The sequence below is a fragment of the Benincasa hispida genome, chromosome 8 (assembly GCF_027475165.1).
Source record: "Benincasa hispida cultivar pf3 chromosome 8, pf3_genome.v1.1, whole genome shotgun sequence".
Taxonomy (NCBI): Eukaryota; Viridiplantae; Streptophyta; class Magnoliopsida; order Cucurbitales; family Cucurbitaceae; genus Benincasa; species Benincasa hispida.
The window spans coordinates 63178803-63250891 of record NC_143485.1 but is presented as its reverse complement, the minus strand read 5'-3'; the positions used below and the strand labels follow the sequence as shown (position 1 = coordinate 63250891).

Here is a 72089-nt window from a genome sequence, read left to right as displayed (position 1 = left end):
GCAAAGAAAATATAATAAAATCTAAAGATCAATCCTGAAACATCCACAACAAAATCAACATTCATCAACATGAAACGCATAAAAAAAATGTAGTATCCACCATAAACTAAAAACTAATTCCAAAAAGTTAAAATTAAAAATAAAAAACCTGACTCTGATACCAATTGAAGGACTGTGAGGTCCGATGTGGAAGCAAGGATTGGTCCCAATTTACAATTTCACAGTGAATTAAAATTCCGAAACAAAAGTTATGCATTCTAACAAAATTTTATAGCATGTTTAGAACAAAACAGATAAGAGAAAATAGGATTTAAATTTGCTAAACCTTGAAGTTACAAAGCCTTCATGAAATCCTCTTCAATGATTAGGAACTCTTCTCTTGAAACTCGATCTCAACGAACAAGAAAACAGTAATACCCAATATGGACACCACCACAAAAGAGCCTTCTATATTCTTTTTAGGGTTGAGAATCACAGGAGTTTGTGGGCTCTGTGTATTAATTTGGTAGTGAGAGAGAGGAAGGATTTTGAGAGAAAATATTTTAGAGAGTGTTCTTGGGAGAGCCAAAACCTTGTAAACACTCTATGACTTTTTGGAGGAAGAAGACGATCATCATTGTAACCCCCCAATCTCCCACGACCCTGATAAGAGAGAAACAAGGGAAGGGAGTTAAACTCCCTCCTTAATTAAATTAATAAATTATTTAATTAATTATTTATTATATATATGCTAACCACCTTATCATATCGCATATAAACTATATTTTATATCGAATATAACACATAACCTATAGTTTTTATATTGTGTCAAATACAATATAACCTATAGTTTGAATTCTCTTAATCATTTACGATATTTAATATAAATGAAATTCATATTAAATTTAATTATAAGAATCTAAACCATATAATTAATATTTGAATCATATTCAAATATTTATCTCCTCTCAAAATAAACCTTATTTTATAATGTATCAAATGTATTATACTAACTATAACATATATAATTAAATTAAATTAATTATATCATATATAATTAATTTTCTTAATTAATTTGAACAATTCAAATTAATCCATAATTAAATTAATTTTGATTATCCTAGTTGGGATACAGAGGGGACCTTATGAACCTATAGTTTGAAGCTCTAATGGTACTAGATCAATTAATTAAAGTTCTTTAATTACTTTAATTAATTGATCAACTTCCATTAACTGTCGGTCACTCCACTAAAGACCGATAGCTGCACTCATCACACTACAGATATATTTCTGTGTCCATTGGATATAACCAGTCAACAGTGCAATGACCCTTCACAACTTGCTCGTAAGTACAGCTGGACCAAAATTACCATATTGCCTTTGTAGTTACATCTAACTCATTAAGTACCATTGATCGTTCTGATGAACAATAAGTCATAGTCCAACTATGACCAAACCCTTCTCGGGCCAAGAGAGGGTGTGACGCTACATTGTTCAAGCCCCGAAATCAGCCCTTAAGGGAGCAATTTATCTACTTATCCCGACATTAAGGAATGAGTGAATTCTGTCTTATGTAGCTGTGTTACCAGCTCCCCAATCAGACGAATCCCCAAAATGGTAGGCATATTGAGTCGGCGAGTTGGCCATTCTCATCCATGCAAATCAAAGGACTGCCTTCATAAGCAGGAGTTCACAACTAACTCAGAATTCAGGTCATGTCACCTATGGTCATCCTGGTGAAATGCAAGTCTCTACTATTAATGGTGTTATATAATGAGACTATTCATTTCGTGGTTTGATGTTATAAAAACCGTTTTGTATAGAACACCCCCGCTCACATGTTTCTACATGAATGATCATGATCAAATCATTTGTAGAACTTTACAACCATTGTAACATCTTTAAAGGGGGTCGTATTTTAGTGTCACTAGGATAAGGTACCCAACCTTATCCATCTACTACAGACCGTTTAGATTATCACTTAAACATAATCTACCTGTATGTCTCTACATACATGTTTAAGCTTCAGAAGATAGCCTTGGATGTTTGTTTATTGGTTTTGTGAGTTAATGCTACTAAATGTCGAATAAAATATCTCAGATTTTATTAAATAAATAAATTTCTTGTACACTACAATTACAAACTATAGGACCTACGAGACTTAGGGCATTAACCCCAACAAAAATAACATATCATATATATATCTTCTTCCTTCCACTAAGTGTTTTGCAAAAAATGGGTTTATTAACATAGTAAAATCCAGCTAATTTATTTTAATTAAGTCATTATTAATTTGCTCAATATAATGCTTTTATTGATTATTTTAACAATATATGATTTTATTTATTAAACTCTTTAATAAAATCAATCACTTATTGCATGCTTATAAAATATTTGCCCAATTCACCTTGTAGGTCATTTCCCAGGTGGAGGTGTTCCATTTCCGTGTGATAACGGGCAGAAATGCACGTTATTACAGTGCTAAGTTATTAAACAATGAAGGTTTGCATTGATAAAATATGATAGATTGCGTCCAAAAAGCATTAAGTGTATAACATTGCGGTCGCATGCGTCCATCACATAGAAATAGTTAATTTTTGTATTTTTATGCAGAATATGCGTTGACGCAGGGCGAAAAGCGTGATCACAAGAAATCAATGGTCAAACGCAACATCACCGCAAGGCTTTACGGTGATTTGTGTTCGAAACATCTGCCTAAGAAGGATTGCCACATAGAGTCACCGCAACTTGGTGGGCGCATCTAGTGAAAGGCATAATTAATCAAGATGGGACAAAAAGCTGATGACGATCAAATCCGAATTAAGTTGACAAGCCGCTAACGATAACAACTACATCTAGCTTTTCGATGACAAATATTCGGCGCATCAGCCAGAAAATTAAAGCCATCCCATCCGTGCAATCATAAGAGAGAAGCCGCCTTTCACCCCGAAGCCCTATAAACACCGAAGGCATCCTTCAGAAAAGGAGTTCGAACACTTAGAGAATTTTTCTTTAGCTTAGCCTTGTTCTTAGTTTTTCTTTTATTTTAAGGCGGAAGCGAGAGAAGGAGGTTGTGCCGATAGATCATTCCGATGAGCTTGGGAGAGTGCCGGAAGCATCAAGATAAGAGAGAGGGCCAGCTCCTACGGAAGCAGGAATATCTTTTGAACCGAATAGGGTTGCCAGTGTAAAGGCCTTGGGCAGCGAGGGATTGCTACCAGGCTCTATACTTTTATCTTCCATTGTTATTTTGTACTCAACTTATTTATAGAAATGGAATTTACTTATCTATATATGTTCACTCTTTAGTTATTATGTATGAGTAGCTAAATCTGTTGAATGGGTTAAGAAGCACTTAGCTAGCATAACTGGGGATCTTCATTCTATGCGTTTATCTTGTATTATATATGCTTCATTCGTCCATTAGAGATACTCGGGAGGGTAGTCTAAGGACAAAATCTAGGCTTGGAAAAGTCAGGTTAGAATCTAGGCTCGGGAGAGTCAGATTAGAACGCATAATCAAGAGATAGGAGCTTAGGAATAAGCACTGTTTGTTATTACCGCATCGCATGCATCCTAGAGATAGGGTATGATTGTATGCGTTCACCTTGTCTTTGCGTGCATCTTACATCATCGCATAGGAAAAGAGTAGAGACTTAGGGATAAGCTCTATGGACACTTTTGCACTCAACACATGCGTCCTAGACTTAGGAGCACCGCAAGCATGATCGCACAGTCTGACGCATCCCCAGGTCACACTAGTTAAAGACTTTCTCAATCCATTTTTCCGCATACTCAGTGCATCTATCGCATATTCAAATTTTCTCAAATCCCTTGCATTTATTTATTTCATTACCGCAACCAACAACACCAAACAACTATTTGAGTTATCGGTTATCACAAAGTCTTCGAGAAATTACCATCGTATACTGTTTTCCAAGTCCCTGAGTTCGACCCTGAACATACTAGGAAATTCAATGGGGTTTACACTTGGATTCCACTGAGAAAACTTGATTGCTCAATGCAGTTCCATTACCGCATTTCATCCATAATTCCACATCATAAAATAACGTATCAGTCAGCTTGAATACTCCCTCTTAGATAGAATGTTCCTAAGATAAAGGTCCCTTATAGGAAATTATTTTACAAATTTAATCTTTTAAGGGAATTTATTTTAATCCTATAAAATCAAATTAAAATATTAACCTATTTCTAATCTCATTAGAAATGCATTTAACATAAGTCTAGGTGAATTAATTTTAAACCATTTAAAATTAATTTGGACCTATGTTTGCATGCAAATCTTGATTATAGATTCTAATTCTAATTTTATTATACTTATAACCATTATAAAATAATGAAAAATAAAATCTATAAATTTATATTTTTTTGACACTGATTAAATATAAAATTTATATTAATCTAAGTAATCCCATGCTCAATGCAAAGTTCATTTTCATTTTCATTAAACAATATAACAATTGTATTGTCACTAGTGAAATCAATTAACATGCTATCATACTATATACCAATCTAGTATGATGCATGAGCATGCTTAATTAATCACGCAACCATAAAAAAAATGGGACCACTTCTTATGAACTCAATGAGAATGATTCACTCTTATCTTCCTTTCGTTCATGGTACCAAGATCTAGTCCTAGATAGGCAGACTTAATTTTAACAGCGGGTTCGGTAACAATGAAAATGGCTCATTCTTTAGTAAGATTATATGAGCAAATGCCTGAACCAAAATATATTATTGTTATGGGAGCATGTACAATTATAGGAGGGATGTTCAGTATCGATTCTTATAGTACTGTTCGGGGAGTTGATAAGTTAATTCCTGTTGATGTGTATTTTTTGGGTTGCCCACTTAAACTCAAGGTTGTTATAGATGCTATAACAAAACTTCGTAAAAAAATATCTCGAGAAATCTATGAAGATGGAGTTAAGTCTCAAAAGGAGAATCAGTGTTTTACTACCAGCCACAAATTTCATGTTGGCCCAAGTACTCATACTGGAAATTTTGATGAAGGATTACTCTATCAACCATCATCTACTTCAGAGATCATCCCTCCTACAACTCTTTTCAAATACAAAAGTGTAGTCTTTTCCTACGAATTAGTAAATTAGGCAGTATACTTTTGTACAGAATAACAAAGAACGAGTGAATCTTCATAAATTTTCTAACGCGACACTAACTCTTTGATATATTTCTTGCTAAAAGTATCCCCAATCCCATTGATAACGAGTGGGCCCAAATAATTCAATCGGAGTAGTTGTTGAACCGTACCACATAATTTCAGCAACAACAAAAGCTACAAAAAATACAGCAGCGATACTATTCGAAATGAGTGTTTCAATGTTTCCCATACGTAATCCTTTGTATAGACGTTGGGGCGGACGAACGCTAAGATGGAACAGACCCACTAATATGCCTAATGTACCTACTGCAATATGATGCGAGGCTATTCCGCCTGAAACAAAACAATCAAACCCTTCAATACCCCACGCAGGATTTACAGCTTATACCCTTTCGGTTAATCCATAAGGATCGGATACCCATCTATACAATCCGATTACATGAAATGCACAAAAACCAAAGCAACCCGACCCTGAGAGAAATAAATGAATTCAAAAAATCTTCGAAAAATCCAAAGAAGGTTTCCTATACGTTCATCACAAAATATTTCTAGATCCTAATACACCTAATGCCAAATAGCTGCTAAGAAGCACAATCAAGAAAACACAATATGTGCTCCGGCCACACCTTCATAACTCCAAATACCTTGATTCATAATCACAGTTCATATGTGATATGATTGCATCACGATGCCTAAGTACACACTTTAATCGATTGAGTGTAGCGAGTAGTTGAATCATAGTCTCTTACCATAAAAATGGTGTATGTGCAGCAATACCAACTATGAGAAATCCACCAATCGACATGTGATGTGTGAACAATGACAGTTGTGTACATGATAATCATCCACTTCTAAAGCGTATTTTAATGCCAGAAAGTTGGGTATGATGACCCTTACATAAGGATTATATTGCCCCCAATTTTTATGAAATATAAGACGCTTTTAAATAATACGAAACTAATCTTCACTTCGACTCAAGTTCTTCAAATACATTTGTACGTTTTATTATAGATATAGAATAATAATTGAAGTCTCATTCATCTTATTATTATTGATTTGAAATATATATATATATATATATATATATATATATATATATATAAGACAATTAGAGATTTGGTGAGATTATCAAATTTTTAAGATACTTATTTTGGATGAGCCGAGCTAATAGGATGAACTAATTGTTTATATGTTAGCACCAGAAGCAAAAACCCATAATTCTTCTAGAGAATCTCCTAATTGTTCCAGAACAACTAGAAAGAGATTCTATAACAAGAAAGAATTCAGTTCAGATGTGGGATACCTATCTAGAAGTTTTAGCAACTTAATCGTGTATGATGGAATCATCAAAGATTTGACATTAGTTGATTAAGTTAAAACCTTCTTTTTTTAATTCTATGAATCCTTAATTTCTTTTCTCGGAATCATTATTACTATTATAGAATATATCCCATCAAATATATAATTAAATTGGTTTGCAAAATCTTATAAAATAAAACTATTATTAAATCAAGAAAATTTACACCTTAAATTCTTATTGAAATAAATGGAATCAAATAAGATTTTTATTGGAAACGCTCAAATCCCCTATTCTTTTCCCTTTAATTAAATTTAAAAATTGAAAGATAAAGAGTTTTTTTTTATCCACGATAAATATTTTGTAAAAAAATATTACATTCAATCGAAAATTTTCATTATTGGGTTGGCCATATAGTTCACATGTTTCTTGCGATTCATATGGCATCATCAAATGATACAAGTCTTGGATAAGAATCTATAACGCACTAGAACACCCTTGTTGGCGATCCTTTACTCTGATAATATATAGGGTTTCTCGAACAATGTGATATTTTACACTGGGTAAATCCTTAACCCTTCGCCCTCTTACTAAGACTAGAATTTTTTGTAAATTATGGCCAATACCAGGTATATAAGCAATGATTTCAAATCCCAAGGTTAAGCGTATTCTGACAATTTTACATAAGGCAGAGTTTGGTTTTTTGGGGGTGATAATGGAAAAGTTGATAGATAAGTTACTCTTACTACCACTTGACATAATCATACGTGAGATTTTCACCTCATACGGCTCATAAACTTTCTCACTTGTTCCTATGATAAGTCATTCTTTCGAAGTCATTGGATCCTTTTCCTCGTTCGAGAATCTCCTCCATTCTTCCATTCCGTCCCGATGAGTGACAGGGACCAATTTAGTCACGTTTTCATTCATTTAGATTCTGGGCTCTTCTACGTTATTTTTATTTACTTATTTTCCTTTTTTTCTTCTTTTATTCCCTTCTATCATTCTTTAAGTCCCATAGGTTTGATCCGGTAGAATCTGTTCCATTTTTTCATTGAGTGAAAGGTACAAAATAAATCACATTGATTTTTCGATCAAAAGTACAATGTGAAATCTTCTTTCTTTTCCTCTTTCTCTATCCGTATCCCGTGGGTACAGTGCTTGAATCAATAGAGAACCTAGTGTATTTACATATCTCCATTAGAAGTTCCTATTTGGAACTACTTTATTTCTTACATAGGACATTTTTTTTATATAAAGTACATTCTCTAATGTATCTTTGTATCATTTATCCGAACAAAATACCAAAAAAATTGAACGATCTTAGATTAGATTAAAATGGATATAATGAAATTCCTTGATTGGTTCTTCACGGAGAAATTATCCCTTTTATTTGATTTGACTGATGCGGACAACAAACAATTATAACAAATATCGAAATATCTAAATTTCTAATTAATACTAGCTAAATATAATAGTTATATATTTATACAAAATATTCATATTTGAAAATATTTATCAAAAGAGTTGATAATTAAAAAAAAAAAATAGAGTTTTCTTATTTGAAACGCCTCGTGATCTTCAACCAATTTCGGGCTTCAATATAATTACCAGGAGTAACTGCTATACCTTGTTTCCAATACTCAGTAGCTTGATTGAACAAAGCCTCCACAATTTTAGAATCTTCTTGTAGAATGGCCTATGATTGGATAATACACATGTTTATTCTAAGGTGGGATTTTAAATATATATGACATACAATATGCAACATATAAATCATATAATATAAACATACATCTCATGCACATTCAATTATATAAAAGACATAAATAGACTGATAGTTGGCATCCTAATAAAATAATTAAATTAATATAATAGAATTATATTAATTTAATTATAAACAAATAAAATCTAAAATCCTAGATTTAAAAAAAATAAAAAAAAATAGAAAAAAATAAAAGAAAAACTTCTTTTGTTTGACAGTGACGAAAAATAAACCAGAGCTCAAAATAACGATCCAACCGTTCAAAATGAGTACCTATGTGTCCTAAATATACTGACCAAATTTCAGCACGAACCGATGATTAGAACTCCGACTATCTACAAATTTGTAAAAGTTGTCCCTAAAAAATTAAACTTTGCTGCATAGTTTCTCTCTATTTTTTTTTCACCTTTGTTTTCTCAGCAACCTTTTGTCACGAACGACACAAACTTACAGACTCGATTTAATGTAAAAATGCCCAAAAACAATGGTCCCTTACATGATCAAATCAAGTAAAATAAGTCTATATCGAAAACATTTAATAAGCCAAAAATACCCAAATGAAATTTGCAGTACTCATCCCATGAAAATAGTACACAAAAGCATCCACCATGTTCTCATTTTTTTTTTTTTTCTAAAAACCAGAAATCAAAATTGCAAGAATTGGCTTTGATACCAGTTTTTTTTCTCTCAACCATTAATTAAATAACATTGAAATTCCATCGGGCCATTTACAAAGGGGTACCTATAATGTTTCTATGATTCTCTAAATAGCGCATTTGGAGAATATACACCCTATACTTTAATTAGATATTTGATTTAGCATACACATATTGTCAAATAAACATGATACAAGACCGATTTCCCTATATTTCATTAGGTACTATATCTGACGATCGAACTATTCATCTCCCACTTGCCCTAAAGCGAGTGGGATGTATAGTATCAAATATAATGCATTGAGTGGAATATACAATGTCAAATACCATAAGTAGGATGTACAATATCAAATACAATACATAAACTAGGGAATATAATACACCCAACAACATCTTTCACTTGCCCTATATTAGATGACTCATATCTCGTAGACCCATGCTCTCCTAGTGACCCTAAAAAACTTTAACCGTGAGAGAATTTATAAACGGATCAACAATGTTGTGCTCCGAGGTAATCTGTGTGACAGTTACATCTCCCCGTTGCATAATCTCCCTAATGAGATGATACTTGTGTTCAATGTGCTTTCCTTGTTTGTGACTATAAAGCTCCTTGGAGTTTGCCATTGCACTACTATTATCACAATAAAGGGTGACGGACAATGTCATGTTTGGAACAACTTCCAAATCTGCCAAAAAATGTTTGAGCCATACAACTTCCTTAGCTACATATTCTGTCTCAATTGTAGAATCTGCAACGCATCCTTACTTGATGCTATACCATACTATAGCTCCTCTATTCAGAGTGAACATTGATCCAGATATGGATTTCCTAGAATTCTTCTTAGTCTAAAAATCATAGTCAATATATCCTTTAAAGATCAAAGGATCAAATCCTTGGCATCATACACAAGTATATAGTTTCTCGTTCTCCTAAGATACTTGAGAATAAATTTAACCGTTGATAATGATCTAATCCTGGATTAGACTGATATTTACTGACCACTCCCACTGCATAGCAAATATCTTGCTAGTATACAGCATGACATTCATAAGACTACTATCGCAGATGCATAAGGAATATGTCTCATCTCCACAATCTCCTGAGGTGTCTTAGGACACGGTTCTTGAGACAGAATAATTCCATGCCTAAAAGGTTATAAACCTTTCTTGAAATTTTGCATCGAATACTTGACAAGCATTTTTTCAAAATATGATGCATAAGACACTAGCATTTTGTTCTTATGATCCCTTATGATTTGTCAAAATATGATGCATCAAATTCTGCATCGAATACTTGACAAGAATTTTGTCAAATTCACCAAAATCTTTCATTTGGAATTGAGCTACTAACCATTCCTTAATTTTGGTTAGAAATCTTATATCATTCCTAATGAGTAGGATATCATCCACATACAACATCAAGAATGCTACAGAACCGTTAATGATCTTCTTGTAAAAACAAGGTTCATAAACATTTTGATTAAAGCCATAGGTTTTGATCGTAGGATCAAACCTCATATTCCAAGATTGAGATGCTTGTTTTAATCCACAGATGGACCAATTTAGCTTGCAAACTTTTTTCTCTTGACCTTGTACTATGAATCCTTCTGATTGAGTCATATAGATTATCTTTTCAAGATTACCATTCAAATAGGCAGTCTTAACGTCCATTTTTCATATCTCATAGTCATAATATGTTGCAATAGACAAAAGAATCCAGATAGATTTTATCATAGGAACAGGTGAGAAAGTTTCTTCATAGTTCACCCCCTCAACCTGGATATAACCCTTTGTTATTAATATAGCCTTGAAGGTTTTCACCTTTTCATCTACACCTCTTTTCCTCTTGGAGATCCACTTGCAACCTATAGTTTTTATCCCATCAGGTAGGTCTACAAGTTCCCAAACAGAATTAAAGTACATAGACTCCATTTCCAGATTCATGGCCTTAATCCATTCATCCTTGTTAGCATCTTCCATTTCCTTCTTGTAAGACAATGGATCCTTAATGTTATCATCTTGTATGATATTTTGAGTTTCAGTTAAAACCAAATAGCGAGTGAGTTGAGTTCTAACCTTCCCACTATGTCGAGTCTCCCTCAACTCTTGAACAGGATGTGCTTGACTTGATGAAACAATATCAACAACTCTTGTTGAATTGTTTCCTCCTTTAACAACTCTTATTGAAGTTTCAATAGTGTCTTTAGTGAGTTTATTTAATACAATCATACTTCGTGATTTATTCTCTCTAATGTGGTCTTCCTTCAAAAGAGTTGCATTTATCGATACAAATACCTTATTTTCTTTTGGATAGAAAAATAGACCACCTTTCGTTTCTTTGGAATAGTCTACAAATAGGCATAATTTTGAACGCGATTCCAATTTTCTTTGGGTTTGCCACAAGCACGTGTGTTAGACACCTCCAAATCCTGAAATTTCGCAAACTACTTTTACGACCTCTCCATGTCACACCTCCTCCCAGACTACTCTCTTAGCCTAGGCATGGACATGACTGCAGCAGTTATCAACCCTTTTGTGACACTTACTGCCTACTAAACTTACTTAAGTAATCTGATAACAATATACAATTTCAAACAAAGTTGTCTACCACTATGGCCAAACAAACATCAAACATTAAACATAAAACGTTTATAGGATTTACAACATAAGTCTCATGAGTCCCAACTTCCAAACTTAATCCCTATATGCAACGACAACATGTGTACAAATATTTACATTAACCACCTAACTGATAGGTCACTAGAATCCCTGACTTTACGTGGCAGAGCAGGAGCAAAGTTATCTTCGGGGGATTTGACCACCACCTGGGGAAAGAAAACATTTAAAAACAGGGTGAGCTACTAGCCCAGTGAGTGACTTAATAAGGAAATATAAGTTCTCATGCTTAAGCCTCAATAAAGAAATCATACTAAAACATAAGTCTTTACAGCAACCTTGTACTGAAATGTAAACTTTCTAAGCACTAAACATGTAAAGTTGTTATTAGCATCCATTTGGAAAACATGAACTCATAGTTTGCTTGGAAAACTTCTTTGTAAAATAGCTAACATGAGAATAATCTTTCTTAAAATCATGGAATATTTAAAATCATTACAAATACTTAGTCACTCACAACTTTAGGGCTACTTCTTAAAGGTTGATATGCTTCTAGCAATGGTGTCAATCCTGTGGATACAACAACATACATTTAGCTACTAGCAATGGTCTCCCTTTTGAGACTAACTCTTAATTGTTTAGCCTTCCCTAGAAGACTTTCAATCAAACGCATCCTTGTCTATAGGTCAAACACTTAGAAATTTCCTTGAGGTTTAGGTTCTTGCTATGCGGACAACACACTTCACCAACACATTCCCATAATGCAACCAATACTTGCTCTAACTATTCCTTCACCTGCACATGGTCATTCACATAAGCATCTATGCATCCTAGTCTTCAATGCATGCCTTCTCAGCCCAAACATAAGGTTAAACGCATAGGAGTGCTCAACCTTGCGTCTGCTTGTGCGCCTATTTTGAGCTACCTACTTAATCAACCCAAGCAGCTGCCTACTTGTTCACAGAATTCCAGATTCGATTTATTCCATCTGTAACTCAAATTCTAAAGCTTATCTCAAGAAACTTCATTATAAAAGCTTATTTAGAATTGTCTTAAAAGCTTACCTTAAAATTTTAGCTTAAAATTCCTTGTGGTTCGTCCTAGAGCCTCAATTCGTCATCGATGGCCTAAATTCACCCGAGAACTGAACCTCTTGTCATTTTCTTCCTTCTCCGGCCTTATTCTAGTGAGATTTTCTTCCAGCAGCTAAGCTTTTGAAACTAGACTCATAGAGCTTTCCAACAACACCAAGAACTTTCAATTTGCATAGAGGAATTGTTCAAACCGACCCTTTGAAGTTCATTCTCCTTTTTATACCACTGCCCACTATCTTTCATGAATTCTTATCATGACACCTCCTCCTCAAATGGGCCTAACTCATGAGATTCGGATAGCTGGTGCCCCTAATCGGTAGTTTTATGATGATTACTTCACTTACTATCAACGCATGTCTTTAACTAGGTTCAACACACACCATAGTTCTCACGCAAGCCAACTCCAACACATATGCCTTGTACCTTGGCCTTCTCTTGGCTTGCACACTACCATAAGCTCTAGCCTCTAGCCTTGCTAGGCCTAACCAATGCAACCATACTCACACCTGCCAAGTTTGCACATCGCATAACCAATCCCAAAACCCTTCAACACCTAAGGCTTGTTTTGTCGCGTGCCCCCTCTCACAATAACCTCAAATGCTATTAGAAATTCGTTCATGACAGAGACTCCACTTCACTAAGATGACCATAGATAACATGACCTTAATTTTGAGTTGGGAACTCCTGCCTTTGAGGATGGTCCTTTGATTTGTATGGGTGCGAGTGGCCAGATTGCCGACTTAAACCTACCACTTTGGGGATTTGTCTGATTGAGGAGCTGGGAACTCAGCTACACAAGATGGAATTCACTCCTTCCCCAAAGCAAGATTAAGTAGATAGATTACTCCCTTAAGGGCTGATTTCAGGGCTTGAACGATGTGGCGCGACATATCTTCTCATGGCCTGAGAGGTGTCCACTCATAGTAGGACTATGATGTATTGTTCATTAGAGGGATCAATGGTACTTAAGGAGTTAGATGTAACTATAGGGGCAAAACGGTAAATTGGCCAAGCTGTACTTACAAGCATCTGTGAAGGGTTATCGTATTATTGATTAGTTATATCTGATGAACCTAGAAATATATCTGTGATGAGAAGAGTGAAGCTGTCAGTCTTTAGTGGAGTGTCCGACGGTTAACGGATGGTGGATCTTGTGACTAAAGAGTTTAGTCAGCTATACACGTACCGTTGGAGCTTCAAGCTACAGATCCATAAGGTTATCTTAGTAGCTCAATGGATTCAAGTTGAGAATCAGTTTTTGGGTCAGTTTGAAGTGTTCAAATTGACAAGAAGGAGTTTGATTATATATGATATGATTAAACTAGTTCAGTTATATATGATATAATTGACATGCTGTATGAGATACATTAATTCGAGAAAAATGATATAAATATGATTTATATCAAGTAAAGGAGGAAAGGACTATGGTTTCAAACTATAGGTTATAAATATAATATGATAAGTTAGTTATTATATTTATTTATAATTAAAACAATTACGAGATAATTGTTGGTGGTTTCTCCTTAACCGTGCGTGATAGTGGGAGGTTGTATTCAGTTTTTATAACTAAAGGATAAAATGAAAATTGTTTTCATTTTAGAGAAGAATCGTTGAACTGCTTCATATCAAGTACACTGCCTATAGTTTAGCTCACAAGAGCCTACATGATAGCTTCAAGTGTTTGTCTAAACGATCGTGTACATGCACCATTATCTAAACGATCGTGTAGCATTTTACTAAACGATCGTGTGGCTAGCTACTTTTTCTAAATGATCGGGTAAATGATCAGACGTGTTTTACTATACAATCAAGCACAAGTCTATACGATAGACACATTTCTCTCCCACTTGCTTGGTCGTTGAACACGATTGTTGTTTCCTTCTTACCTCTACAAAATCCAATCGAGCCCACACCTCCTGGATTCTCACTCCAAGAATGCCAATGTCACTGAGTGGTGGTGTCCAAAGAGGTTACTTGTTCGTGGAGAAGTTCGTTCGTGACCAGACGATTGGGTTGACTTTCTAAATGAAAGCAAGAGGTGTTGATCCGTTCTTTAAAAGGTATGTCTCTCGTTCCTTTATATTTAATTTATCAAAGCATGTCGTAATTTGTTCTGAAATGCGTAATTGGTTTGTGTGTTTATGAATTCTTGTAATTCTATCACAATGAATTTGGAACGATCTTGTTTCCGCCTATAGGTTCTCTTTGATAAGAGTTCCTTCAATTGATATCAGTGTCAGGTTCTAATATTCCAAATCCTATGTTGTATAGAATAGCATTTATATTCTTGGTGGGTGAAGCATGTTTGCATTCTGTTTAAATGTTAAATAAGTTTGTGGATGTGAATTAATGGTGTTTCTGGGATGGTTGCCTCTAGTTATTGAGTTCTTTTACATTCAAAGTTAATTGTAAGGGCCTCTGTGTTTTTAGGCGTATTAACTTGCTATCGAGTCTGTAATTCAAAGTGTTTGAGTCAGTGTGAGTCGCTTGTGATGAAGCTTCAAGGCAAGAAGTTGCACTGTACTTCGAGGAAGAAGAAGACCAAGCGTTGGTCAGGTCGTGTAAACGATGGGGTAAGTGATCGTTGAGTATGAGATACTTAGCAGCAAGGTTGACGCGTGCGCACTAAACAATCGTGTAGCTCAGCAAGCTTCATCGCTTAGTCACTGACTACACGATCACGTAGTAAAAATTACTTAAGCGCTTGCTCTATGATCGTCTAGACGATCGTGCTTCACAGCACCATAGTAGTCTAAATGATCGTTTAGACTTGTGCATTTAAAATTAGTGCACTAAATGATTGAGCGCCTCATGCTTCATCGCATTGTAAATGGTACTCGATCGTTCCTAAGCGATCGTGGATACTTGGCCAGTTTACTAAACGATCAAGGGAGGCTTTGTCTGAGTGGTTCAAGACCCGGTTCACCTGTAAATTAATTTGCTTGATGGATTTATGTAATAGATAGAATTCTTTTTCGATTTTTTTAGGCTAAATCATCCCGATCCATTAGTCTTTGGTGAATATATATAAGATGTGGGCTTTATTATATGTCATATGATATGTCATATAGTTGAAATCCCACCTTAGGTTATGTATTGGTCATGCATCATCTCTATATTGTAAGTGTTATGATATATTAGTTTGCGTGATTTAAATTAATAAGAGCATGTTCATACACCATATAATATAAGAGTTATATTTATGCATGCATTAAGCATAGACATGCATCATCTTTATATTATAAGTGTTATAGTATAAGGGTGTATGGAAGCATGTTTGCTTAGTTCATACCAAGTATATAAGAGTTATATATAGTAATGAATGGATATTGCATAAAGCATGACACATAGGTTAAATTTATAAGACTTATAAATACCTAGTTATGCATAGCAATATGAATGGGTTATGGTTGTATCTTTTATAAGTGTTATAAGGGAAATTAGAAATAAAATCAATAAGAAAGACATGCATGCGAACTTAGGTTTGAATCATGATTTTAAAATAGTTTTAAAACTTGGTGGAGATAGACCTGAGATCATGGTTCTAATGAGATTAGCAACTTAAGGTTTAATCTTTTAATCAGTTTAATAGGATTAAATTGACTAATAAAAGATTAAAAGTGTAGCAAATCTATCTATAAGGGATCTTTTGTTTAAGGCAGGTTCTGTTTAAGCTGGGTACTTAAGCTGACGAAAACAGAACACTCCTACCTGGGAACCTACCTAAAAAGGTGAATTAGATAGATTTGATGCATGCATGCACATTTGAGGATAGTCTGTTAAAGAGTTTAATGGGACTTGACTTGAACTTATTTAATTTCAAAAACAATAGTTGTTTTTTAGAAAATTAAATTGATTTAGATAAAATCAGTAGCTGGATTGTCTAAGTTAATGAACCCCTAAGTAGAACATTCAGTGGGAGGTACTTGGGGTAAATGATACTTCACTTAAACCTCTTCACGTTTCTCCCTTTATGTTCATACTGTGAGATCTATCCTCGGTCTCGTGGCACCCTGGGAGTGTCCCCCTAAAGGATGGTATTTGGGTAGGTCAATACCAAGGTGAATGGAAAGAATGTTCATAGTAAGTGGGAGTGGGATGTGCGACAGTATATCCAATGGTCTCTCTCATTAGGTTGGATAACTTTTCTGTGCATTGCCTCGAGGTGCCTTAGGAGTGTCCCCCTATAGGATGGCAGTTTTGCACAACTCTTTATCTGATCTTCTGTATAGGATAAGGTCGCTTTAGTCTCTTGTCCTAATTTTTTTTCCCTACGTGGCCGCATTAGGGTGGGACTCTAGAGCCGAAAATGAGGGGTTACACTTACGCGGAATTGTTAAAGGTTAATAGTTCTAGACTGAAAAATGGTGACTGTTAGGGTCAGTTACAAGAGTTGTTTCTGCCTAATGGTTGAGAGTGTCTCATCCCAGTGAAAGGGCATCTGATCACCCCACCAGTGACATTTGTCCTGCCTTGCTGGGGCATCATTGCGAAATAGATGTCTACATGGAGACTATTTTGCTAAAACTTGCTGTTAAAAGTGGTATTGTATAGACTCATTAAGTTTGTTCATTTTTCAGCAACGTTAGAATGGCTACAGCCACATTAGCTCTTTTAAGCACCAACAAATTCACTGGCAAGAATTACGCTAGTTGGAAACACACGATCACAACAATTTTAATCATCGATGACCTAAGGTTCATCCTTACGAAGGAATCTCCTCCTATTCCACCTCAAAACGCCACTCGAAATGTTCGGAAGGCTTATAAGCATTGGACACGGGCAAATGGGAAGGCCCGAGCTTATATCTTGGCTAGTTTTAACGACGTTTTGGCCAAGAAGCATGAGCCTGTGGTCTCAGTGCGTGAGATCATGGAGTCCGTATGGGAATGTACGAACAACCGTCTGGATAGCTCAAGCTCGAAGCTTTCAAATGCATCTTTAACTCGTGAACATATGCTGAATATGATGGTCCACTTCAATGTGGCGGAGATGAATGGGTCAAACATTGACGAAGGCAGCCAGGTTAGCATAATTCTGCACTCATTGCCAGATAGCTTCCTGCACTTTTCAGTAACGCGATACTAAACAAAGTTGACTATACCCTTAAAACTCTCCTCAACGAGTTGCAAACATTCCAATCCTTGCTGAAAAGTAAGGAGAAGAAGATTGGTTAGGCAAATGTTGCTTCATCATCAAAGAAATTCCATAAAGGTTCGACCTCAGGAACTAAGTCTACACCTTCTACTTCTAACACTTCCAAGTGGAAGAAGAAGAAGGGTGGTAAGGGGAAGGGGAAGACATCTGCTAACCCACAGCCTGTAGCCCAGCGGGTAGGTGACCAGCGCCGGTTGACAAGGGAAAGTGTTTCTATTGCAACCAGGATGGGCACTAGAAGTGGGACTGTCCTCATTGGATAAAGGGGAAGAAGAAGGTTAAGGCCAAGGAAAAACAAGGTAAATATGATTTACTAGTTTTGGAAACCTGTTTAGTGAATAATGATGATTCTGCCTGGATTATTGACTCTAGGGCCACTAATCATGTTTGTTCTTCTTTTCAAGGGATTAGATCCTAGCGACAGCTTGTGGCTGGAGAGATGACGATGCGAGTATGCACTGGGCATGTCGTCTCATTGTGGTAGTGGGATGACTCCAGTTGACTTTACAGAAGAAGTTTATCATTTTGAATGATATCTATGTAGTTTCCAAATTAAAGCAGAACTTAATTTCTGTAAAGTGTCTGATACAATGTAATTATACTCCTCATTTTAATTTGAATAAAATGTTTATTCATAAAGATGGTGTTGAGATTTGTTCAGCAAACCTGGAAAACAACTTGCATGTGCTAAGGTCATTAGCAACAAGTTCCTCTATAACATAGAGATGTTTAAAACTGCCGTAACTCAAAATAAACGACAAAAAGTTTCTTCAAAAGAAAATATCTAACTTTGGCACCTTTGATTAGGGCATCAATCTCAATAGGATTGAGAGGTGGTAAAGAATGAATTTCTAAGTGAGTTAGAGAAAAATTCTTTTTCGGTTTGCGAATCTTGCCTTAAAATTCCTTTTACTGGAAAAATTTATCGAGCTAAAGAACCTCTAGAGTTATTGCATTCAGACCTTTGTGGTTCGATAAATGTTCGAGCTAGGGGAAGCTATGAGTCTTTCATCACTTTTACTGAGGATTACTCTCGATATGGGTATGCTTATTTGATGTAACGGAAGTCTGAATCCTTTGAAAACTTTAGAGAGATCAAAGCTGAAGTTGAAAATGCATTGGACAGACGAATTAACATACTTCGATAAGATTAGGGTGGAGAGTTTTTGGATTCAGACTTCCAGAACTATATGATAGAACATGGAATCATTTTTCAACTCTCAGCGTCAGGTACACCTCAGCAAAATGGTATAGCGGAGAGGAGAAATAGAACCTTGTTGAACATGGTTCGGTCGATGATGAGTTACGCTTCTTTATTGAACTCATTTTGGGGTTTTGCAGTGGAAACTGCAGCTTATATCCTCAACTGTGTTCCGTCCAAGAGTGTTGCGATAACACCTTTGGACTTGTAGAATGGGCATAAAGCTAGTTTGCGTCACTTCCGCATATGGGTTTCCCAGCACATGTGCTTGAGGCTAATCCAAAGAAATTGGAACCAAGTTCAAAGTTGTGTCTCTTTGTAGGCTACCCCAAAGGTACACGAGGGGGTTACATTTATGATCCTAAGGAAAACATAGTGTTTGTGTCTACAAACGCTACCTTCCTAGAGGAGGATTATATGAGGGAGCACAGTCCACGTAGTAAGATCATGTTGCGTGAACTTTCCAATGAAACTACTGAATCTTCAATAATAGTTGTTGAAGGGCCTACTCCATCAACAAGAGTTATTGATGGAAGTTCATATGGTAGGTCAGTTCTACCTCAAGAGTTAAGGGAACCTCGACATAGTGGGAGGGTTGCAAACCCACCTATTCGCTATATGGGTTTCACTGAAATCCTGGTTATGGTAGTCGATGACGAGGTTGAGGGTCCATTATCTTATCAGAAGGCAATGGAGGATGTGGATCAGGATGAATGGGTCAAAGCCATGGATCTCGAGATGGAGTCGATGTACATCAACTCAGTATGAGATCGTGTAGATAAACCTGATGGGGTTAAACCTATAGGTTGCAAATGGATCTACAAGAGGAAACAGGGTGCTTATGGGAAGGCGTAAACCTTCGAGGTTAGACTTGTGGCAAAGGGTTATACTCAGATGGAGGGAGTCGACTATGAGGAGACTTTCTTGCCTGTTGCTATGTTGAAGTCTATCCGCATCCTCCAATCCACTGCCTCATATTATGACTATGAGATATGACAAATGGACGTCAAAACTACCTTTCTGAATGGTAATCTTAAGGAGGCCATTTATATGGTACAACCCAAGGGATTTATAGCCCAAGGTCAAAAGCAAAATGTTTGCAAACTGAATCGGTCCATTTATAGGCTGAAACAGGGATCTCGATCATGGAACGTTTGGTTTGATACTACGATCAAATCATACGGCTTTTACCAAAACGTTGATGAGTTTTGTGTCTACAAGAAAACCATCAACAGTTCAGTAGTTTTCCTAGTGTTGTATGTAGACAATATCCTACTCATTGGAAATGATGTAGGTCTACTAGCATCAGTTAAGAACTGGCTAGCAACCCTATTCCAAATGAAGGATTTGGGAGAGGCTCAGTTTGTTCTTGGTATTAAGATCTTTCGAGATTGGAAGAACAAAGTGCTAGCTGTATCAGGCATCGTACATTGATAAGATGTTGCTTAAGTACTCGATGCAGAACTCCAAAAGGGGCCTACTGCCTTTCAAGCATGGAGTTACATTGTCTAAGGAAATGTGTCCTACGACACCTCAAGAGGTTGAGGAGACGAGATGGGTCCCCTATGCATCTGTCGTTGGCAATTTGATATATATGATATTGTGCACTAGACTGGAGATCTTCTACGATGTGAGGATTGTGAGTAGAGATCAGTCTAATCCAAGACAGGGTCATTGGACCGCAATCAAGAATATCCTCAAGTATCTTCGAAGAATGAGGGACTACATACTCTGTATGGATCTAAGGATTTGATCCTTACTGGATACACGGACTCTGACTTTCAGACTGATAAGGATTCTCGAAAATCCACTTCAGGCTCAGTGTTCACTCTTAACGGAGGAGTTGTAATGTGGTGAAGCACTAAGTAGGGGTGTATCGCTGACTCCAAGATGAAGGCCGAGTATGTAGCGGTTTGTGAAGCTGTTAAAGAGGTCGTTTGGCTTAGGAAGTTCCTGACTGATTTGGAAGTTGTTCCAGACATGTCTAGGCCCATCACCCTCTATTGTGATAATAGTGGTGCTGTGGCGAACTCCAGGGAGCCCAGGAGTCACAAGCACGGCAAACATATAGAGTGAAAGTATCATTTCATCTGCGAGATAGTGCATTGAGGGGACATGATAGTCACGAAGATCACTTCGGAGCATAACATTGTTGACCCTTTCCGAAGGATCTCACGACTACAGTTTTTTAGGGTCACCTTCAGAGCATGAATCTATAGGACTACCCGCAGCTAGACTAGGGCAAGTGGGAGGTTTTGTACTGGGCCTTAGTGCTCTAGTTTATTGTTTTGTACTTGTTGTTATGTACACCCCACTCGCTTTAGGACAAGTGGGAGATTGTTGGTGTTGATGCCCTAAACTCTCGTTGGGTTCTCTAGTTTGTAAACACTTGTATTGAACAAACGCTTGTGATGTAATAATATGAGATAGTTTCTTCACTATTGTCTATGAAATATGAGATGTTTTATTTGCTTTACCACAAACCAATAAACTAAGATTCCTGATTATTATTGTAACTTAAACATGTATGTGGAGACATACAAGTGGATCATGCCTTAAGTGATAACCTAAATGGTCTGTAGTATATGGATATAGGAGGGAGACCTTATCCTGGTGATACTACAGATGTGGCCTACTTTGTAGATAGTTACAAGTTGTGACGTGCTATAGATGGTCTGATCCTGATCATTCATGTGGAAACATACGAGCGGGGGTGTCTTATACAAAGGATTTTGTATAAGACGGGACTACGAAGTGTATAGTCTCGTTATATAATGTCATTCATGACAGAGACTTCACTTCACTAGGATAACCATAGGTAACATGACCTTAATCCTGAGTGAATTGGGAACTCTTGCCTTTGAGGGCGGTCCTTTGATTTACATAGGTATGAGTGGCCAGATTTCTGACTCAAACCTACCACTTTAGGGATTCGTCTGATTGGGGAGTTAGGAACTCAGCTACACAAGATGGAATTCACTCCTTCCCACAAGTAGAGGTAAGTAGATAGATTGCTCCCTTAAGAGCTGATTCCAGGACTTGAACGATGTGGCGCCACACACTTTTACATGGCCCGAAAGGTGTCCACCCATAGTAGGACTATGATGTATTGTTCATTAGAAAGATCAATGGTACTTAAGGACTTAGATGTAACTATAGGGGCAAAATGGTAAATTATTCCAGCTGTACTTACGAGCATCTGTGAATTGTTATCGTACTGTTGACTGGTTATATCCGATGGACACAGAAATATATCTGTGATGAGAAGAGTGAAGCTATCGGTCTTTAGTGGAGTGTCCGACAGTTAACGGATGGTGGATCTTATGACTAAAGAGTTTAGTCAGCTATAAACGTACCGTTGGAGCTTCAAGCTACAGGTCTATAAGGTCATCTTAGTAGCTCAATGGATTCAAGTTGAGAATCAGTTTTTGGGTCAGTTTGAAGTGTTCAAATTGACAAGAGGGAGTTTGATTATATATGATATGATTAAACTGGTTCAGTTATATATGATATAATTGTTATGATGTATGAGATATAGGAAAATGATATAAATATGATTTATATCAACTAAAGGAGAAAAGGACTATGGTTTCAAACTATAGGTTATAAATATAATATGATAAGTTAGTTATTATATTTATTTATAATTAAAACAATTATGAGATAATTGTTGGAGGTTTCTCTTTAACCGTGCGTGATAGTGGGAGGTTGTATTCAGCTTTCATAACTGAAGGATAAAATAAAAATTGTTTTCATTTTGGAGAACAATCGTTGAATCACTTCATATTAAGTACACTGCCTATCGTTTAGCTCATGAGAGTCTACACGACAGCTTCAAGTGTCTGTCTAAATGATCGTGTACACACGCCATTATCTAAACAATCGTGTAGCATTTTATTAAATGATCGCATGGCTAGCGACTTTTTCTAAAGGATCGTGTAAACAATCAGACCGGTTTTACTAAAGAAACAAGCACAAGTCTATACGATAGACAGATTACTCTTCCACTTGCTTGGTTGTTGAATATGATGCGTTGTGAATATGATGAAATAATGGTCTATATTGCAATGGTGGTGTATGCGTTGTGCATGCATGTTTTTCTAGGAGAATCCAAGTATAAACCCTACTAGGTTGCCTGGTAAGCCCAAGGTCGAACACAAGGACTATGGAGACAGTATGCGACGATGATTTCAGATTTCTTTGCAGTGAAAAATAATACAATGAGTTGGTTAGTATTGTTTGTTTAAGGTATATATTCTATACGGCGGACTTGTGAAAAGAGTTAATAACAACGAAAGTTACAATGAGTATACAGGGGAACGGGTTGAGAAGGTATTCAGCTAGCGCTTCCTGAGATTGTGTTCAAGCTATGCGATCATGCTACATACATACAACAGCAAATCATCTTCCAATGCAAATGCTATAGCTTCTAGTTTTAGGACGCATGCAATGTATGCGATGATGTCTATAGGACTTATTCCTAAGTCTCTATTTCTTGCCTATGCAATGATGAATGATGCGTTTATAGCAAACAAAACTTATTCCTAAGGCTCCACCTCTTAATTATGCAGTTCTAATCTGACTCTCCCAAGCCTAGATTTTAATCTAACTTTTCCAAGCCTAGATTCTATCCTTCGATCACCCTCCCGAGCATCTCTAAAGGACGAATGACGCATACATAATACAAGATGATCGCATAAAATGAAGATCACAAGTTATGCTAGCTAAGTGCCTCTCAACCCATTCGACAGTTTAGTTACTCATTACGTAATGTAAAGAGAGTGAACAGATGTAGAGATGTAATTTCCATTTTATAGATAAGATCAGAATACATAATGATAATGGAAAATAGGGATAGAGAGCCTGGTAGCAATGTCTTACTCTCCAAGGCTTTTACACTGAGTTTTTCTTTACTCTACTCAAAAGAATGTTCTTGCTTCCGCAAGAATTGGCCCTCTCTATGTTCTCAAAACTTCCCGACATTCTTCCGAGCTAACCAGGACAATCTTTCGGCATCTTCTTTCTTCACTCGCCTCCGCCTTCTAAGTATATAAAGTTACAGACTACGGTTATCTATGTATATGGCAAGGAAGAACTCTAAATTCTAAATAGCGGAACCCCTGTTAACGAAGGTGGCCTTCGGTATTTATAGAGCTTCAGGGTGAAGAGCTTTTCTCTCAAATGATTGCACTGATGGGATGTCATTAGTTCTTTGTCTGATGCGCCGATTAATTGTCACCGAAAAGTTGAGTGTACTTGCTACAATATGTCGTTAACGGCTTGTCAACTTAATTCAGATTTGACCGTCATCAGCTTTCTGTCCCATCGTAATTTATTAAGCTTCCACCTTGATATGTCGTCTCTATGCAGCCACCTTCTTGAGCAGATCTTCGCGAATGCATGCGATCGCATAGCATTGCGATCGCAATCTTTTAATGTGCTCGGACGCTGAATTCCTTGGATCGCAACTCTGCCATACGCCAACACATTTTTCTGTACAAAATACGTAACTTAGTTGCTTTAATGTGATGGCTGCATGCGATCGCAATGTTCTAAACTTAATGCTTTTGGACACAATTTTATATATTTTTACCGTCGCAATCCTGCATTGTTTTATATCTTTTCGTTGTAATAACATGTATTTCTGCCCGTTATCACACCCCCAAATTTAAAACAATTCTTGCCTCAAGTATAAACTAAAGATTTTCTCTAGAAGGTCAACTGCTTTCTTCTTTCCTAGATCTCTCAAGGTTGCCTTATTCAAATCCCATGTACCGAAATCTCTTTAATTCTTATCCAAGTCTCTTCTTAAAATATTTCTAAAATTTAGGGACCACAAGTTTAACCTTAAAAAAAACTTTACTTGTTTCCAGGACATCACATGATTTATTTCATAAAAAAACTTTTTTTATGGGGTGTTTTCAAATGAATTTTATCCTTGGGTAGTTTAGATATTCTTTCTATGACCTTGTGCTGATCCAAGTGCCTAGACTTCATTTTGGCTTGCCTCCACGTGTGTCATGCGAGCATCTAACTACGAGCAAGGTACTCTTTCTCAGTCTAAACTCATACCCATTTGGCAGCAGAGTTGCGATCATTTTATTTATACATTGATCACGATTCCTACCTTCGTTTTGGCTTGCCCCCACGTGTGTCATGCGAACATCCAACTATGAGTAGGATCCGATCACAACATTATGATTTTTTTATGCCTAAAAAAATAGCAAGGTTGAAAATAAATACCGCACCTCTAAATTTAAACGCAGCAATATCCTCATTGCTGAAAGATTGATAGAATTCATGCAATGCTCTTAGGAGGTTTCATAAAAGTTAGTTTGAAAGAAAGCTGGTGGACCACTAACTTCTAGAAATATTTCATGAATTGACTGTCCTAAAATTAAGTTGACTCTAGTGCATGTGATGAAAAATAGAGGCATGTGTTTCATCATTGAAATCATAATTGGCATACAAAAACAGTGTGGTGACTTATTAATGTAATCAATATTCAATGATTGTGCCGACTAAAGAGGATACGATGATAAAATTATTAAAGTTAAAATGAGATGTGAGAGTACAAAATTTGGAATGAACAAAGTCAAGGAAAGATACAACCCCCAAATTTGCTTTGTCGCCCACATTATTTGTGATTGCATCCTTCTTTGCGGCGAGCCGATTTCTTCAATTGTGGTGGCTAAATAAACTAGTCACGTCTTTTGGTTATCGTGTAGCTCCCCCGCAATCGTTCACCACGAGCGTTGCAAAAAAACATTGAGAGGGTAAAAAATATAAACGATAGAGTTAACAAAAATTTTCTCCCTTTTTTTTTAAAGAGTAAAAGAGGATATATAAATGATAACGAATATAAAAGAAAGGTAGAGTGAGTACATGAATCAAAGATAGGAAAAGGATACTCCAAAAGATTTGCACCTCTAATGAGTTTCTATCGCATAACAACGCAGGGACCGCTCAATTTTTTTCTTCATTCAGGATTTCTCAGGTCTACGGAGGTATTTTCCCGATCAAAGTCACCTCCGCGATATATCTTGACTCTTTGCCCATTGACCTTGAATGCGCAGGTCCCTTCATCATTAGTCAATTCGACTGCACCATGCGGGAATACTTCTTTAATCTAAAGGGTTCGGACCAGCGTGACTTTAATTTACCGGGAAAGAGTCGAAGCTGCGAATTGAATAATAAGACCTTTTGTCCAACTTGGAGATTCTTCTCGCATAGTTGTTTGTCATGCCAATGTTTTGCACGCTCCTTGTAAATTTTGGCATTCTCATATGTTTGCGTTCTCCATTCATCAAGCTCGACCAACTGAAGTTTCCTTGCTTCCCCTGTAGCCTTCAAGTCAAAATTAAGCTTTTTCATTGCGCACATTTCTTTCTGCTTCAACTCGAGCGGTAAGTGGCATGCCTTTCCAAACACCAGCGCATACGGGGACATGCCTATAGGTTTCTTATAGGCGATCCTGTATGCCCACAAGGCATCGTCCAGCTTCATTGCCCAATCTTTTCATGAAGGTTTTACCACCTTCTCTAATATCAGCTTGATTTCCCTGTTGGACACTTCAGCTTGACCATTTGTTTGTGGATGGTATGAGGTTGCCACTTTATGGAGGATATTATATTTGAGTAGCAAATTATTGATGATGTGATTAATAAAGTGAGAGCCTTCATCACTTATTATGGCACGTGGAGTGCCAAAATGAGTGAAAATATTCTTCTTTAAGAACTTGGAAACTATCGCCACATCGCTTGCGACGCACGATACCACTTCTACCATTTGGAAATGTAGTCGACAGCCAATGAATGTATTTGTGACCATTTAATGGTGGAAATGGTCTCACGAAGTCTATGCCCCAGACATCGAATAATTCCAATTCCAAGATGATGTTCATGGGCATCGCATGCTTCCATGAAATGTTTCCCGCGCGTTGGCACCGGTCGCATTTCATTGCATAGACTCTTACATCCTTAAATAAAGTTGGCCAAAAATATCTACTTTGTAGCACCTTTGCTGCTGTGTGTTGGCCTCTAAAGTGTCCTCCATATGGCAAGTCATGGCACTGCGATAATATGCACTGGTGAGCAGCGTCTGGTACACATAGGCGTAAAAACTGGTCTGATCCCCTCTTATAAAGATTTGGCTCATCCAAATAATATGAACTACATTCACGTCTGAGTCGCCTCTTCTGGTAGGCTGTGTAGTCCTCAGGAAATTGTTCGCAAACCAGAAAATTGACCACGTCTGCATACCATGGTAATTCTTCAATTTTAAATAGTTGTTCGTCTGGGAAAGTTGCGTTCACCTCTGACTGGTTGCGGTCGACTTCTACATTTTCCAATCTTGACAAATGGTCCACAACCTGGTTCTCCATCCCCTTGTGATCAATGATTTCCATGCTAAATTCTTGGAGAAGGAGAACCCATCAAATCAATCTCGGCTTCACATCTTTCTTTGTCATTAAGAACTTGATTGCCGAGTGGTCAGTGTGAACGATCACTTTGGGTCTCAGCAGGTAAGCTCTGAATTTTTCCAACACAAATATCACCGCAAGCAATTCTTTTTCTGTGGTAGTGTAATTTGTTTGGGTAGGGTTCAAGGTTTTACTCGCATACGTGATGGGGTGTAGCATTGTTTTCTTCTTTTGCGCCAACACCGCTCCCATCGCATAACCGCTTGCGTCGCACATTAGTCAAAGGGCTGTGTCCAATCCAGTGCGATCAACACAGGTGCGGTTATTAATGCATTCTTCAGTACCTTAATACATTGAGGCATTGGTAATCAAAGTGAAACACTCTTTTTGACTCCAGCAACGCACTCAATGGTCGGGAATCTTTGAAAAGTCTTTCACAAAATGTCGATAAAAGCCAACATGTCCTAAGAAGCTCTTGACAGCCTTCACATTTGCTGAAGGTGGAAGCTTTTCAATCGCCTCAATCTTCGCCTTGTCCACCTCCAGCCCATCCTTGGAGACTTTGTGCTCGAGCATAATACCTTCCTTCACCATGAAGTGGCACTTCTCCTAGTTCAGCACCAAGTTCATCTCTTCACATCTCTTCAGTATCTTCTCTAGATTGTTGAGACAGACTTCATAAGTTTTCCCATACACCGAGAAGTCGTCCATGAAAATTTCTACATAATCTTCAAGATACTCAGAAAAGATGGCCATCATACACCTCTGGAATGTGCTCGGCGCATTGCACAGGCCGGATAGCATGTGTCGAAACGTAAATGTTCCATAGGGGCAGGTGAATGTGGTTTTCTCTTGATCTTCAGGAGCAATCATGATTTGGTTATTGCCGGCATATCCATCCAAGAAGCAGTAGTAATCATTTCCTGCTAGGCAGTCTAGCATCTGGTCGATAAAAGGCAAAGGGATATGATCCTTCTTTATCACTGCATTCAGTTTGCAGTAGTCTATGCAGATCCGCCAGCCAGTGACGGTTCTCTTGGTATTAGTTCATTATTTGCATTTGGGACTACCGTCATCCCTCCTTTCTTTGGCACACATTGCACGGGGTTGACCTACGTGCTGTCGGCGATGGATAGATAATCCTTGCATCCAACCATTTGATTATTTCTTTCTTCACGACCTCCTTCATCACAGGGTGTAGTCTGCGTTGATGTTCGATCGATCCTTTCTGATCGTCCTCGAGACGTATCCTGTGCATGCAATATGCTGGACTGATTCCTCTAATGTCTGCTAGCGTCCAGCTAATTGCTTTTATGTACTTTTTCAGGATACTCAGCAGCGCATTTTCTTGATCTTCTTGAAGTGCAGAGGAAACTATTACTGGTAGAATTTCATTTTGCCCCAGAAAAGTATACTTTAGGTGATTTGGCAAGGTTTTCAACTCTACTGTCGGTGGTTGTTCCAAGGATGGTTTTTTTTTTTTTTTCTTCATTCATTGTCAGCTTTTCTTCTTTGGTAGATACTTCCGCAATCGCATTACAAGTTGCTATGGATGTGGTCGCATCCTCTCTTTCATCTTCATCTTCATACTTTTTTTCTTCATATAAACTGGGTTCATCATCGGATTCAGTGAGGTCTTCTACTTCCAGATATTTTATGGCTCTGATAATATCAAACCTAATCTTCTGTCTGTTCACGCTCAGTGTGATTTCTCCCTTGTACACATCAATCTAAGCGCGACTAGTGGATAAAAATGGTCATCTCAGAATGGTGGGTACATCCTTGTCCGCTTCATAATCAAGGATGATTTGTCAATCGTGATCAGGACATCCTTCACCTTCCCTTCTGGATGCACAAGGGATCTGTCAGCTAACTAGAAAGTCACTGTCGTGGGCACTAACTGCCCCACATTCAGCTGCTTAAAAATTGAAAAGGGCATTAAGTTGATGTTGGCCCTAAGATCGCAAAGCACTTGACCAATATATAACCCCCCGATCGAGCAGGGTATTGTGAAACTTCTAGGGTCACACATTTTTTATGGAATAATGGTTTTTTCTCTTTACGTTAATGCCACCATTGCGAACTTACAATGTTTCTTTTCTTCGTCACCATGTCCTTCAGAAACTTTGCATACTTCGGCATTTGATCAATCGCTTTAGTGAAAGGTATGTTGATATGCAACTATTTCAGCATATCCATGAAGCGTTGATACTGCACTTCATCATTTTCTTCTTTTTAAGTCTCTGGGGGAATGGTGGAAGCTGTATTTTCACGGTTCCTTGTTCTATCGGCGAAGTGGACGCAATCTCCGGTTCCATCGTCTTCTGTTCTTCTGCTTCTTCTTAAGTCAACGGGGTCTGTGGTTCCATTGCAATTGAAGTAGTCCTGCTTGGCTTCTTCTTCTCTGTCGCCACTGTCTTTTCGCTTTGCAACGTCACAACTTTATATTGCTTCTTTCCCGTACTTCCTGGGTTACGCAGGAGCTCTGTTGAACTCGGCAGTGTCCCTTGCGATCTACTTTTGAGTTCGCCCGCAATCTGTCCTATCTGAATTTCAAGATTGCGAATAGACATCGCTTGATTCTGGAGCACTGTTTCGTTCTTCTCAATATACTACTTCAGTAAGCTCTCAAGAGATGAAGATTGCGAAGCTTGCGAACTAATAGCTTGATTTTTCGTTGGACCATTTGTTCGTGGGAAAAATCCTTGTGGCCCTTCTTTTTGCGCCATTGGTTGAAAATTTTGTTGTTTATTTTTCCATGTGAAGTTAGGGTAGTTTCTCCATCCAATGTTGTAAGTATGGGAAAATGGATTATTCTTCACAAAATAAACAGGCTGTGGGTTCCTCGGACACTCTTCCATTGGATGGCCTTCACCGCAAGTGGCACAACTTGCGCTCGTTTGGTCGATTGCGTTGACTTGCCCCCTATGCATTTCTGGGCTGCTAATTGCGATTCCTTTTATTAAATTCATCATCGTAGTCATTTGGTTTTTCAGGGATGCGATGGCCCCATTACTTGTGTCACTGTCTTTAATTCTCAGTTTTTTATCACTTTCTCTCCAGTCTTCGTGATTTTTTGAAATTCGATCAAGTATGTTCTTAGCCTCGTCATATGTCTTGTCAAGCAGACCTCCAGCTGCTACCGCATTGGCAACCGTCTGCAATGCAGGGTTCAAACCGTGGTAGAAAATTTCCATCTATAGACAATCTGATAAGCCGTTGTATGGACAATCTCGCATCAGTCACTTAAACCTCGCCCAAGCATCACTGTGCGATTTGTCGATATCTTGTTCAAAATTGGTAATCAACTTCCTCCTTCTGACGTTTTCTGTCGAAGGGAAGTACTTCTTCATGAACTTTTCCACTACCTATTCCCAGGATGTGGTCTCCCCTGGTTCGGGAGAATAAGCCCATTTCCCTACTTGGTCACACAACGAAAATGGGAACTGTGTTAACCAAACCTCCTCAGCGGAGATGTTTGGGAACACAAACATATTGAAGATTTCAATAAAACTCCAGAGGTGAGCATGTGGATCCTCGCCACGCTTACCGCCAAACTGTCCGGCAGTTTGAATCATCTACAGCATCACTGGTTTTATCTCGAATCTCAATCCATCTAAGGCTGGCCTCATGATTCCTTATGGGAAATTATAAAGATTCGACGACGCATAATCCCGAATGGGCCTATTGCAGTCGTTCCCAAGAGGATGGAGTTCACCATGATATTATTTGCATTTGGTGCTTTGTCTTCTGGTTGTTTTTTCATGTTGGGATTTTTCTCTTGTTGTTGTTGTTAGCGGCTGTTTCTTCTTCTTCTTCGGAAAGTTCTCTTAATCTCTGAGTCGTAAATGGGCTCAGGATTTTGTCCTTCGCTCATACGACACCCACTTTTTCCCTTACCTAAGGAGAGGCAATGCACAGAGATAGAAAGTCTACAAAGAAAATCAAAAAGTTATCGTTAGCACACTTGTACTGCCGTAGTCCTCAACAACGGCACCAAAAACTTGATGCATTGTGAATATGATGAAATAATGGTGTATATTACGATGGTGGTGTAAGCGTTGTGCATGCAAGTTTTCCTAGCAGAATCCAAGTATAAACCCTACTAGGTTTCCTAGTAAGCCCAGGGTCGAACACAAGGACTATGGAGACAGTATGCGACGGTGATTTCAGATTTCTTTGCGGTGATAAATAATACAATGAGTTGGTTGGTATTGTTTGTTTAAGGTATATGTTCTATGCGGCGGACTTGGGAAAAGAGTTAATAACAATGAAAGTTATAATGAGTATGCGGGGGAACGGGTTGAGAAGATATTCAGCTAGCGCTTCCTGAGATTGCGTTCAAGCTATGCGATTATGCTACACACATACAACAGCAAATGATCTTCAAATGCAAATGCTATAGCTCTTAGTTTTAGGACGCATGCGATGTATGCGGTGATGTCTATAGGACTTATTCCAAAGTCTCTATTTCTTGCCTATGCGATGATGAATGATGCACACAGATACAAGGTGACCGTATACCATCACCTCTTATCTCTAAGGTGCATGCAATGCGTTAATAGCAAACAGAACTTATTCCTAAGTCTTCACCTCTTGATTATGCGGTTCTAATCTGACTCTCCCGAGCCTAGATTCTAATCTGAATTTTTCAAGCCTAGATTCTATCCTTAGACCATCCTTTTGAGCATCTCTAAAGGACGAATGATGCATACATAATACAAGATGATCGCATAAAGTGAAGATCTCAAGTTATGCTAGCTAAGTGCCTTTCAACCCATTCGATAGTTTAGTTACTCATGCGTAATGTAAAGAGAGTGAATAGATGTAGAGATATAATTTCCATTTTATAGATAAGATCAGAATATAGAATGACAATGAAAAATAGGGATAGAGAGCCTGGTAGCAATGTCTTGCTCCCCAAGGCTTTTACACTAAGTTTTTCTTTACTCTGCTCAAAAGAATGTTCTTGCTTCCGTAAGAGTCGGCCCTCTCTCTGTTCTCAATGCTTCCTGGCACTCTTCTGAGCTAACCAGGACGTTCTTTCGACGTCTTCTCTCTTCACTCTCCTCCGCCTTCTAAGTATATAAAGTTATAGACTACTACTATCTATGTATATGGCGAGAAAGAACTCTAAATTCTAAATAGCGAAACCCCCTTTAACGAAGGTGGCCTTTGATATTTATAGAGCTTCAGGGTGAAGAGCTTTTCTCTCAAATGATTGCATTGATGGGATGTCATTAATTCTCTGTTTGATGCGCCGATTAATTTTCATCGAAAAGTTGAGTGTACTTGCTACAATGTGTCGTTAACGACTTGTCAACTTAATTCGGATTCAACCGTCATCAGCTTTCTATCCCATCGTGATTTATTAAGCTTCCACCTTGATGTGCCGTCTCTATGCGGCCACCTTCTTAAGCAGATCTTTGCGAACGCATGCGATTGCATAGCATTGCGGTCGCAATCTTTTAATACGCTCGAATGCTGAATTCCTTGGATCGCAACTCTGCCTTATGCCAACGAATTTTCCTGCACAAAATACGTAACTTAGTTGCTTTAAAGCGATGGTCGCATACAATTGCAATGTTCTAAACTTAATGCTTTTGGACGCGATTTTATATATTTTTACCATCGCAATCTTGCATTGTTTTATATCTTTGCGTTGTAATAACGTGCATTTCTGCCCGTTATCAGAATACGATCGTTGTTTCCTCCTTATCTCTACCAAATTCAACAGAGCCTACACCTCCTGGATTCTCACTCCGATGATACCAAGGTCACTAAGTGATGGAGTCCAAAGAGGTTACTTGTTCGTGGAGAAGTTTGTTTGTGTCCAGACGATTGAGTTGACGTTCTAAGTGACAGCGAGAGATGCTGGTCCGTTCTTCACGAGAGTGAGAGAAAATCAGAAGAAGAGTTCTTCAAAATGTATGTCTCTCGTTCCTTTATATTTAATTTATCAAAGCATGTCGTAATTTGTTCTGAAATGCATAACTGGCTTGTATGTTTGTGAATGCTTGTAATTCTGTCACAATGAATTTGGAACGATCTTGCTTCCGCTCATAGGTTCTCTTTGATAAGAGTTCGTTCAAGTCCATCCAACTTAAACATCGCAAGAGTTATGATAACCTATCAAAAGCTTTAATCAAGAGCCAATAACTCCAACTAGTAATTCTTCTTCCTTTTAGGCACGTTACATGAAGAAGCAAAACACAATATCTTACTCAACCCACCAATCTCCAACACCACAAAAAAGAACAAAAAATGATCATGACCTATTGATCCTTTCAAAATTTCTCTTGAAACATTTTGACTTTAATATCTAGTAGACTTTAATAGAGCTATAGTCTCTTCTTCCTCTCTTTCTTATTTATAAAGCTATTGTGACCTAATACTTGAATGCGGGTCTTATGAGGGGGATTTATTTACTGTGACCTAATACTTGAATGCGGGTCTTATGAGGGGGATTTATTTGTTCTACCACCAACTTCATTACCTAATGCCAAAACATATCACCGTTTCTTAGTGAATTCTCAACTAGACTACTTTATTCTCTAGCTTAGATAGATACATCCTTTAATATCACCGTTTCTTAGTGAATTCTCAACTAGACTACTTTATTCTCTAGCTTAGATAGATACATCCTTTACTATCTACACAACCATATCATAACACTACATAGTTCATCAAGTTTAAAGATCTTTGAATTATCTATTCTTTCTTAGCAATCCTTTCATAAGATCATAAGATTGGGATGTTACATTTTTAAAGTAAAAGGGTATTTTAGAAACAAAGTGAAAAATTCAAGGGTGTTTATCATAATTTAACCCTTAATTTATACTAGTCAAGAAATACGTGCGATGCATGTGAAATTCTTGATGTTTTAATTTAATATTGTAAGAAATAATAACTTTTAGCATATAACAATTAAACATTATATAGTTTTGTTTTAATGTTCATTATTCTGTTTGTCAAGTAAAACAACAAAATGATTTTTTTTTTCTTTTGCAAAATTGCAATTTTAACATTTATGTAAATATTTATTATCAAGAAAAAAACATACTTTTATTTATTATTATTATTTTTTAAAAAATAAATCTTCTTATCTTATTTAAAAGAATATTTGCTACTTTAGAACAAAAAAAAAAAAATCCCTAAAAAATGTTTGTTACCTTAGGAAAAAAGATACCCTCAAAGTGTTTTTCATTGTATATGACTTAATAGGACAATAATAACTTTTTTTTTAATACTAATTATAAAACTAAGTAACAAAACACACATAAAAAGTTAATAAAACTATGTAAGGTTATTTTATTTTATTAATTTAAAGAAAATTAAAAAAGAGTTCATTAATATATATAATATTTCTACAAATGTAATGCTTCAGAATGAAAAGATTAAATCCATTTTTTATCAATTATTTGTCCTATTTTCTCAACACCTCTCCATATATCTTTTTCCCTTAACTTCTTAAATAGTATTTCTTTGTCTCCTTTTCCCTATTTCTCATTATTTTTTATATAGCTACGGTTGGAGGAATAAACACCCTAAAATTATGAGATTCTATTGATAGATAAGTGGATCATGATCGAAATCGAATGATTTGTTACACAATAATTCCATATTTTTCTCAACTTATCACTTCATTTTTCACTATTATTTAATTTTCACAAATATCTTTCTATATCTCTCACTTCCATATTTTCTCTTTATTTTTTCTCTGTTCCAATGATTTTTCCCTCATCTCAATTAAGGATGTCAACGGTTCAGTTTGAGCTCAAACTGAATTGATCTGCAAATTTTAAAAAGCGTATCTTATGAAATCGAACCGAACCACATATTTGGTTCGGTTTCACGATTTTTTATATATTTTTTAATTTTTTATGCTTTTTCATATTTTCTAAATTATAAGCGGTTCGATAAAATTTGGTTCCACGATTTTTTTGTTCTTTTTAAATTTTTATTTTTTTTCATATTTTTAAAATTATATATACATATTTTTTAATATATTTATTAAAAAAGCGGTTAGGTTCGATTTCAAATCGGTTTTCAAATTTAAAATCGAACTAAACCGCAATAATTCAGTTTGAAAATATATCAAACTGAATCGAACCACATTAATTTGGTTTCGGTTTAGCATTCGGTTCGGTTTTAGTGGTTTCAATGATTACCCCTAATCTCAACTAACTCTCTTTTTCTTTTTAACATAAATTCAAAATAAACTTATCCCAAATTGTGTGGAGAAAACAATAAACATATGAATAACTATATAGTCCCTAATTTGAACTCATTATTGACACTAAAATCCATAATTTTAATTGAAGCTTGGAACAAATAGGATACCCAATTTGACAAAAACAAACCCATCTTCATGTAAGTATAAATGATAGGATCAAATAATTAAGCACTAACGTTTTTTCTTGAGATTGTTTTTTGTGGAGAAGCTACTTAATAATAGACCAAGTACTCACAACAATTTGAATAAGAAGTTCATAAAATTATATATCAAAATAGTAAATACAAAGTTAAAAAAATATAGGATAGAAAGTTATTATTATATTGAAGAAGAAGTAGATTATCCATTAAATTGTCCTTTAAATCTCTAGCTTCTCTACACCCTGATTTAATACATGGAAATGAATATGTTAATCAATTAATAGAACATGTGCAAGTTCTCAATCCAAAATTCAAGACTAAAATATAATGGTGATATCTTTTATATGTATATAAATGAAAGAGAAAAAACAATATAACCTTTTGAAGAATTAGACGTCGTGTTTAGAAGAGTAACATACATCTACATTGAAGATACAAAATAGAAATCTAACCATTATTATTTTATGAATGAATAAAAGAAACAAAAAATATATATATAAAAAGAAAAAGTTAGAGATTTGCAAGCATAACTAATTTATGAATATATTAAAAATTTAAAGAAATATATTATAAAATTTAATCTAAAAAAAAGAATGTTATTAAAAATTTGCATTTCTATAAATAAAAATCATCAAATCAACCTAACTATAACACCATGAGATACCAACCTAATGAGGGTGAGGGTAAAATCTTTGATAAGGGGTTGGATGGGGCGGAGGTGGTCGTTGATTCTAGGGTAAGTGAATTAGTGGTGGTCGATAATGAAGATAATGGATGATTTAAATTGGGAATAAGAAATGAAATTTGAAGAAGGATTTAAAGGACAAACAGATGGAATTGAATAACTGAGTTGGTGGGTTATGGAGAAAGAATTAACAGAGACATGAAATAAAAGCACATTTCTCAACCACAGTTGGTACTTAAATCTTTTAAGGATGGTTTGCAATAGTGGCAAGCAGCCTCCTCCATTACTGGAGGCGTCAACATTGTCTTTGATCGAAATTAAATCTAAAAAGAAAAAAGGATCAAAACCCCAAAATTTTCCAATAAAATTTTTTTTTGAACTCATGAGAATAAAAGAATCGAAGGCCCCTCACATTATTAGAATAAATTGAAATTAATAATTCAAAGAAAAGAAGTGAATCAGAGTAATAACTTTTACTTTTCAGAAATCTTAAAGAGCATCGTTGGGATTTGGCAACTTCTTAAAGAAAAAATCACAATGCAAAAACTACTATTATGGAACTACTCTCCTTCCATAAAAAATTAGTTATGTGATGAAAGAGTATGAGAAAAGAACAAAGAACAATTACGTATTTACATGGAAAAGGTGTCAAGACCTCAAACAACAATTACGTGGGAAGACATTAAAGGGAAAAGTAGTAATTATAAAAAATGTAAGGGAAAAAATGGAACACAAAAATTCTCCTTTTATTATCCCATTTAATATAGAATAGATAGCGGGATAAGTCACATATCTTTAAAAAATCGCGAAAAATTTGAAAATTCATAGACATTACTGAAATCTTCTAGTGTTCAAATGTGATGATAGTTGTTTAGAGTCTATTTGGTAGATAATTCAGATTCTATTTTATGTTTTTAGATTCAACAAGTTCAGTAAATATGTGTTTGACAGACAATTTGAATTTTGTTTCTAAAAACTATTTTCGGATTATGTGATCCAAACAATGAAAAATCTGAAAACAACATTTTTATGTTTTTATCATAGAGTTATTTTCAAATATAGAAAAATAAATCAAAATATTTACAAAATATAGCAAAATTTTAGAACTATCAATGATAGACGCTGATTGACTTTTTCTATCAGCAATCAGCGTCTATCATTGATAGTTCTAAAATTTTGCTCTACCTTATAAATATTTTCAAAAATTTTACTATTTGAAATAATTTCCCTTTATCATATCCAGATTTTGAATTTTGAATTTTAAAATGTAGAATTATATAAAATATAGATAAAAAAAATTTAGAAATACAATATATTATGTTATAGATTCAATTCATTTTTTTTAAAAAAATATATAATATGTATTATGTAATATATTATAAAGTATATAATATTACAAAATAATAATAATAATTTTTTTAACATAAATTAATAATAATTTATTGTCAATTAAATATTAGTGGATAACTACAACTAGGTCTATGATATATGAATGTATAGTGTCAAACATATTTTAAACAATTATTTAAATTAGAGTCCAATTTTTGAATCCTCTACTAAAAAACATATTTGAAAACATATATTAATTGAATTCCTTGTCTTCAAATTTCAAGAACAATCTAATTAACAAAATCTTAGTGTAAATTATTATTGATCAAAGCTAAGAACCTTGAACCTCAACTCTTGTTGTCTTTGACTCAGTCAGAAAAAGAAAGACAATATGTTGGGTGACTGTTTACATTCCAAATTAAAGCATTTGGGTATTCACCATTGCTGTAAAGCTAAATAAAGAAAAGGAATTTAAAACTCTGCTTCCATTGTTCTCTGTGTGGAAAAATAAAGTTATACTCTTCAACCTTTATCTCTTTTCCTTCCCTTTTTTTGGGATGTGTACATGAACATGAAAACCAATCAATATAACATAAATCACTTGTATGTAGCTAGGTATGTTCCACACTTCATAAAACTACATAAATGCAAACTAAAAATAAAAGCTATTATTAGAAATGGAGTTGACATGAGGGATAGTAAAATACGACACGAAGTCGAGTCTCCATGGATACTTTTCTCGAACAAAATAAGGATGCATTCTCCACCCTATAACACCCCAAGCCCAGAATTCAAAATTAGATTTAGCACTTGATGGTCTTAGTATTTTCTTGCGATCAAGGTCACCCAATATAGGATTGCTTCATGCTAAACATATTTAATTTTGGAGTTTCTATGATTGAGCCATTGAAAAGAAAAGATTGCATTGTTGATATAGATAGTAACTTTCATTTCTTTTAATATTTCATAACTATATTTTATATCCTCAGGATCCCTTTCATTCAAATGTGATGATTCGTTTATGTACCTCTAATAATCTCTGATTTTACACCTTCCAATTACTTAATTAAGTTATTATATATTAACATCTTATATTAAATTTAAGAAAATAACGTTTTAGACAAATTTTTTAATTATCGGATCTTAATGCATGAAAAAAAAATTGTTCACTTTAAAAGATGCTTCTTTTTTTAGTCTCAAATCCATAACATCAAGTCATCATTCTACACATCTATATTAGCCTTTTCCTTTTATCCTTTTTATTTTTTTTTTTATTATTTTTTTTTTAGAATGTGAAACACGAAATTTTCCTTATTCCACAACATTTTCCTTATTCTTCTTTAACCTTTACCTCTTGTTTGGTCTGAATTTTAAAATAATTATAGAAAGAGAATGAGAATGAGACTTTTTTTAAAGCTTACTTCTTTTGTCCATAATGAGAATAATTAAATACTTGGCCTTCAAGGATGCTTGTCAAAGTTTTTATACCCCCTTTTACACACTACATTACTATATAATTTCCAACCTAGAGGTACAATCTCCATATCATTCATAATTGAGATGATATTCCTTGTAGCCTCCATATCCATGGAATCCATATCTTTGCTTCGTGGTGGCTCGATACCTAAGCTTCCCTTGAATGTACCGTCCTCTTCCGTCGCCACGATGGCTTCCTGCCTCAGTTTCGATCTCAAAAATAAGGCACCCTTTTCTAGACTCTCCAGTAGTTCAACCAATGCTATTTCAATTGGTTCGATTTGGAATGTGAATACATGCAACAAATTATTAGTTCATTGTGGAAACATGTATAGTTGGGAGCAACATTCGGATGCTATAGAAGACCCTTTGAAGTTACTTCTAAGCTTAGTATATCCAAAAGAAAAGAGCAAACACATGTCAGCAATTACTCGCGCTAAGGTTTTTATTTTATATATTTTTTTGACAATATGTAGGGTGAAAATCGAACCTCTAACGTTGAGGTTGATAATAAAATATTTTATTTCTATAGTTCAATTTTTTTTAAATTAGTTTAAAGTTTTTTTTTTGGATGTAGAGTGAGGCATTGAAGTTGGTGGTGGACAAGAAGTACAAGAAAGCAGAATGTCATATGAACCAATTTTTTAATGGAAATGCTGACGTGGCATATGAGGCTCGCATGGCACATATCCAAATTCTTATACATCTTGTAAACCTAAACCCATACACATTTTACTTCTCATTTTAATTTTTTTCCTCTTTTTTATTTCGATATTTAAAAGTATAATTACAAAAAGTCAAAAGGTCAAATTATGATTTTTTTTTTCAAGAAAAGAACAAAAATTATATTAATAAAAAGCTTGGCTACTAGGTTTGTAGATAATTAAAATGTGACCAAATTGATTGTTAAAATTAAGTTGTGACGAATTTTACAATAATAATAACTATTATTATTTGGATAATTGTTGTAAATGATAAAATTACTGAAAATATTTTCAAATACAGCAGAAGATTACCATCCATCAATGACATTTTGTAAATATGTAAATAATTTGACTTATTTTTTTATATTTGAAAACAACTCTTATTATTTTGATAACGTGGGTTAAAGTCTGATGTGGATCTTCTTAAATAGGATGAATACGAGAAAGCTCTACGATTTCTTGAGGAGGAGAGGAATTTTCCTCGATGTGAAGGAAGACTATATCTTTACAAGGTATTTATTACAACCATTACATTAAAAATGAAAGGAAAAAGATAATTAAACAAGACATGAATTTAGGGTCGATTTGAAATAATTTTTTAAGTACTTGAAAAGTCGTTAATATTTATGTGTAGGCTGTGGTGCATACAATGTTGGACAAGGATGATAATGCTGAAAAATGGTGGAATAAGTACCTAGAAACCCTTGGCAATGGCAACGTAAATGAAAATTTAAAAATGATTGATTGTACAAATACAAATTCAGAGAGCTCTTTGAAGGGTGCTAAAGACTTATTGAAACCATTGTTGAGCTTAAAACCAGCAAAGGAGGAAAAAAACTCAGTCCTCTCCAACATTATTCCCATTAAGGTCCTCTTCTTATCCTCTCTAAAATTATAATGGAATCAAGATTATTAATGCTAAGTGAAATGTTTACTGTTTTGTTACTGGTTAATTGTATGTTTTAGTCTCTAATTGTTTAATTCTTTTTTCATGTAGTAATTATATTGTTTAAAAAATTTAAAATAAAAAAGATAAAAAGCCTCGTTTGGTAACTATTTGATTTTTAGTTTTTCGTTTTTTCATAATTGAGTCTATAAACACCTCTTCCATCTCCAATTTCTTGTTTTGTTATATTTTTTTTTTTTTTACAAATGTATTAAAAAACCAAATTAAGTTTTGAAAAAAAGAATAGTTTTTGAAAACATGTTTTTGTTTTTGGAAAGATGCAAACTATTGTAGACGTGAGTGAAAATAGGCTTATACTTTTTAAAAATAAAAAACAAAATAAATCAAATAGTTATTTCTAATCTTCCTTAATTAGGATATGGCCTAATTCCTCTAGATTTCTATAAATTCACTCAAGATTATGTCAAACAATTAAGCTTGGTATTTATGGATTTTAATATTCACCCATTGAATAATATAATTAAATGCTCATAAATAGGATATAATTTTGATAGGAAAAATTTCACAAATAGAAAAAAATGTCAAACTATTTATAGAAATAGTAAAAAAATACTCATAGACATGATAGACTTCTATCAACGCCTATTAATGATAGACTTCTATCATCTACTATAAAAAAAAAAAGATTAAAAAAATTCTATTTTACGTAGATAGTTATTTTTGTTAGAAATATTCATTGAGATTATATTATATAATTTTCATATGATATATGCATTTTAAACATAAAAAATATATATAGGTTAAATTATTGTTTAATTTTAAAGTGAATCTAAAAAGGGTAGATTTGGGTGCAGAATATGGCATTGAAGAAGGTGGTGAATGGAGAATATGATTTAGCAGAATGCCTTATGAAATGCCAAGCTGACCTTGCTAGAAACTCAGAGGAGGCATTGGAGGCACAAATAGCATATCTCCACATTCTTATATATCTTGTAAGTTTTCTAATTCTATCTCCTTTTGTTAATTATATATATAGTATAGTTCAACAACAAACAAAAGTGGGAAGATTTGAATTTCTAAAAAGGGTTTAAAATGTAGATTTTAACGAGAAATCGAGGTATCGATTTTATGTACATGTCAATAAAAACATTCATATCATGTTGATGAATGTTTTCAGAAAAAACTAGAACAAACAAATGTTATATTCATATTTGTGATATTAATAAAAAGAAGTTGCTTACTTTTCATGCTCTGTATCAAGTCAATCCTCATCTCGATGTCAAATTCATAGAAATAGAGAATTGTTAACACACCATTTCTAATTCTTGTTGACCATTGACGTATGACTAATACGTAGCAATGCTAGTTGAATTATTTTCGTTTTGACATAAATATAATATTAATTGTATATGTATTTTATGTTAGTTGTCTAATAAATTAAATATTTTTTTATTCTTAATTAGGATAAATATGAAGAAGCTCTAAAACGTCTCAGTGAGAACCAGAATCAGTTTCCTCCAACTGATGCAAGACCTTGCCTTTACAAGGTAATTACCTTTTTTCTCTTTAAAGAACCAAAATATGGGGGGGAATTGTTTCTTTTATTAAATGTATTCGAACTATTTTAAATTTTAAATTTGATCTCGATTTATATCTATTTATTTTTTATATTATAAACATATTTAATACGTCTCCCACGTTTACAATAGTATATCTATTTAATTCTTATATATTGAAACAAAACTATGAATGTAACAAGTCTATGAATTTTCAGTGTTTATATGTAACATAATTTTCTAGTATGGTAAACAAATTTAGACTTAGTTTGAGTTCATTGTTGTTTTTAAAATAATTGCCGGTAATTATAGAACTGTTTGGTAAATTTTAGCTTTAGACTTGAATAAGCTGTATTGTTTTTAGATATAGTGATTAAAAAAGATGTATCAAAATTTACATTCTTTTTATAATTTATAATTTTTCAAATAATGATTTAAGATATTGTATTTTATTTGCTCTACATTAATCCTTTTTAAGTGTTAGAAATAACTTTAATTTTCTTGAAAAAAATGAATATGTTATATGATTTAAAATAAAAAAAAGTTGCATTCAACTTAGGAAAATAAATAAATAAATAAATAAATATATATATATATATATATATATATATATATATAGAATAGAATTTATAATTGAAAATTGAAAAATTTACTAAAGCTGACATTCTAAAAGCTAGGAAAAATATATTTTAAAAATGCTCGAAAATAAGCTGTGTTTTAATAGTGATTTTAATAGCTAACAATTTACTTTACCAAACACCAAAAGGGTTTAAAAAAAATTAAATCATTTTAACCACTCTTAATATTAGAAAATTAAACCAAGCAAATTTAGTTCTCATCTCATATTTGCAAATACATCAACAAAACAAGGGAAAAAAAAACGAAAAGAAGTATTTTTTAGCTTTTAAACACATATTTAGACAATTTTTTTTAACTTTTTTATCCTAACAAAACAGTTGCTATTGCCTATTAGGTAAAATTCTATTTTCATAAAATATAAATGATAAATATCATCATTGATATATTATTTTTACCTTGCAACGACCTCTAGTATATGTCATCTATAAGTAGAAAAGGGTCGATGTTAGTAAAACAAGTATTTATTAGATTGTTTTTAAGTAAAGGACTTTTTTTAAAAAAAAATTAAGTAAAGGACTTGATTTAATATGTCCATTAACCTTTTGAAAACTTTTATAATACAATCTATAGATACTAGAAATAGTAAAATGATATAAAATGTGTGACATATTTATAGTTATGGATAAATTTTCAAAGATAAAAAAATGTCAAATTCTTTAAAAAAAATAGTAAAAAAATATAATAATAAACACTAATAGACTTTTATCAGTCTCTATCCGCACCTATTATAGAAATTAAATTTTACTATTCTATGTAAATCGTTTTTTTTTTTCTATTTTTGTTATATAAAATGTTGATTGATGCACTTTTATGTAGGCTATTGGGCTTACAGTGTTGGGCAACCATGAAGATGCAAAAATTTGTTGGAAAGCTTTCATGAAAACCATTGGCACCAAAGGCTTAACCAAGCCACCCAATGAAAATTAGAGCCAATTATATTTATGAGGCAAATCCTAATTTTTTTTTTATATATAACTTGCCTCTCTTCACATGTAATGCCTCTACTTATATAATAATATTTTACGTATTGTTGTTAGTTTGTGCTATTCTTTCCAAATGATATCAATATTGATTATTAAAAAAAGGGAAAGAGATTATTTTTGTTATTGATATTATTCAACATTGAAGGTTTAAAATATCGATGTCGATAAAAATGTCAAGATCTCAATTTTATTAATTTTTGGTGAAAGTATCAATAAAATGTCATGTCGATTAATATTTTTGAAAAATTTATAAAAACAAAAATTAAAAAAATATACTTAAATGAATAAATAAATATATATATATATATATATATATATATTATGCAATTTACACGAGTTGACATGTTTGTTATTTAAATTATATTTACATTTTGATATTTCGTTACTCAAAATTTGTGTTTCATAGACTTCTACAAAAATATTGATTCATTCTTCAGGTCAAAATCAATATTGGACTCATGAAAATATGTTAAAATATTAATGAGAATGTAGGTATGTCAACAAAATATATATAGTGATCCTTCGAATTTCAATACCAATCTAAGTTGAAGAAGTGAAAGAATGGTCCCCCTACGCAATAGGGGCCAGGGCACCGATCATGTCAAAGCCTTCTACCGAGCAAATTACTGAAGTTGGTTCTGAGTCGACTGGTGATCCAAAAAGGTTGCTGAACAGAGTGTCGAAGGAACACAGCCTACCAAATGTGTTTCGAAGTATGCGGGTATAGAAGTTGAAGAGACAGTTTAGTCCCAGCCGAACTGACTGAAATCACAGGGAGTGATCCCCACAGCTGCTAAAGGTAGCTGGAGCCGGGTTTTTTCGATTTTTTTCTTCCCTACTACTGTTGTCATACATACATACATACATACATATATATATAATATAAACAAAACAATTATAAAAAATTTACATTATGAAACACAAATAAATCCTTATGATAATTGTTCTTATCTTTCACATGTTGCTGAAATTTGATATGCAATATTATTTTTCACTCAATTCATTGACGTTAAATGATTTTGATTCAAATTTAGTTCAATTATATTATCATATAAATGTAGTAGTTGTAAATACTAAAAAGTAAAGTTTAATGAATATTTTAGTGAACAAAATTTATATAATGTAAAATCTTAATTTATTTCAAATATACTAAAAAAAATTTAATTCAAAATTGAAATAAGATACAAATATGCATATAAACAAATTTAAAATTAAAAAATATTTAAATATACAACTTTGAGAATTGAAAATTCAAAAAATAATATAAATCTAAATATAAGAATTTTAAACATTTAAAATTTAGCCAATATATAAATATACCTTTAGCAAAATTAAGAAATATAAAAAATAAAAAGAATAAAAAATAAAAAGGTCATAAAAATAAAAATAAATAAGAAATAATAAAAAAAATGAAAAGGTCATAAAAATAATAAAAAAAACATTTAAAATTTAGCCAATATATAAATACACCCCTCGCAAAATTAAGAAATATATAAAAAAACAAAACCAAAAGAAGAAAAAAAATAAAAAGGTCACAAAAATAAAAGAAAAAAGAAATAATAATAATAATAAAGAAAAATAGTGACTAACGTGGGATTCAAACAAACAACCTCATAAATATTGAAATAGAAATAGGAGAAACTACTCTCTACTATTTTAAATTTTAATCTAAATTTCACAAGTATTTTTCAATTTTTTTTTTTTAAAAAAAAAGAAATGGGATGGATTCTCAAGCAAGCTTATTTTTTAAAAATGAGAAATAGAAAATGAAAATGTATTAATGTACATACATTTAAATTTACGTATCTACTTATTTAAATGATTAAATAAATAATTTGAATAATTGAGGGAATAAGAATGTATAAGAATATGGGTGAGAATTGTTATGTGATATACATCTCCTTAATTATTCCTATTCATTCTTTATATCCATGAAATGATATCCAATAAATGTTTTTTATGTCCCTTTTTAATACTTTATTCTTTTATTATACTAAACAAATATTAAATATATATTTTTTAATTTTTATATTATTAAAAGTAATGAAAACTAAATCTATAATCAACAAAAATTTCGTTTTAACGTTGATGTGCATTTAACCCTAAATTTTAATAAATTAATCTATTTAAATATATACCTTTCCTAAGAATCCATTTAAATATATGCTTATTTTTTTGGCATTCCAATTTAATAAATTAATTTATTTAAATAGACATATTTTTGAGTAATTGTTTTAAATAAAAAAACTAGCAAAATGTTACTATTGCTATTAGTTTTATAGACACCATAGATGTCTATCAATATCTTATACTCAATAATAGATATTGATATTTTTCTATATTTGTAAATAAGTTGATTCATTTTTTATATTTGAAAATATCTCATTATTTTTCGATAAAGTGCATTGATAGTAATTATTGAAACTATCAGCTTATTAAATAATAATTTATTTATTTAATTAATTATCATTATGATTAATTAAACAAATTCCAAAATATGTGAACCAAAATGACATTAACTTAACCAATATTATTTTAGGTTCCCTTTCATTTTCTCTTATTCTTCCAATTCATTTTATTAGGGGTGTTCGTGGGTTGGGTTGAAGGACTTTTTGGACCCAACCCAATTGTTCGGATTGTTAATTTCTTCAACCCAAATAACCCAACGAATTAGATGTTGATAAAAATTATTAAGTATATTTCTTTTGAATGTAAAGATCTTATAAAAATCTTGAGCTCATATAGAAATGAATATATAGAACAAAATTGAGTTACGAAAACTTATTCACCAAAACCCTTATGACACTAAGAAGCCATCCATCTAGCATGAATTTTATTCTAGGAAGCACATATACTTATAATTGTACAAAGAATCGGTATTAGATACGGATACGTCTAAATACGTGGCAGATACGTGATTAAATATCTGATTTTTTTTTTTCAATTTTCAGATATGCGTATCTACTTCCAGATACATGAAAGAGATACGCTTGGTCATTTTTCTTCCCCAAATTTAAGTTCAACCACTTAAAAAGCCCAACCTGCAATCAATTTTATTTAAGTGTGGAATGATTTTAAAATAATCAAAATCACTCAAAAACACACTTTTAATTTCTCAAAATTGATTTGATTTTCAATTTTACACTTTTAAATGCAATTTTCATATTATCAAAATTAGTTTTGAAGATTAAACATATTTCCCGGTGATTTTGAAAGAGATACGCTTGGTCATTTTTCTTCCCCAAATTTAAGTTCAACCACTTAAAAAACTCAACCTGCAATCAATTTTATTTAAGTGTGGAATGATTTTAAAATAATCAAAATCACTCAAAAACACACTTTTAATTTCTCAAATTGATTTAATTTTCAATTTTACACTTTTAAATGCAATTTTCATATTATCAAAATTAGTTTTGAAGATTAAACATATTTCACGGTGATTTTGAAAATGATAAAAGTGATTTTAACCATTTTAAGATTACTCCCAAACATAAATGTCCAATTAAATCGAGTAATACAAAACAAAATAAATTAAAAATGATAAAAACATAAAAAGTTAGAAGAAAAATTCCGGAACGTAATAAAATCTTCATCCTTCTCTTCTCTCACTATCTAAATCATGATTCACACCTCCCTTCATCCTAACTTCATTCTTCAATCTTCATCCTCTACTTTTTCTTATCGTTTACTCTAGTCGCTCAATCATCACTCAATGTTTATTGGATTTTTTTTTTCAAGTTTTCACTTTCTTCTTTAATCTATTTTAATTTAACTTAAAATAAATATTATAATAATTAATTGGGCATTATCATATGTGTATGCATACACACACACACACATATATATATAATAACGCATCTTCAACGTATTCATATCTTAGTTTTTTAGAAATTGGCGTATCGTTGTATCGTATCATATCTGTATCTGTGCTTCGTAGGTTTTCTTGTTTGTATTATATTCTATGTTAATGAGTTTTCTTGAATTGGTAATGTTTAGCATGAGTTTTCTATGTTGTCCTTTTGACTCTTCCCCACTAATCATATTTAGAATAGTTACTTTGTTTAGTCCCTTTTAGCATGAGTTTTCTTGTTTGTGTTATGTTCTATATTAATGAGTTTTCTTGAATTAGCAATGTTTAACCTGAATTTTCTATGTTTATGTGGTTTTTGTTATTGATATTTAGAATATGGTTGTGCTTTTGACTTCCCCCACCCCTCACCCGAATCATATTTAGGATGATGACTTTGTTTGGTTCCTTTTCGTATGACATTTAGAGGCCATCCATCAATTCTTTATCCTCACATGCGTACATATTTCACTTCTTTGTTTATCAGCTTTGATGTCTTGATGGTCTCCCGTATGAGATGTTTAAGTTCAGTTTGGAGATGGGAATGGATAGAATTGGTGTTGATATTTTATACTTTTGTTTCACAATGACATTACAATGCTTCAAAGACTTTCAGTTGGAATTTTTGTAATGCAAACTTGTGATAGCTAGTGTTCTTTTTGTGATAACTAGTGATGATACTAAATTTGTTCATATTATCAAAGTTGGTTGATATAACTTGTAGCCAAGTTAGTATTATTTCATTTTGTTTCAATGATAGTTTGTGATGTATGTTCAATTATAACTTTTGGTTTAAATATAAATTGATTAGTTGATTCTTGATTTGCTCAAAATATTGTTATATTTTAAATTTTATAACAGGTTATATGTTAAATTGTGTATTATTTTTTAATTAATAAAATACTTTTACCGACATTTTCTATAACGTCAGTAAATTGTATTTTAAAAAAACAAAAAGCATCCGAAAATTTATAGGGCACAAATTATTAATTTTACGGATGCTTAAATATGTTGTAAAAGATACTTACAATGACCATTGATCCACATTTATAATTATCACTTTTGATTGATATTTGATACTTGACATACAATCTTGTGTGAATCATCTAGAAGCAATAGGTTAGGTAACTTGTAAATAAATTTGGATGAGTATTGTTCTAACCAACTTAGAATTGAATCCATGAATATTTAATTAAAGTTGTTCTTGTTAGATGTTCAACCTGACTTTGTCCTAGATCTTAATGCAATTAGGCCAAGTTAAATTTGCATGTTGTTCATCTATTTGAATTGGGCTAATTAGGTTGTGCTATTGAATGACCCAGATTCTGTAAACAATGAAATCTAACCTTCTTACGTCACTAATCACTTAGATAACATTGACTACTTTCTCCATCCCTCTCGTTCGTGCTCCTTTCTAAGATCCCTTCATTTTTCTATCACACTCACTTCTATTCTCTTTCTCCTCTTCAAACATTGGAAGCAAAATCTTCATGTTCTTCCTTTAGATTGCACACACGATAAACAATCGAACGATGACTAGAAGCACGAGCATGAGGTTTCATCTGAATGGGTGATAAATGGTCCGTCGATGGCCTGAAGTGTGAGCATAAGTGATTGTCAAAGCGAATGATGAACGGTCAGACGATGGCCACAAACACAAAGGAGAGAGGAAAGGAAGAAGGAAGAAACATATAGAGGAAAGAAGGCTAGTGTGAGGGGGGGAGAAAGTAGCGCGAGTGAGAGGGATGAAGAAAGAAGCGAGCATGACATTATCCGGTTAGGAGAAAAAAAAAAAGGAAAAACCTGTTTTTTCCCTTAAGAAATGTTAGGAAAAAATGGAAAATGCAAGGAAAATTTCACCAACTCCATAATCTCGTCGAACGTCCTCAATTATATTCCTTAGGTGGTAGGTTCGACCAACTTGTTCATATTTGGACTTGATTAAGCGTCCAATAACTCAACTTTTTGCTTGTCAATGATTACCAGTTCTCATTTCAAGAGAACATGTATGTTCGCTGGAATATTTCGTCATTTTGAAGGAATCACTTTCTTTCTTTCTTTTTTTGCACAGACCCTCCACTTGTGTTCCTCCACTGAACACCGGGTAGTTAGCAACCTCTTTGTTGACTTTTTTACACGGTAGTCAAAGTTCTTTCTTATTGCAAGCAGCAATAATTTAACTGACAAATCATATTTAAAAAAAAAATAAAAAATTTGACCGACCTTTATATCCTCATCATTCAGACAATCATGAGATATTGTGATGAGATCGTCATACGATGGGCCCTTTGATGGTCTAAGTATATCAACAATGATTTGGTTGGAACGGTGGAATGCATTAGAACTGAAGGCATCACAACTGGTGGATTGGGAGTAGGTGGGCTTAGAACATGGATGTTAGTTGTTGGAGAAATTTGTAGTCCTGAAGATTGTCCATATCCATGTTCAATATCAAATTGTGAAGTATATCTAGGTTCACTGTTCTAACCAAACCAAGCTTCACTTCAATCATCTCCCAAGTTACATGGCTCAATATGATCATCAAGTGAAGACATGGTATGAATTGGATTGGGTTGATCAGTTGGATTGCAATGTTGGTACATATTGTCCGTGTGTACTCCATGACTTTCGCAAGGTGTAACTGATAAAATAACGACATCTGGGATGCATCACTGCTTTCTAAAAAGATGCTAAGATCTTCATCGTTGACTATGTCAATTGGGGGAGTAGGGACCAATAGATTGTAACAACATTTGATGTGTATATCAAACATATCCGGATCAATATTCAGTCGTTGGTGCATCATACTCACTAATTCACTGACTGATATATCATTTCTGACTTTCAGACCTTTCAAATGACTACCAACATAATTTCTTTCGAGTTCATCCTAATCCCCACTAAATTGTACAAAGATGCGAAGTAGCATCATTGACCTATAATGGGATAAACAAATCATTGATAAGTGAATGATCGTTTATACATTACTATGCGATCGAGTATAAATTACTATGCGATCGCTTATATATTACTATGCAATCGTGTATAAATTACTACACGATCGTTTATAATTTACTATACAATCGTGTAGTAAACGATTGCATGGTAATATATAAAACAATCACATAGTAATGTATAAACGATCCCATAGTAATGTATAAACGATCGTATTGTAATTTAATGCTAAACGACACTTATATTGTAATGAACGATTGTGTATATATTACTACACGATCATTTATAATTTACTAAACGATTGTGTATAAATTATAATTTACTAAAAGATTGTATATAAATTACTACATGATTGTTTATAATTTACTATACGATCGTATTGTAATTTATGAACGCTCGTGTAGTAATTTATACACGATCACATAGTAAACGATTGATAATGATGTATAAACGATTGCATAGTAATGTATAAACGATCGTATTGTAACTTAATGCTAAACGACACTTATTATAAAAGCAATATGGGACAAGAAATCATACATTGAATGAAGGGCTGAAGAAATCATTGAAGGAAGAAGAAATGTGGACTGAATCTGACGATGAAAGCGATCAACGAAGATGTTGGGCTGAAACTCTAAGAGAAAGCTACGAGGGAACAATGAGAGAATTTCGTGAGGAGTTTGACGACAAAAAGTGAATACTGAGAGACGTTCCATTCTCTTCAATACTATTGGAAAAATATTAGTTGGGAATAAATGTTTTCGTGGGATGTTGGTGGTGTATTGAATGTACATTGAATGAAGGGTTGAAAAAATCGTTGAAGGTGATAGAAATGTGGTGCGGTCTGAAGACTTTTTAAAAATTAGAGATAGTTTTAGAATTTCGTATGGCAAAAGGTCAGCAGTAGAAAATTTTTTTTTTAAAAAAAGAAGACCAGAAAATTTTTTGGATTTTGTGAAATTTTCCAAAATGCAAATGGGTTAAATTGAAACGGACGGTTTATAAATACTATCGTCCAAATCTGTGGGCGACCGGCAAAAACTCGGCCCGAGGAAAAATGGCTTCGGAGCTCTCACAGACAAACAACCAAGCTTCGGCTTCTAAGCCTCACAAAGAACTGAAGCAGGTTCAGCTTCAATTCAATGGCGAATTCTAAACCCTATACCCTAGAAACCAATCAGAGATGAAGTTTTCAAGAAAATGTCATTCAGAACAACCATCAAACACCTTCATAGAAACCGCCGAACCTTCGTAGAATCCTTCTCTTTAGCCCGCTTCAACTCCTCCGCCTCCGCCGTTCACCCACCGCGCCCTCCTTCCATTTCCCTTCCCCATCCAAACGATCAAGACTCCTACACTCACCTCAAAGAAGACCCAATCGATATCTGCTCCTCTATTTGGGTTAAAGCCTTCGCTTCCCTTCCCAACAGTTCATTCTCTGATCTATCTTCCTTTCTTTCCAAATTCGATCTATGGGTACTCGCGTATCAGCGTTCCTGTGCGGATTTGACTGGAAGTTTCCCTCCTCGCAACGCCATTCATTCTCACGTTCTACGCGACCTACTTTCTCTTCGCAACGCTGTGATCAACGGGAAATTTTCGTGGAACAGGAAGGCTAATCAGCTAATTCGAAGCCCAAATGATAAGTCTCGGATTCATCTCATTTCCAAGCGCAAGCTTCAAGCTATGCTTGAGTCCGATGAACCTTGCTTTCAGGACAGGATCGTTCAAGAAGTGTTATTGTATGTCTTAGAGCCTGTTTTCGAGGCTCGCTTCTCGTCGAAATCCCACGCGTTTCGGCCGGGCCGGAATGCCCATTCTTTCATTCGAGCCGTCAGAAGTAACTTCGCTGGGTACCTCTGGTTCTTAAAAGCGGATTTGAGCGAAGTTTTTAGCCGTGTTGATGAAAATATGGTGATGGGTTGTTTAGAGAAGGCTGTCAAGGATAAAAAAGTTTTGCGTTTGGTCAAGTCTGCTCTTCAATCACCGAGGCAGACTCGGCCACGAGTTGAAGATAATGAGGTGGTGAAGAAGACGAAGAAAAGGAAAGGGTCTACGAAGAAGAAGAAGATACTCAATGAGAATGAACCCAAACCTGACCCATATTGGTTAAGAACATTCTTCCATTTCGCACCAGAAGAAGCTGCCAAGGTACCTTCTTATGGCCACTGTGGTATTTTGAGTCCTTTACTTGCTAATGTATGTCTTCATGAATTGGATCTTGTAATGGAAGATAAGATAGTTGAATATTTTAGGCCTTCTAAGCTTGATTCCATCTGGAGAGACTCCATTAATGATGGCTGTCATAACCCAGCTTGGCCGGAGTTTGTTCCAGCTAGTGGCAAGGAGAAAACTAGAAAAATGGATTATATACGATATGGAGGGCATTTCTTGGTGGGTATTCGAGGGCCTAGAGAAGATGCAGTGAGAATTAGAAAGGAAATCATTGAGCTATGTGAGAGTAAATTTGGGATAAGGTTGGATAATTCAAAGATAGAGATTGAACATATTAGCAGAGGTATTCTATTCTTAGACCACATAATTTGCCGTAGAATAATACACCCTACTCTTAGATATACATCCTCTGGAGGTACTATTGTGAGCCAAAAGTGTGTTGGAACTTTGCTTTCTGTTACTGCTAGCTTGCAGCAATGTATACGCAAATTCAGGCAGGTTGAACTCGTCAAGGGAGATAGAGATCCTGAGCCTCTGCCTTGCAATCCAATGCTGTATTCAAGTCAAGCTCATACAAATTCGCAGATGAATAAATTCCTTGAGACCATGGCTGATTGGTATCGATATGCTGATAACCGAAAGAAAATTGTTGGTTTTTGTGCTTATGTTATACGTAGCTCCTTAGCTAAACTCTACGCTGCTAGGTATCGGCTAAAATCTCGAGCCAAAGTGTATAGGATTGCGTTGCGAAATTTAAGCCGTCCATTGATAGAGAGTAGTAACAATGCAGCACCTGAGTATTCTGATCTTCTGAGAATGGGACTAGTTGATGCAATTGAAGGCGTGCAGTTCTCTCGCATGTCTATGATTCCGTCTTGTGATTACACTCCCCTCCCTCGGAATTGGGTCCCAGATCATGAGAACATATTGCGAGAGTACATCAAGTTACAAGATCCAGGGTTATACTCTGAATTGTATAGCATTGTCAAGAGACAAGGATTGAGTTTGCCTCAAGACGAGATATCTGAAATTGTATGGGACTATAAGATCCTTGGTGTCTGTCACTTTAAGATTAATGTAGGAAACGGAATGGAAGGCGAAGAAAAAATGGAAAGCAAGCATGATTTTAAGTTTTCCACAGAATAAGAACTGAGTCGAATGTCGGGTCACTTCCAGAGTTAGTTGGCTGGCACAGAGGCAATTGACGACTGAGTTTGATACACTTCTTTCAACAGGTATGCATATTACCTTCATTAAAATGCAAGATCACTGAAATCTGAAGTGCAAAACTCTCGTCAGTCTATTGAGATCTTTTGATTGTTTGTTCACTGATCATATTGATTCATTTTCAATTAAGAGATTAATTACATCGATAACCAAATTGCAAAGAGGGAAAGTAAGAGACAACAGAACTCAATAACAAGGGAAAAGAGCATTACAGAACTCAATAACAAGGGAAGAGAGATAAATGCCTCTACGCTGTGTGGAAAAAGGTACTGCCTGAAACCAGCATAGTATAGAACTTTTGGTGCATATTATATTTAATTCTTTACCATCGTCTTGGTGTTGGGGACTATTTCATTTTGCCTCGATAAGGAGAGAAATCTAAGCCAGTTAACCGAAGGAACTGCTACTGAATTTTCGGTTTCTACCATTTTACTGTAAATTAAAAATAATTCATCTGACTGGATACAAGAAACAACTTATTAGGAACCTGATTATAAAAAGATAACAAGGAAAATTATATTGCATTATCAAAGAGTATTTACTATCTAACAATAGCCTTTTTGGAAGGGCTATTTCTCTCCCACAATCCCATGCCTACTTCTAAGCTCACCGATTCCGTAAATACTCACCTTTAATTGATCACCATTATACTATTAATATCTACGAATTCGTTTTAGTACAATATTGATGGAGGATTTGAACCACCAATTGTTTAATTGTTAACACATATTGGATGCCCGTCGAACTATATTCGCTTTGACAATATATTATTTGCAATGCATCCCATTTGGTTCACACAATCTCATGTAGTTGAATGATATGGTAAAGGTCGATTTATTGGTTGATGTACGAATTTTGTGATTTGCTGGTCATTTCGTTAGAGAACAAACCAAATCTCTGCATATTAGTATCTTCATTTTGACATACTTTATATATAATGGGCTAAATTATACAAAATATTCATGAATTTTAGTGTGGGTTTTAATAATGTTTCGAACTTTTTGAAGCTTCAATAGTAACTTTGAGTTTGTTTGAAAATAATCATTTTGTCGATTTTTTTGTAAAATCAATGAGATGATAAAGTAATGGGTTTTTAATTATGTCTTTTGAATTTTAGGTTATGTTTTAATTATACCTCAAAAGTTTCATTTTAGCCCTCTTATGAGATTGTTTTAAATAAAACCATTTCACAAGCCTTTCAATTACAAAAATATAGTGCGACACGATTAGTTGAAAAATAAAGGTCCACATGCGTATAAGTTGGGAGTGAGCTATAAAAAAATGGAAGGGTTTTTAATCACACACAAACTGGTCTCGATTATGTGGAGAAACAAATTTAGTAGACAGAAGTTAAATTATAAAATTGCCATTGGCTATTTTTAGAAGTATCAATACTTCTACAAGTATTTCAAAAATACCCCTATACTTTTAAAAGTATATCTCTAAACTTTATCAGATGTTTCAAAAATGGTTTTGGAGTAGTTATTCTTTTAAATTTTAAATGGAAATTGAGATATGAATGGGTATGATAGGGATCTAAAAAAAATTTAGACTATCATATTGTTTTATTGTTCCTACATAGTTTAAGTCTTGTTTTATGTTCAAATTATTAAGAATGCCTATTGGATAGGTAGATTTGAAATGTTTATGATAGTTCAGAGGTAATAGTGAATTTTTTTTTTGTAACGACTTGACTATTTGAGTATTGTTACTCATGGCTAGACACTTTTAATCAATTTTATTTTAAAGAAAATGTTAAAATATCATTTTGGTTCCTATACTTTGAAGTTTGTTCAATTTTAGTCTTTGTACTTTTAATTGTCCAATTTTAATTCTTAATACTTCCAATAAATCTTTAATTTAGTCCTCACTACTACTTTATTGCTGGTTTTTTAAAAGAATTTTTTGTTTTTTATTAGCATTTTTACTATAAATTTTTAAAATATATTATATTGTATTTCCTTGCATGGAAATTATTATTATTATTTAACAAATTTTCTTATATGAGGGACTAAATTTAAGGTTTAGTGAAAGTATTGAAACTAAAATTGGACAACTAAAAGTACGAGGACTAAAATTAAATAAACTTCGAAATATAAGGATCAAAATATTTTAACAAAAAAAAAAAAACTTTAAATGATTAAATTTAGTATTTATTAAAAGTCTAAAAAGTAATTTAAGATTTATTAAAAGTACATTGAACTATTATTGGACAAATACTAAACTGTATGCAACCAAAAATAAAATACATCGATCAAAATGGTATTTAAACTTAAAATAAATAAGTGTGGAAGTACATTCTTGATATATTGTTTAAAATTTATTTGGGGGACAAAATATGAACGGATGTAGTAAGCTACATGGAAGAAGACATATCATTTAGAAATATATTAAAACAACACTCTAAGAATGTACTCTCCAACACGTTGCCATTAAAGATTTAAGATACCGTTTGTAAAAGAGAAAAGAACCATACCATCAAATATAAGATTGTTGTAAAAAAAGGAAAAGAAAAAAAAAATGAAATAAAAAGTACGATTTTCTTAATATGTGTTGTAAATTGTAGATGAATAATATGAAACTGTAACTATGAAGTAGTATATGATGATTTTAGAAATAGATTCTTTGTCTCTTTTTGTTTTCCTGTCTTTTTTGTGTTCATACAATTTTACAGCCATTTAAAAAAATAAATATAATAAAAATTGAACTTCTTAGTTCTTACTGAAACTTGACTTTCAAAATTTGTTCTATTTTTTAAGAAATAATTTTTCCATCTTATAATTAATTTATTTAAAATTTTATGAGGTTTATTAGATTATAGATTGTTTTAATTATTAGAATTATACTGTAAATAGAACATAGCTCGACTAAAATAAGATCGAACTATGATCTCGAAATTTCAATTTCAATCACTTTACCTTTGAATTTATTGTTATTATTATTTTATTTTATTTAATTTTTCAAGTAGCTCACCCCCAAAAAAGGAATGTGTCTTTACGTCTAAGACGAATGATCCTTCAATCAAATATTTCTTTTGGAGTAATGTTTGATACGGAGCTTTCATATTCATCTTTTCGGTTTTACTAATAATAAAAAAAAGAATAATGATAATGGGTGACAAATTAGAGCTTAATATTTGCAAATATAACATCTTTTAAAAGAAAAAAAAATTGAGTGCAACCATTTATTGTGTATCTCAAGTGGTAACCAATAAAAACCTACCATTTAACGGTTTGTTTTTAAATTAATTATTTTTATTTCTTGCTACTATGTATAAAAAACGATTTCATAGATTATAGGTAGGTTACGCTTAATTATTATCCTTTTTTTTTAAAAAAAAATTACAAATAGAACTAATCTTTAAAATAATATTTTCTTTATATATATATTTGGATTTTTTCTTCGTTATGCAATTGATGAAGCTGCAAAAAGATAAGTAATGCTCTTGTTATAAATTAGATTAAAATATCATTTTAATAAATCATAAATTTACTATTTCCAATTAGTGTTATTATTATTTATTAATTAAAAAATAATTAAGATTAATTAAAAGTATAGAAACTAAAATTTCTGAAATGAGAAAAGTAAAAATTAAAAAAAATTATGGAAGAAAAAAGAGAAATGGGTGGGACTTTCACGTGTTGAATTTAAGAATCATGATGCCTTGCAAACTATAGCACACCAAACTTTACTCTTCTTCCCAAAGCAAATAAACCTCTTTCCACCTATTTCATTATTCTCTACTTTTTCCCCTTCGTTTAAAACCCCTTCCCTTTTCCCCTCCATATTTCAACACAAAAAATAAATAAAATTCATTTCAATCATGGACTCAACCACCTTCCTCCGCCGTGGATTCTCCCCAGCACCACCACGTCTCCCGACCACCGCTTTGCTTACGAGACGACTTCCATTGTCCTTCCGCTACAATTTGTCTTCGATTCATCTCTTGGTTGAGAAATCAAACGAGAATTACAATAAATATAGAAGGTGTAACAAGAATAATAATGGCATTGACATTGATATACACTGCTTTAAAGTCGTCCCACCATCGTCTACCTCGAAGGGCGGTGGCAACTTTCCTTCTCCAAATGCCAAAATGGCCTTGCAGTCGCTCTTCTGCTTCTCTTTTGATAACGCTGTTGAACCGCATACAAAAGATATAACAGGCGAAAAGGTCATTTCCTTCTATGCTTAGTTTCATATCATAATAGTTAAGCTTCTGTTTCATAATCATTTTGTCATCTTTTTAACTCGTCTTACGTATAGTACCATTCAAATATAGAAAAAAATAATTACATTTTCCGATATGATAATTAAGATGTAGAGTAAAGATCCAAAATTTTCGACTTCTTAATCGAAAATAATTATGTTTTAATTAGTTGAAGTATATTTATGACGTTTTTTTGTGTGTTTTTTTTGGGCAGAAAAGAGCATTACAAGCATTGTTAGCTCAAAATCCTGTTCAGGCAGAGAAGATAATGAGGGATTTGTACCAAAAATATCAGAAAAATCGCAATGGGCAGATTAGATATGATGCTACTTTGGCCTTCATACAAGTTCTCATCCACTTGGTATTTACTATTTTTCACATTCAATCCATCTTTATATTTACATAACACAAGCTCGAATTTTTAATCTATATATATTTAGAAAAAGGTTGTATTAATTAAAATTCTAAACTAGTAATTATATTAATTTAAATCATAAACTTTCGTACGTAGTTTATCGATTTGTGCTCTTCTTAACGTTTTGTTTGAATAGACATCTCGTGTGGGAGATTTAAAATTTTATTGTTTAACGACCTTCGTAAGAAAATTAATTTAGACTCTCAGTTAAGATTAATCCATTCTTTTCGTACTTAAAATCTAATAGTCTATTTTGTTAATACGACCTTTAGAGGAGGTTATAAGGTGTAAGAATTGATGCATAAATGATTTTAAAAATAATCTTAGTGCATGTTTGGGAGTGATTTTAACATGGTTAAAAATTACTTTTGTCATTTTTAAAATCACTTTAAAATAGGTTTTTTAATCAATCAAAATTAATTTTGGAGAATTTAAACCATGTTTCATAATGATTATGAAAATGAAAAAAGTGATTTTAATTATTTTACAATCACTCCCAAACATGTCCCGAGTCGAACATGTCTTTAGTCATTTTAATATTAAATTTTACACTTTTAAATGTAAATTTCATATCATCAAAATTAATGTTGAAATGATTATAAATATATTTTGAAGTAATTTTGAAACTGACAAAGTGATTTTGACTACTTTAAAATTATCTTAATATGTTTTTCAGTGATTTTGAAATGGTTAAAATCATCTTGATCATTTTAACATTCACTCCGAAACAATATTTTAAATAATTCATAATCAATTTTGATGATATGAAAATTATATTTAAAATATAAAATTAAATATTAAATCGTAATTAAATGCGTGTTTTGAAATGATTCTAAACATGAGAAAAATGGTTTTAACCATTTCAAAAATCACTCCAAAATATATATTTTATAAATTATTGAATTCGATTTACATTACAAATTTAAGAGTAATAATTGATAGAGTTATAAATCTCACATGTTATTATTTATTTATTTTTTTTGGAAAGAGTTGGAAGGAAAATATGTAAAATGATAATTTGTTTTTGTTATTTTGTATTTATATTTGATATGAATATAGGGAACAAATGAAAGCTTGGATGATGCTATTAAAAAATTGAACGAGATAGAACTGATACCCGACAAGCCAAGTGATGCAAGGCCTTCTCTCTACCGAGTAAGCTCTTTGGTTGTATATTAATCATTTTTGGTTTTTGTTTTAAATTTTAAATACATTTTCCCCTTAAATTTTGCCTATAGTTTCCATTTCATCGAAGATTTCACTACAGCTCTATTTGATAATTATTTCATCCAGGATTTCTTTATTTTTTATTTTTAAAAATTAAGTCTATAAACAATCTTTTAACTTCTAAATCTCTTACTTTCATATCTACTTTTTACCAACATTTTCAAAAATCAAGTTAAATTTGAAAACTAAAAAAAAAAAAAAAAGTAATGTTTGGTAATTATTTAGGTTTTTTTTTTTTATTTTTCAAAATTAAATCTATTGACACTATTTCTACTTTTAAATATCTTTATTTGTTATCTACTTTTTACCAATGGTTTAAAAAATCAAGCTAAACTTTAAAAATTAAAAAAAGTAGTTTTTAAAAATTTATTTTTGTTTTTGGAATTTGGTTAAAAATTTAACCATTATACTTAAGAAAGATCAAATCATTGTAAGAAACGAGGAGGAAATAAACTTAATTTTCAAAAAACAAAGACAAAAAACGAAAGGATTACCAAATGGGGCCGTAACTTGTTTTTGTTTTTGGAATTTGGCTAAGGATACAACTATTCTACTTAAAATTGGTACAAACCAAGGTAAGAAAATGAAAAAAAAAAAGTTTAATTTTCAAAAACCAAAAACAAAAAACGAATTGGTTACCAAACGGAACCTACACTTTAAGTTCTTAAGTTTTGAGCTTGATTTTAATTGCCTCTAAATTTTTTTAAAAAAAGTATTTGTGTTCTATTTCAATTTGGTCCTTAGATTTTGAGATTTGTACTTTTTAACATCGATTTTTTATAATACTCACTTCAGTCTTTTACGTTAATGTCTATTAATTAATTTGAAACAATTATAAAATGAAATTTTAAAATTAATTTTAATAGTAATGAAAATATTTTGAACTTAATTAATTATAGTTCTTTTAATTTTTTAAAATTACTAAATAGACATTAATTAACATGGGATTTTTAAAAATAGAAAAATAAGGAAAATTATTTAAACAAAATAGTAAAATTTTAATCTTCTTTGATAAAGGTTGATAGAAGTCCATCAATGTCTATAATGTTTTTTTTTTTTTGCTATTTCTATAAATAGTTTGACATTTTTTCTATCTACGAAAATTTTTCCTTAATTAACACTAAAAAATGAATATTTAGTAAAAAAAAATTGAAGTTAAATGTATAATTCTTGAAACCTAGATATCAAAATAAAACAAAATTCAAATATGAACGGTAAAATTGTAACAGTTTGAAATCCAATGACTAAATTGAAATTAGAGTCATAATGTAAGAACTAGAAATTGTAACATTTTAAAAATTAAGGGACTAAAAAGAGATTAATATAGACATTTCAAAAGTATATATGGATCAAAGTTGAAAATATAGGAATTAACCGAAATGACTCATAGTTAAAAATACAAAGTTAGAGATGAACATTAAAGGATAAAAGTATTTACATTTCGATACTATTTGGTTTCAATACTTTCGTTTCAATTCTAATTTTGATCTCATATATTTACGAAACATCCATTTTTCATCCTAATACTTTTAAAAAAGTAACAATTTTTCTACCACAAAAATAAAAACGAAGAGATCATAATGGTAAATTTTTAAAAACATAGATATCAAAGTGTCAAGAACTAAAATGATTCAATATCAAAAGTATAAGAACCAAAGTAGTATATAAATTGAGTATCGTCGTCAATATTAGCCTCTTCTTTATCCTCTTTGTATCATAATATTTAAATAAGGCAATTAATACTTAAGAACCTTCATGCAGGCTATTATATATACCTTATTAGACGAAATTAAGGACGCTAAAACTTTTTGGTGGACTTACACAGGCTATATAGGCACCGGACCCAAGCATCGATAACATTGTAATAATTTTATATCCTTTTATATGGGGAAAATAATTTGTATTTTTCACTTCTTTTTCTTTATTATTTATTATTTGTGCTATACTTTGTTTATGTACTTTAAAAAAAATATAATTTTCCCAAGTCCATGCATTTCCCCAAATTTCTGTATGTAATTCAAGTACTTTTGGAAGAATCCCAATAAAAAGCCCATTTTGTTGTAGACCCAAATTTTCTCTTCTTTTAACTTTAATGGGCCTTCATAACTTGATGAGATACCCAACTAGCTGGAAGATGATCTTTATCAAAATAAGACCACACACAACAAATTCCAAATTATTTATAGAACTTTTTACATACATGTTGCATATAAATATGTGAGGAAAAAAATATTTATTTGATGCCATGAATATATTATATGGCACTCTAAATGACCACGTATGAAGTTTAGTCTCTGTTTCGATTCTCTAATCTTTACATTTTTATTTTCTCTGTTTGTCTATCTCACATTACAACAAAAATGAACTACCATGACACATCTCTATAACCAAATTGAGATGAGAGAAGAAAAAAGTGTCATAAATATGAAAAAACGCATTTTTTTGGCAGGAAAAAAAGGGAAATGTTCAAATTTTTAAAAGTTTATGACACTTTTTAAGTGTTGTGGATCTATGACGATTTTTAAGTGTTATTAAAGAAAAATATTTTTTAAAAATAAAATAAATAAAATGTAAAGAAAGTTAAACCCCTCGGTTCATTTCCCTCCTTCCCCTCCTTTTCATATTTTCATTTTCCTCCTATCTATTATCTTAAAAAGAAAAAGAAAACAAAAAAACAAACAAAAAAAAAAAAAAAAAAAAAAAAAAAAAAAACAAAAAAAACAAAAAACCCAAAAGCCCTAAATCTCACATTTTCTTTCATCTCTTTCTCCCTCTTTATGGAGACCCTCCTCTCAGGGGAAATTTCACAAAATGACCTTAAAACCGAAAACTTTTCTACCAATGACCTCTTCCTAAAAACTTTTCTACCACTGACCTTTTGCCCATGCGAAATTCCAAAATTACCCACAGTTTTAAAAATCCTTCAGACCGTTTGTGCGCCTCTATGAATACTTTACAACGATAGTCCCTTCACTTTATTTCTTTCATTTCCTTCTCGAAGTATTTATCTTCGAAGAATTTTCTCTCAAATTTGCTCCCGTTTTCTCTCCGAACTTCAGTCGAGAACTCCTCCAATGTTTCTCTTTGAATTTCATTGCCACCGTCGTCGTGATCTGAAAGGTATGAGACTCTTCTCCTTGAAGAATGCATGTTGATATTCGAGGTTTGACTATCTTTTAGGATTTAATCACGTATTCGTTCGTAACCGATCGTTGAGAGAATATTAAGCGATCAGATAGAGAATACTAAGCGTGCGTTTAGATATTTATTGTGTGATCGTTTAGCTAATTGTTACGTGCGATCGTTTAGATATTTAGGGTTTATATCGTGTGATCGTTTAGCTAATTGTTACACGATCATTTAGATATTTATTATGTGATCGTTTAGGTTTATATCATGCGATTGTTTAGATATATTTTATGTGGTCGTTTAGTTTTCATTATGCAATCATTTAGTTCTTGTTATGTGATCGTTTAGGTTTTCTAGACGGTCGTTTAGATTTTTTAGATGATCGTTTAAATTTTCTAGACAATCATTTAGATTTGTTTGTAATGTATACGATTGTCAGACTAGTAAGATGACAATTATTTACTAATTCTTGTAATGTACACGATTGTCAGATTATTAAGATGACCGACCTTGTTGAGAAATATTTCCCTGCAATAGTTGCTTGCCAAGTCCACAAAATTGTTCCTATGATTAAGAATAAGTTGACAGAAAAACAAATGAGACTGTATAGGAAAACGACCTTTGGTCCATTGTTGGATATAGATATTATTTTTAATGGACAACTTTTGCACCACTTTCTGTTAAGGGAGGTAGCATATGCGAACCCAGACGTTATATCATACAACATTTTAGGGAAGAATGTAACATTCTCCCAAGAGGATTTTAACTTGATAGTTGGGTTGTGGCCGACCAGGGAAATAGTAGAAAGAGAAACAAGCAGTGAAAGGCTATGAGAACTCATTCTTGGACCAAAAGACCCAAATGGAAAGGATAGTTCTTGCAAGGATGTGGAGATCGAATTCAAGAACTTCAATTTTACTAATGACGAAGATGCTGTCATGGTTGCATTGACACTATTTATTGAAACGGTGATGATTGGGAAAGACAAAAAAACCCAATTCGATGTGAATATATTTAAGATTGTTGATGGCCATGACGTATTTCATACATTATGACTGGTCATCTCTCTTTTACCGACGTACATTGAATAGCATGAAGACTATTATGCGCGGGAAGAAGGAGGCATATGATTCAAAAAAAGCAAAAGGTGATCATCATGCCTCACATTACTGTATAAAGGGATTCGTACTTGCTTTCCCGATATGTACTTTTGTTTCTGTTTCACTTTAATATACATTGAACCTGTGTGTTATATACGTGTAACAAAGTTTCCATATCGTAGGTTTGGGCTTTCAAAATTTTATCCACGTCAAGTAAGTTCATAGCCACCAAGTTAGCAAACATGAAATTCCTAGAATTATTAGATGGACTTGTTCTCGTGCTCCATCTTATAAATCATTGAGCAATAAAGTTTTCCATAAAAAAAAAGTAAGTAACCCATCATTCCTAGCTTGCTCATTTGTTTATAGTTTCATGCATTCTGACTTGCGCATTTGTTTATATTTAGACTATTGTTGTGTCGAGACTTGTACCTAGCGTAAAGGAGATAAGGTATAAGGAGGATCGACTGGAAGGACTTAATGTGGTTTCTGTTGTTGGAGCAAGAAGGATTAAAGGGGTTGAACACTCAATCAGAGTCCTTTGGGGGGCACGAAGAGCATGAACCCCATGTAGAAAGCTTTGAAAACGTGCAAGGTATAGAGCTAGAACCACATATGCCGGTTCAAGCTAACCCGATAGAGTTAGACTCACGTAGGCAACATAAGTCCTCAAGGCATCATCATTCCAAATCATACAAGATTCTTAGGGAGGAAATTAAAGCAGTTCGCAAAGATTTAGTAACCTTGACTACCATGTTCGTCAAATGGTAGATACATTTACTGTCCAACATCATCTAGTGGGCCAACAATTGAACGAAATAAAGATGATGGTCCATCGTCTGAATGAGGTATGCATTTCTAGTTGATAAGTTAAATAGTTTTAAATGATCATTTAGATTTTTTAGACGATTGTTTAGGTATTGTAGATGATCGTTTAGATTTTCTAGATGACCGTTTAGATTTTCTAGAAAATTGTTTAGATTTTCTAAACGATCGTTTACATATTCTTAAACGATCGATTACCTCCCTTAACAGAATAGTTCGTTTGATTTGTTCAGGATAGTAATAATAATAAGGGACCTCGTGATGGTGACAATAATGAGGGGCCTCGTAGTAATGATATTGTTGGGATTGGTATCCTAATTCTTTCGGAGTCTCGTAGTTTGTAGACTTTGTACACATTGTAATTAATAAAATAAGAGTTATTTTATTTGCATTTACTCATATCCAACAAAGATCCGTGGTTATTGTATATAAAATTAAGCATGTATATGAGATATACAAGTGGATCATGCCTTAAGTAATAACCTAAAAGGTCTGTAGTATAAGGATAAATGAGAGATACCTTATCCTGTGACACTATGGATACAACCCGCTTTGTAGAGCTTTACAAGTGTTGTGAACTACTACAGATGGTTTGATCCTGACCATTCATGTGGAGACATGCGAGGGGGGTGTCCTATACAAAGAGTTTGCATAAGACCAGACCACGAGATGATTAGTCCCTTTATATAACGTCGTTGATACTCGAGACTTACATCTCACCTAAATGACCATAGGTGACATGACCTCAATCCTGAGTGTTTTGGGAACTCTTGCCTTTGAGGGCGGTCCTTTGATTAGTATGGGTAAGAGTGGCCAGATTGCCAACTCAACAAGCCTACCTTTTTGGGGGGTTTTTCTGATTGGGGAGCTGGGAACTCAGTTACACAAGATGAAATTCACTCCTTCCCCGAAGCAGGAGTAAGTAGGTAGATTGCTCCCTTAAGGCTGATTTCAGGTCTTGAACATAGTGGCCACATTCTCTCTTTGGAAGAGAGGACCTAGTCATAGTAGGACTATGACTTATTGTTCATTAGAGAAACCAGTGGTACTTGAGGAGTTAGATGTAACTATAGGGGCAAAACGATAAATTCATCAAGTTGTATTTTTAAGCGATCTGTGAGATTTATCGCATTGTTGATTGGTTGATATGGACATAGAAATATATTTATAGTGATGAGAGTACAGCTGTCGGTCTTTAGTGGAGTGCCCGACAGTTAACGGATGGTGGATCCCATGATTACAGAGTTCAGACAGTTATTCACGTACCGTTGGAGCTTCAAGCTATAGGTCCATAAGGTTCCCTTGGTAGCTCAATGGATTCAAGTTGAGAATTAGTTCTTGGAGTTAGTTTGAAGTGTTCAAATTAACAAGAGAAAATTCAATTATATATGATATAATCAGTGTGATGTATGAGATATATAAAGTGGAGGATTAATATAAATATGATTTACATTAAGTACCATAAAATAGAAAAAGAACTATGGTTTATATGTTTCATGAGATGAAATATTAAAATTATAGGTTATAAATATAATATGGTAAGTTAGTTATCATATTTATTTATAATATATTAATTATATGATAATTAATTTCTTTTTCTCTAATAACCGATATAGTGGAAAGTTATTGGTGGTTTTATGGTAACCGTGAGATATAAGGAAAAATGTTTTCCTAAATTTAGAAGTTTCCTTCTAGAAAGAACACATGGATAGACTATCAAGTGAAAAAGTTTCACTAAGCGATAGCTGGTAGAGACAAACGATCGTGGAGCTTTGACTATATAATAGTACATCAGCTAATCATAGCTAAATGATCAAGTGGCTTTGTCTAAGCGATAGGCTGCCATTTACTATACAATCGAGCACATCGTCTATACGATAGATTGTGTTATCTCTCACTTGCTCAATCGTCTACATGATCGTTGTCCTCCAGTCTCTTCCTCAAGCCAAGATCATACAGAACCCACAACTCCTGGATTCTCACATCGAGAATAGCAAGGTAACCATTGTGGTGGTGTCTTCACTCAGTTCGTGGATTGAGCGTGACTCGATTGGTTTCATGGAGGCTGTTCATTGTGTTCGTTGTGTTTGTGCTGTTGTTAGCAGTCTATTCGTTGTGTTCATGTTGCTGTGGACACTTGTAGATTGATCGAGGGATTCTTGAAGAATGTTTCTTCAAAGGTATGCATACTCTATCCCTGGATACTCTTTTAAAGTATGTTGTAATTTCTTGTTGTGTATGACCTGTTAGATTCTATTTTTGTACTATAATTGGTTATGTTCAATTCGAATGGAATTTGGAATGATCCTTCCGCTGCTCATGAAAATTCTCATGCTAGATTTCCTTAAGATGATCCCCCTCAGACTAATGCAGAAGATCCCCTTTATACCCACCAAGAAACCGACAATGTAGATGATCCCCCTCAGACCGATGTAGAAGAACATGTCAATGAACAGCCAGTTGGCACGATCAGTGAAGTTCTCACTCAAGCATTTAGTCTTAGGGGCCATTTCATTGCGGATTCAGCCAAGGTTGTGAGGACGTCATCTTAGAAGGATGCTACTGAAGTTGAGGTATGACTGTTGCATGAATTAGTCTTCTTAATATTGTACTGTCATTAATTTATAATTTAAATATAGGAAAAAATGATCGAGAGCGTCAAAAAAGGAAAAAACCAGCAAAGTTCACACTTGAGTTGGTGAAAAGGGGGAAGAAGGGAGATTCTCAGCCTAATTTTCTCAGCCTAATTTTCTCCGCCCCAATCAGCCACAGTCAATCCCAACCCCTTGGTCCCTGTACTTGACTTCCCCATAAGGACTGTTAGTTCCTATGACCCATGCTTCCTAGTCCCATATGTCATGTGGAATTCATACAAAAGATGGAAAAACTGTCCTAAAAACAAAAACGAGGAGCAAACGGTCTTATATACCTTTAGGACCAAGGATTTCTTCAAACACTTGAGTAGAACACATGGGTGCTTAGAGATGTGAGTATTTCTATTTATTCATTAACCAAGATCGATTGTTTAGAAGTTTCTTAAACTATCACATACATAACTTATATTTTTCTTTGTTGGACTAGACTATGGATCTTCTTTTGATGCATGTGCATCAGAAGTTGCACTCGAAACTTGACCTGGGCATGTGTCGATTCACAATGATTGACTCGAGCTTTAAGATATGGAAATTTCACATGTTTGTTGAAACTACTCTTCATCAACCATGTATTTACATCTTGCCCATCCCAGGATGCTTTGATGGAGCCAGAAGGTATTGCTTTTAAGATCCATTCAGGAGGTATTGAAATGGAGGGTGGCAAAGTGGCAGGCTAATTGGATCATGAAGCACACCTGAGATTTTGGGTGGACTCTGACTTCTTTATTGACTATGTGCTTGGACAGTATGAATAATACAAGCCAGCGTGGATGGGTGTTGACTTTGTATTTGGGCCAATCAACATCAAACAACACTGGCTTATGTTGGTCATTGATTTAGAGAGGTGCAAAATCTTTGTATTTGACTCCATGCCGAACTACATCAATGGTGACATACTTGATGGTCACCTCAAGCTGATGACCAGAGAAATACCTTCAATGTTGATTTCTACCAGATTTGAAAAACAACATGAGATGTTCATGTACGGGCAATGAGAAGTGAAGAGACCGAAGATGACCCTCTAAGAGGGCAAGTCTCCTAACTGTGGCATTTTTTGTACTAAATTTGTAGAATACTGTGTAACTGGTGCTAATAGGGCTGACTTAACACGAGCTAATAAGGAATTGTATAGGAAATAGTATGTTGCCCAGTTTGGGCAAATAAATTTTTATGGTAATAGAATTGATGTTTAACTAGAATATCATTTAAGAATATGTACAAGATTGTTTAAGAATATGTATAGAAAATGTACAAGATTGCATAGAAAATGCAAACGATCATTTAATACTATCTAAATAAAATAATGACCGTTTAACTAAGTGATCGCACATACTTAGGTGATCGTTTAGAAAATCTAAACGATTGTATAGAAAATGTAAAAGATTATTAATAAAAATCTAAACGATCGTTTAATACAATCTAAACGATGATACATAATTACATATCGTTCGGTCTAGATGGGTCTGTGCCAAGTGTTATCAATGTTTGTCTGCACATTTTCTCGTTATGTACTCTCTGACCACATTGTGTACACCTATGTATTTATTGTGGCTTCTCTCCAATAGAAGTTATCCTGATGGTTTAGCGTCGACCTACACTTGCTACCTCTTGCGGTGGTAGAATTGGTTCAAAATCTTCAAAATTTTGTCTTCGACTCCATTCTTGTCTATGTCCAATTGGGAAGATTGGTTCGGCGTAAGCAGCAAGCACATACTCAACTGTAAATAGAGATGTCCAATTTCCCCACGGGGACAGGGCCCCACTGGGATTCCTCAATTAGGTGGGGAATCGGGGAGGGAGTGGGGAAAAAAATTTCCCATAAGCTAAACGAGGACGGGGACGGGGAATCCCGGCTCCTGACCCCAGCGCTGCCCCGTTCCCCATCCCCGCCCCAATTAGCGTTTACATATTTATTTAGTATAGTTATCTAATGTTATGTTATTATTATTATTATATAAATATTACATTTAAATTTTAAATTTGATTATTTATTGGGAAAGATAATGAATATGTTTAAATTGAATGTTTAAATTTAGATTATATATGTGAATAATTTGATTTATATTTATTTCTTTCTACTAAAGAATTAATTAGCTTTTTTAGACCAAAATTTGAGTAATTTATCTTTAAATTCAAATTTTCATATAAAACTAACCATAATAAAAAATTTAGTGATAAAGATAATTATTTAATTAAAATTTGCTTACATTAGTGATTTTAATTAATTGCCATTTTACAAAAAAAAAAAAAAGTAACGGGGAAAAATTCCCCGCGGGGATCCACGGGAAATCCTCGCCCTGATCCCCGTGGGGAATTTCGTGGGGATGAAGAATGAAATAGGGAACGGGGACAGGGATGGGGAATGGCATCCCCGACCCTGCCCCACCCTATGGACATCTCTAACTGTAAACCATTTTGGACATATTGTTTGAACATTAATGTTTCTTAGGGTCGTTGCAGATATTGCATGGGAGCACGAGATCTCGATGCAATTAAACTCCATACAAGTACATGTCCGTGAATGAAGATCAACCAACCCTTCCCCTCTCCCTCCCCCCTCCCCCCCAAAAATATCCATCGTCCACATTAATTATATGCATATCCACCGGGGAAACAGGATATGTTCTAGACATCAATTGCGATTCCTTAAAAATACTCATTGCGTAATCAATTACGATGTTTGCCTATGCCATTGCATGTGTATGTCGAATATAGAACCAACCTTGTAGCCACTCGCAGATATGCTCTAATAGCTTTGTGATTGGTAGTTCTCATGTATCTTTCAACACTCCATTGAGGCATTCTACTATATTTGTCGTCATCTTGTCATACCTACAATGGACTTGATAAACCCTTGCCCATCGTTGTAATCCAACCTTCTCAAGATAGGCCGTCACACCAGGATATTGATGGAGCTTGGCCTAATACATCTAAAACTCAGACATTCTATAAGCTTTCACTGCTAGGTAGAAGTGTGGGATTATGTCCTTATTCTTGAACTTGTCAACCAAATTGTTTCGAATATGGTATATACATAGAGCATGAAATGCATCAGGGAATATACTTGCAACAACCTTTGTAATTGAGATGTGATGATCTGATATAATCATTAAATTTGGAGTGTCTCCTATTGAAGCCTTCAAATGAGTCATGAACCAAGTCCATGATGCATCGTTCTCACTATCTACAATACTAAAGGCGATAGGATATATGCTGTTATTGCCATTGATACATGTTGCTATTAACAACACACCTTTGTATTTCTCATGCAAATGGGTCCCATCAACAACGATCACTGGGAGGATGCAGTTCAAAACACCCCTTATACATGGACCAAGTGCCATGAAGACGTACTTAAAGTATTGTCTGTCCTACACTTCAACCTCAAATATCGTACCTGGATTTGCAAGCTTAAGTGCCTTGCCATATGCCCTAACAATAGCATATGATCTTTCCGGCGACCCTCGTGCGAACACCAATATGTACTCTCTAGCACGATGAGCCCGCTTGTAAATTATGTTCACTCCATATTCTCATCGGAGGTCTTCAATTATATCCCTCAGGTGGTATGTTTGACCAACTTGTTCGTATTTGGACTTGATTAAATGTCCAATAACCCAACATTTTGCTTGTCGATGATTACCCATTCTCATTTCAAGAGAACATGTACGTTCGCTTGGATATTTCGTCACTCTGAAGGAATCACTTTCTTTCATTTTTTTTCGCATGGACCCTCCACTTGCATTCCTCCACCAAACTCGGGACAGTTAGCAAGCTCTTTGTTGACTTTTTTACAAGATAGTCAAAGTTCTTTCTTATTGCAAGCATCAATAATTTAATTGACAAATCATATTTCGAAAGGAAAATTTGACCGACCTTTATATCCTCTTCATTTAGAAAGTCATGAGGTATTGTAATGAGGTCATCATACAATGGGCCCTCTTATGGTCTAGGTATATCTACAAATGTTTGGGTTGGAATGGTGGAATGCATTTGAATCGAAGGCATCACAACTGGTGAGATGGGAGTAGGTGGGGTTGGAACATGGATGTAAGGTGTTAGAAAAGTTTATTTTCCTGAAGATTATCCATATCCATGTTCAGTATCAAACTGTGAAGTACATCTGGGTTCACTATTGTGACCAAATCAAGCTTCACATCAGTCATCCCCTAAGTTTTGACTGGTTGAAATTGGTTGATCAGTTGGATTGCAATGTTAGTACATATTGTCTATGTGTACTCCATGACTTTCGCAAGGTGTAGCTGATACAAATAACGACATCTGGGATGCATCATTGCCTTCTAAAAAAAGGTAAGGTCTTCATCGTCGATTACGTC

At 33.7% G+C, this 72089-nt stretch overlaps 3 protein-coding genes across 3 annotated transcripts; all 3 read left to right on the top strand.

Annotated features, from left to right (window-relative positions):
• Window positions 1–39239: 39239 nt before the first annotated feature.
• Window positions 39240–44041, top strand: LOC150034767 (uncharacterized). Its single transcript, XM_090316175.1, has 7 exons — window positions 39240–39640; window positions 39777–39908; window positions 40335–40415; window positions 40538–40771; window positions 41665–41802; window positions 42274–42357; window positions 43822–44041. The coding sequence occupies exons 1-7, from the start codon at window positions 39284–39286 to the stop codon at window positions 43930–43932; spliced, it is 1137 nt and encodes a 378-aa protein (XP_090172301.1). The 5' UTR covers window positions 39240–39283; the 3' UTR covers window positions 43933–44041.
• Window positions 44042–51817: 7776 nt separating this feature from the next.
• LOC120083428 (nuclear intron maturase 1, mitochondrial) lies at window positions 51818–54716 on the top strand. The gene is made up of 2 exons (XM_039039190.2): window positions 51818–54200; window positions 54323–54716. Exon 1 carries the CDS (start codon window positions 51991–51993, stop codon window positions 54109–54111), a length of 2121 nt encoding a protein of 706 aa, XP_038895118.2. The 5' UTR covers window positions 51818–51990; the 3' UTR covers window positions 54112–54200; window positions 54323–54716.
• Window positions 54717–57939: 3223 nt separating this feature from the next.
• LOC120083532 (uncharacterized) lies at window positions 57940–62115 on the top strand. Its single transcript, XM_039039322.2, has 4 exons — window positions 57940–58366; window positions 58617–58763; window positions 59877–59972; window positions 61806–62115. Exons 1-4 carry the CDS (start codon window positions 58016–58018, stop codon window positions 61899–61901), a joined length of 690 nt encoding a protein of 229 aa, XP_038895250.2. The 5' UTR covers window positions 57940–58015; the 3' UTR covers window positions 61902–62115.
• The last annotated feature ends 9974 nt before the right edge of the window (window positions 62116–72089 follow it).

Bases quoted from the DNA above. Each gene is read 5' to 3' on its own strand.
- LOC150034767 (XM_090316175.1), top strand. From the start codon at position 39,284: ATGATATTCCTTGTAGCCTCCATATCCATGGAATCCATATCTTTGCTT. The intron at 40,772-41,664 runs GTCCTCTTCTTA...ATTTGGGTGCAG, and splicing joins CCAACATTATTCCCATTAAG to AATATGGCATTGAAGAAGGT. The intron at 41,803-42,273 runs GTAAGTTTTCTA...ATTCTTAATTAG, and splicing joins TCCACATTCTTATATATCTT to GATAAATATGAAGAAGCTCT.
- LOC120083428 (XM_039039190.2), top strand. From the start codon at position 51,991: ATGTCATTCAGAACAACCATCAAACACCTTCATAGAAACCGCCGAACC.
- LOC120083532 (XM_039039322.2), top strand. From the start codon at position 58,016: ATGGACTCAACCACCTTCCTCCGCCGTGGATTCTCCCCAGCACCACCA. The intron at 58,764-59,876 runs GTATTTACTATT...ATATGAATATAG, and splicing joins TACAAGTTCTCATCCACTTG to GGAACAAATGAAAGCTTGGA. The intron at 59,973-61,805 runs GTAAGCTCTTTG...ACCTTCATGCAG, and splicing joins CAAGGCCTTCTCTCTACCGA to GCTATTATATATACCTTATT.